We start from the raw sequence: 71,898 nt of genomic DNA on the forward strand, positions 1-71,898 counted from the left end.
AATTATCTTTTTTTGTTAAAAATATTATAGGATTTTATTATCACAAAGGATTATTGGCCAAATTCTTTTAGGATGGTTTAGAAGTAAATGACATAATTTAGTCCATCGAATAATTGATAAAGTTATATTTTTTATACAGTTGGATGTTGATATTTTCTTTGAATCAAATTTCTTGCGTTTAATTTTCTGAGACAGTTTGCTCCTGGATCTTATAGATGATTGCTTCGATTGTGGGTGAAAAATTTTGTTGCATCATCCAATAAAGTCTGAGTATTAGAAGAATAATTTTTTCAGTGTCGGAAGTCATTTTTTTTAATTTTTAAATTTTTAAATATTTTTATAATTTTTATAATTTTAAATTTTTTATTTTTTCAAAATATTGATGATAAAAATATTTTCAGCATAAATAATTGACTATTTAAGATGAAAAATAATTTTTTTATCATAAATAGTCAATTATTTATGATGCAATATTTTCATCACAAATAATCTATAATCTTTATATTTTTAAATTTTTTATTTTTTTCAAAATATTGATGACGAAAATATTTTCATCGTAAATAATAGACTATTTATGATGAAAAATTAATTTTCAATGCAAATACTAAGTTATTTATGATACAATATTTTTATCATAAATAATTCATAATTTTTATATTTTTTTAATTTTCTCATTTGTTTCAAAATATTGACGGTAAAAATATTTTTATCGTAAATAATAGACTATTTATGATGAAAAATTAGTTTTTATTACAAACACTAAAGTTATTTATGATGCAATATTTTCGTTACAAATAATTCATAATTTTTAAATTTTTTAAATTTTTTATTTTTTCAAAATATTAATGATGAAAATATTTTCATCATAAATAATAGACTATTTATAATAAAAAATTAGTTTTTATCACAAAAACTAAGTTATTTACGATGCAATATTTTCATCACAAATAATATATAAATTTTTTATTTTTTTATTTTTTTTATTTTTTTATTTCTCATTTTTTTAAAATATTGATGATGAAATTTTTTTATCATAAATAATTGACTATTTATGATGAAAAATTATTTTTCATCACAAACACTAAATTATTTACAACATAATATTTTCATCACAAATAATTCATAATTTTTATATTTTTAAAATTTTTATTTTTTTTAAAATATTGATGAGAAAAATATTTTCATCGTAAATAATAGCTATCTATGATGAAAATTATTTTTTATCATAAATACTAAATTATTTATAATGAACTATTTTCATCGTAAATAATCTATAATTTTTATATTTTTTAAATTTTTTATTTTTTTCAAAATATTGACCATAAAAAAATTTCATCGTAAATAATAGACTATTTATAATGAAAAATTATTTTTTATCATAAATATTAAATTATTTACAACTTAGTATTTTCATCGTAAGTAATCCATAATTTTTGAATTTTTAAAATTTTTTATTTTTTTTGAAATATTGATGATGAAAATTTTTCATCATAAATAATTTAATATTTATGATAAAAAATACTTTTCATCATAAATATTAAATTATTTATGATGTAATATTTTAGTCTCAAATAATCTATAATTTTTAAATTTTAAAAATTTTATTTTTTTCAAATATTAGCGAAAAAATTTTTTCATCGTGAATAATTTTATATTTACGATGAAAAATATTTTTTATTTTAAATACTCAATTATTTATGACGTAATATTTTCATCATAAATAATCTATAATTTTTAAATTTTTAAAATTTTTTATTTTTAATTATTAGCGATGAAATATTTTAGTTGGGAATAATATTATTTTCGATGAAAAAATATTTTTCATCATAAATATTTAAATTATTTAAGATAATAATATTTTTATCGTAAATATTTAAAAATTTAAAATTAAAATAGATGTTGTATTATTTACGACGAAAATATTCGTCGCAAATAATGAGTATTTATGATGAAATTTTTTTTCGTCACTAATAGCAATCTATTTGCGATGAAAAATTATTTTCATCGTAAATATTTTATTATTTATGATGAATTTAATTTTTCATCATAAATATTTTTATTGGTGATAAAAATATTTTTATCATAAATAATTTTCTCATAAAAATATTTTTTTTTATAATAATGATAGTTGTATCATTTTTTTTGATGCAAAATATACACATAATATAAAAGATCCCTTCTAACCAACCATCTGCGGCAGATTTTACACCCCTTGGTTTTTTTGGGGTCGTCAAAACTTACCACGCCCTCCCATAGGTACAACCGTGTCTCCTACACTGTCCAAAATTCCTTTATGGGAGAGAAGCTTCATCCCACCTCATAATGCGGTGAATATTGTTTCCTCAATTAGCCAGAGCATCTACTACACCATTACCTTTCACCGTGCTCTATCATCAAATTTTTGCTAACTGGCAGGTAAAGGCTGGGCATATTCAACTGGATGACGATATTTTGGGGCAAACTAATGATACCTCCACAGAAATTTCTATAGGAGTAATTGTTTTCTAACTAATGTCCTTAGATCCAACTCTGGCCGGTCAAGTCAGCCAACGCATCGCCACCGCTAGCCGTTACGCCACCCGCTAACTAACAACAATACTTATGGATTAGCATCTGCATTGTGCTACAAAGATTGTTTAATACTTTCAATTATCAAATGCTAGTAATTTAGAAGGAAAAACTGTCGTATCAAAAGGTTAATGTTGTCAACAAAACTATAATACTGATTGAATGGTGGGGCTAATCAATTATACTAGTTAAACACAACCGTGATGTTGTCTAAGCAAATTAATCATAATATCTTAGGTGGATCCTATAAGGAATATCTGCCAACGAAACAAACGAAAGTCTCATTATAACGTGAAGAAAGTTATATTAGATCTGGTCATTACTGACTTTTTCAACATCCCCACCCCAACCCAAAAAAACAAAAAAAAAAAAAAGAAAAAGAAAAAGAAAGAAAGAAATTGCCCCGGTTACCACCTTATGAACCTGGCAGATCATGGGCATGTAAAGGTATTACGATGGAAAAACCATTTGAATCAAAAACAACCAAAACAGAATAATCAACTCCAAAAATATTTATTAGTAGGAAAATATTTAATTGCTTCATATGTATGAACCAACATGAGAATCAAAAACACGGCGGCATACTTGTTCATTTACGGTGGAACATGCTCTAATTTCTCCGGTCATAGCGTTGCAACTCTACAAAGCTAACTGCTTCCGTTCTACCTAAGCTTTGAAGGATTAACAAAATCCTTGATTTATTGACAAGCTACCGATTAGGAGTGGTTGAAATGGAAGGTTCATGTGAGTCCTGGTCTGCTCGTTAATTGATTCAAGCGTCGCCAACCTCCTTCTATGGGCTATGGGAGTTGACTCCACTCTCTCAATGTATATCTCAGAATAGGTTACTTGAACGCAAGAAACATGTGTAGGATACATGTCAGCAAGACAAACTTGCCTCATCCTAAATTTGATAAGATAATCCTTCAAGATAAGAAGAGTACCTTGTGAACATCAACTTTTCTCATTCTTCCTTTCTTTGTGTTCCAACTAAGACAACGGGTTCGTCATGCAAGAAAGCTAGCTGGTCAAGAGCAATGCGGATTTGACCAGCTTGCACCAAATGCCGTGTCAAACCACATCACAGCCATCCAAGAGGGGGAGCCCCTGGAGTGCTAGCGGGTGGCTTCTACTCCAATTCTATTTTTTGAAAAATTATTAATTGAATCAAATCCATCGGCAGAGCAGTAGATCAGTCAACCTACTAACAGACACGTATGAAGGTGGATAAAAAAAAATAGAGGAGAAAGGAAAAAAATAATATAAACATGTTGTATATGTTAGTGCATGGTTGAATTGTTTACACCAAACAAAAATTTTGTTTTCCTAGCAAAATAATAAAAAATTTATTTTCTTACCAAAAAAATAAAAAAATAAAAATTTCACCTATCCTTTCGTATGAAAAAAAATAAATATTTATTGTAATGGTGATATTATATCAAATTTATAATAACTAATAAAAATTTTTATATATATTTTATAGATTATCATGTATTTGATCGATTTTTATAGATTATATCCCATACTATTCATTATCCATGTTTCACTCATTTTTGGTTATTGATTGATTTGTTACAACCGTGGTTACATCATTGCAATGAATATTTTCTCTCTCCACACCCCCTTGGTTCCGTTCCACCGTCTCCCTTGTTCACATGAGACAAACATCATGACGCGCCTATTTTTACGCACACGCTCTCCGTATAAAGAGGGCCCACATGGAGTGGCAGTCGGGCCCTTGTATCAAGCAAGGGTTTACAGCTGGGTCTTTTGAGAGGTTGGTTTGTCGACTGTTTTCGTGGGGGTAGAGATGAAAATGGGTGCAGGGAATTACGGGTGAAGCAGGGGAAGAATCTGGAATCACGTAGATTCTTAGTAGGGAGGAGCGAGGCGACCGCCACCTCGGATTCGAATGTTACTCTTGGCCACTGCTCCACCGACTCAGACACGCTGTCCTCCCCTGGCCCCATGCGGCCAGCCAATCTGACCTGCCAAAAGATTGCCTCAAATCTTTGAGCTGTGACAATCTGGAACTCAGTGTCCTTCTAAAGCCAGTGACCGCCCCAGCAAAGTATTCGATAAAGATTTTTCTTATGTTCACCGTACCACAATGATGCTCGATCTATGTCTTTGAGCTGGTTTTAGTATTCAGGTTATCCTGAAGTCTTCTTTATCTGAGTAGCTAATATTATGCTGCAAGATTTCAAGAATACAAAGACTACTTGGCACCACTCAGATTTGAATTGAGATTTCTCCAGAGTGACTAGTGCTAACCAGCTGAGTCATTAGCTATCGACAGTTTTATGATAGAATTGAAGTACAATTGTTCAAAATATTAAAACCATGCACTATTGTTTCTATGCAACATTGGACTGGTCTGCAACTGATAATGAACTTGATTCAAGCTAGATACAACACTATATGGATTAGTAGTGTTGGGGGATACCCACCGACCGACCGACCGACTATCGGAGGGCCCGACCGGCTGGCGGCCCGACCGACCGACCGACTATCGGAGGGCCCGACCGTCTGGCGGCCCGACCGACCGACCGACTATCGGAGGGCCCGACCTCGGGGCCCCGACCGACCGACCGACCGACTGTCGGAGGGCCCGACCGGCTGGCGGCCCGACCGACTAACCGACGGCCCGACGAACGACTCTGACTGGCCGATCGTAAGTCGGGCGGCAGGCCAACGGACGCCATCAGCGGCTAACCACGGCCATTCCACGGTCTATTCCCGACCGACTGAACCCAGAGGTCCGGTAGCCGACCCACTTGAAGCTCGCCGACCGACGGAGGAGTCCGACGCCACTCTGCTGGCCACCGACCTTGGGTCGGCCGACTCCACCAACCGCCGTACGGCCGCCAGACGTTGTCAGCTCTGACACGGACATGCGGCACAGTTACCTAGAGGTATTGTCCCGCCGAGAGCCGGGTCAACCCTGGTGATTAGACGGCTACACGGCGACATGATGTTTTCACGGCGGCTCTGACAGCCTACAGTGAGTTGACAGTTCCTCACTTGTCCGCGCCATTAATGACGGCGCCATACCGTGCTCCACTATATATACCGGGGAAGGCAACAGTGCAAAGGATCGATCCGCTCGTCTCTCCCACATACGCAGGCTCGCTCCTCTCTCTTCCTCTCCCTCTCTCCTTCTCAGAGCTCTCTGTCTGCATTTCACTGTTGCCCAGTCATCTCCCTGACTTGACCGTCGGAGGGTCCCCGCCGGAGCCGCCTCCCGGCGATCGGGCGACGAGGCGATTGGCCGCAACAGATTGGCGCGCCAGGAAGGGGGGCAGCATGACAAAGACAAGAGCTCAACGATCGAGAGTCACTGGGTCGGCAAGGCGCTCTTCCCGCCGGGAAGAAGCCTCCCCGCCCCCACCGACGGTGGAGCCTAGCTCTCCGCATCCTGCAGTGACCACGGAGGCCCAGATTGCGGCCATCGTACGGCAGATGACCGTACTGACCGACGCAGTCAAAAGCCTCCAGCAACAACCGGCGGCCCGACCTATGCCTTCCAGGAGCAGCCGCCGACGGCCGCGCCGACCTTCGTCGCCTCCATGCGAGCGCTCTCAACAGCGCTCCCACGGGGAGGAGGAGGGGCGAACGCGGCGCGACGACCGACGGTCTCAGCGGCCCTCTCCTTCCCCGCTGGAACGGGCGAGGAAGGAGAAGCGACCGCGCACACCGTCGGCCACTCTTTCAGAATCCTCCGGAGGCTCCACCCCTGGGGTCTCCCAGCATCGACGAGCGGACGACTACGAGCGACGGTTCGAGGAGATCGACCGCCGGCTCGCCCAACTGCAGATGGACGGCCAGAAGTCTTCGAACGACGTCGACTTCCAGACCGCCCAGCCTCTCTCTCGACTGGTCCTCGATGAGCCGATTCCCAGTCGGTTCAAAATGCCGAATGTGGAGCCATACGACGGCTCCACCGACCCAGTCGACCACCTCGAGAGCTATAAAGCTCTCATGACAATTCAAGGGGCAACCGACGCTCTTTTTTGCATCGGCTTCCCCGCCACACTTCGCAAGGCTGCCAGGGCGTGGTACTCCGGTCTTCGATCGGGCAGTGTCCATTCCTTCACGCAGCTCGAGCACTCGTTCGTGGCCCATTTCAGCACCAGCCGAAAGCCGCCGCGAACGTCGGATAGCCTTTTCTCCCTCAAGCAGGGGGAAAACGAGACGCTCCGACACTTCGTGGCGCGATTCAACGCGGCCACGCTCGAGGTCCGGGACCTCAACGAAGACATGGCAGTTTCAGCCATGAAGCGGGGTCTGAGGTCGTCCCGATTTACTTATTCTCTGGACAAGACCCTCCCCCGAACATACGCCGAGCTACTGGAACGCGCATACAAGTATATGCGCGCAGATGAAGGAGCGTCCGACCGACGCTTGGTCGAGCCCAGAGGTCCGAAGGAGAAGCGAAGAAAGGGTCGGGAACCTGCCGAACCAGGCAGGCCCCCGGTCAGCAGTCGGCTTTCTCCACCCCGACAGATCCAAAAATCACCTGGCCGACAGACTCCGAGGCCGATGCGTCCCAGGTATGACTCCTACACTCCTCTCTCCGCTCCCCGTGCGCAGATCTTGATGGAGATCGAGGGGGAAGAATACCTGCGACGGCCTCCGCCTCTGAAGGCAAAGGGCCTCGACCATCGGAAGTACTGCCGGTTCCATCGGAGCCACGGCCACGACACCGAGCAGTGCATCCATTTGAAGGATGAGATCGAAAATCTCATCCGCCGGGGGTATCTCCGCAAGTTTCGAAAGGGTCCGCCGACCCGACCGACTGCCGATCGACGCCCCCAGCCGACTGAAGAGGCGCCGACTAATCAGCCGACGGCTGGAGTCATCAATATGATCTCCAAGCGGCTGGGATCGGGGACGTCTACAGGGGGGGAGCCGACGAAAAAGCCACGCCCGGACGACGTGATTACCTTCTCGGAAGACGACGTTCGGGGCATCCAGACTCCCCACGACGACGCTGTTGTTGTGTCGGCGACAATAGCCAATTATGATGTAAAACGAATTTTTGTTGATAATGGAAGTTCGATAAATGTTTTGTTTTACTCTACCTTCTCCCGAATGCGACTACCGACTGATCGACTTAGTGGGGTCTCCACGCCCTTGATCGGCTTTGCCGGAGACACCGTCACGATAGAAGAAGAAATCACCTTGCCCGTGACGGTCGGTACCGAACCACGGCAAAGAACGGTCTCCCTCATTTTCGCGGTCGTCCAAGTTCCTTCGGCCTACAATGCCATACTCGGGCGACCCAGACTGAACGCCCTCAGGGCAATCGTCTCGACGTACCATCTCCTTGTACGATTCCCGACCAAAAACGGAGTCGGGGAGATGCGCGGAGATCAACAGCTCGCCCGACGATGCTTCCAAATCTCCGCCCGAAGCGATGAGACGAAGGATCCCTTGACAATCGACAAACTGGATCAACGGGAGGAGGAAGAGCGGGGTTCGCCGGCCGAGCAGCTCGAGGCGATCCCGATAGGAAAAAATCCCGACAGAAAAGTTTGGATCGGATCTCAATTGCCCGACACCGAACGCCACCGACTGGCGGAGCTGCTGACGGCCAATGCCGACGTATTCGCATGGTCGGCAGCGGATATGTCGGGCATCCCTCCAGAAACAATTACTCACCGACTCAACATCGACCCGACAATGAAGCCGGTGAGGCAGAAGAAAAGGTCCTTCGCCCCAGAAAGGCAGAAGGCCATTGACGAAGAAGTGGACAAGCTGCTCGAAGCAGGCTTCATTCGGGAATCCGCGTATCCCGATTGGCTCGCCAATGTCGTCATGGTCAAGAAAGCCAACGGGAAGTGGAGGATCTGTATCGACTATACCGACCTCAACCGAGCGTGCCCGAAGGATAGCTTTCCACTCCCGAAGATCGACCAGCTGGTGGATGCGACGTCCGGATTTCGACTGCTCAGCTTCATGGACGCCTTCGCCGGGTACAATTAGATCCGGATGGCGCCTGAAGACGAGGAGCACACCGCGTTCGTGACCCCCAAGGGCCTCTACTGTTATCGGGTGATGCCCTTTGGGTTGAAGAATGCCGGCGCCACCTACCAGCGACTCATCAATAAGGTCTTTAAAGACCAGATCGGGCGTAACATGGAGGTATACGTGGACGACATGCTGGTAAAGAGCACGCAGATCCCGGACCATGTTCAGGATCTCGAAGAGACCTTCCGCACCCTTCGACGACACCGAATGAAGCTCAACCCGACCAAATGCGCCTTCGGGGTGACCTCGGGGAAGTTCCTCGGATTCCTCATTTCTCAGAGGGGGATCGAGGCCAACCTTGAGAAAATAAAGGCGATCCTCGACATGCGTCATCCGAACACCAAGAAGGAGGTCCAACAGCTGAACGGAAGAATCGTCGCTCTTAGCCGATTCATTTCCCGATCAGCTGAAAGGTGCCTCCCGTTCTTCAAGACCTTGCGTCAGGCGAACGGTTTCTCTTGGTCGGATGAGTGCGAACAGACCTTTGAAGACCTGAAAAGGTACTTGGCTTCCCCGCCGCTGCTCGTGAAGCCGCAGGACGGGGAAACCTTGTATCTTTATTTGGCCACGTCTCTCGAGGCGATTAGTTCGGTGCTCGTTCGGGAAAACGAGTGCCGAACCCATCAGCCCATCTACTACACCAGCAAAGTGCTCCACGGCGCCGAAGCCAGATACTCGGAGACGGAAAAGATGGTCTTCGCCCTGACCGTCTCCGCGCAACGGCTCCGACCATACTTCCAGGCCCACGCCATCGTGGTACTCACCAACCAGCCCCTGAGGGCCGTACTGCGCCGACCCGACACATCCGGATGGCTCGCTAAGTGGGCAATGAAGCTTAGCGAGTTCGACATTCAGTACCGACCGAGGCCTGCCTTGAAGGCTCAGGTCTTGGCCGACTTCATCGCCGAATGCCCGACGACCGACCAAAGGTCGGGAGCTGAATGCCCGGGACGAGATTCGGTCTCTGAGCCGGACCCGATCTCCACCTGGGCACTTCACATCGACGGAGCCTCCAACGCTCAGGGAAGCGGGGCCGGGCTCCTGCTCACGAATTCGGATGGGGTAGTCGCCGAATACGCCCTCCGGTTCGGCTTCAAGGCCTCCAACAATCAAGCCGAATACGAGGCACTCCTCGCGGGCTTGAGGATGGCGAAGGAACTGGGCATCGACAGCCTCCGGGCATTCTCCGACTCTCAGCTGATCGTGGGGCAGGTCAAGGGCGACTTCGAGGCACGAGATCCGACCATGATCAAGTATCTTCAGAAGGTGAAGGATCTCGTGGCCCGCTTCGTGCATTTCGAGATCTCCCACGTCCCCAGGACGGAGAACGCCCGTGCCGACGCTCTCTCCAGGTTGGCAACGTCGGCCTATGATTCTTTGGGTCGGACGTTTGTCGAAAACCTCCAACAACCGAGCATCGATCGGGTCGAAGAAGTGCAGCAGCTAACGTCTGAACCAAGTTGGATGGACCCGATCGTCCGGTACCTGTCCGACGGGACCAGTCCCCAAGATCCCGCGGAGGCCAAGCGACTTCGATGGTCGGCGTCACAATATGTGATCATGGACGGCCGACTCTACAAGAGGTCGTTCTCCCTCCCTCTGCTCAGGTGCTTGGGACCGACCGACGCCGACTACGCTCTCCGAGAGGTTCACGAAGGAATTTGTGAGAATCACTTGGGGGGCAAGTCCTTAGCCTTCAAAGTCTTACGACAGGGCTACTACTGGCCGACCATGAGGAAAGATGCGGCAGAGTTGGTCCGAAGGTGCGAGCCATGCCAGAAGTATGCCAATATTCAGCACCAACCGGCCAGCCAAATCGCTCCCATTGTCGCTCCGTGGCCCTTCGCTCAGTGGGGAGTCGATATTCTCGGCCCCTTCCCACCGGCGTCAGGCCAGAGAAAGTTCATCGTTGTCGCCATCGACTACTTCACGAAGTGGGTCGAGGCCGAGCCCTTGGCGCAGATCACCGAGCGGAAGATGGAGGACTTTGTCCAAAAGTCCATCATCTTCAGGTTCGGGTTGCCGCACACCATCATCACCGACAACGGACGGCAATTCGACAACCAAGACTTCAAGGACTTCTGCACCAGATTCCACATTCGTCATCGACTAACTTCAGTCGGGCACCCACAATCCAACGGCGAGGTTGAAGTGACGAACCGAACCCTGCTCCATGGACTCAAGACCCGACTGAACGAAGCCAAAGGCCTCTGGGTCGACGAGCTGGGCTCCATCCTGTGGGCTTACCGAACGACCCCCCGCGTCCCGACCGGAGAGTCGCCGTTCAGTTTGGCCTACGGAACAGAAGCCATGATCCCGCTCGAGATTGGCCTGCCATCTTCAAGGGTCGAGCAATACCGCGAGCCGGACAACTCCGAAAGCCGGAGAGCCGACCTAGATCTTCTCCCCGAACTGCGAGATGAGGCTCAAATTCGAACGGCCTCCTACCGACAGAGGGTCGCCCGGTACTACAACGCCAAGGTCAGACCAAAGATCTTTAAACCTGGCGACCTAGTCTTGAGGAAGGCGCAAGTGTCAAAGCCCTTGGACCAAGGGAAGTTGGCTCCCAACTGGGAAGGACCCTACAAGGTTGCTGACACCTTCGGGCCGAGGGCCTACCGACTGGAGACCCTTGAGGGGAAACCCATTCCCCGGACTTGGAACGCCGACAACTTGAAGCTGTATCACCAGTGAATTTTGTAATTCAATCGTTGGAATACAAGTTCAGTTTGAAAAATCGGAGTTCTAACCCTTCGACTACTGATCGGTGCTCAGCCCCCACGCATCGACACGGATCTGGCACCGACGACACATCAGCCCCTTACACGGGCCGATGCATCTACGATGACGGGAGTTTATACTCCTTCTACGGTCGAATTTTCGGGCAGAATCCATCGGCCGACTGGCCGATCGGGCCCCGACCGAAGAAAGGCTAAAAGCCCACGCGGCTATTGCCGCGACTTCCGACCAGGCTACGGCTGGTCGAGGGATATTCGGCTTATCACCGTCTATCACATGATGCGACCTCAGTCGCACCCACTACTCGCCGATCGTCCTACGGGCGGCTGAACGACACTCGGCTTGCCACCGTCTGTCAAAAGACACGAAACCCGACGCAAGAGCATGGGGACCCGACTTACTATCAAGCCCCCGACACTGCGCCGGATGATGACCGACTAAGTGCGTCTACGAAGGTCCGACCGCCGAACCTTCACTAGGTTCGGTCGGCTCCCTACTTGACGGATACGCCCGAATGGCGACTACAATTATTGGAACCCGACCTAAAGTCGGGACACAAGCTACTTCGGAGCTGTGCAAGCCGGTTGAGTCCTACCGACTTACCCGAGTTGGCGACTTCTCTAAGTTGGTGACTAGGGTTCGACATTACAGCGATAAGAAACATTACAAACAAGAAGCAAAAGAGAAGACAATTTCATTCATTGATTAAAAGAAATTACAAAGTCGGGCCGAAGCCGATTACATGTATTTTCAGGAAGAAATAAAAGGATGACAGTCGGCTGGACCGATCATTCGTCCTGGATAGTCTCTTCGGCCGACGGAGGATCGGGAAGAATCGGCGTCTCGACCATGAGCGGCGCTGGGTCGACGGCAGAAGGATGTCCTTCAGTCGGCGAAGGACCTCCGGTCGGCTCCTGCTCCAGGACGGCTTCCTCCGTTGGGATGATGCCTCCCGACAGATGGTCGGCCTCCTCTTCGGTTCCCTCCTCTTCGGCGAGTAGCGGTGCGACTCGGCTGACGTCCACCTCCGGGTACAAGGCATGGACGGCATCCCGACCGTCCTCAAACCCGACCCGGTAGGAGGCAAAGCCCGACTCGAGCATCTCCTCCTTGTACCGGTCGGAGGCCCGGAAGTCTTCAACCGCACGATCGGCCGACTCCTTCGCCGACCGTACTTCGTCCTCAGTATGGGCCAGCTCCTCCCTCGCCAACTCCGCCTCGGCCCTGGCAATTTCGACGTCGATTTGGGCAATGGACAAGTCCTCTTCGGTTTCCGCGAGCTTCCCCAGGCTGACCCGAAGTTGCTCGCGTTCCCCTTGGAGTTCGGAGGTGGCACTGTCCCGTTCGCGTCGAAGACGACGCACGACCCGACCTTTGTGCTTGGCCTCCTTCTTGGCCGACTTCAGTTCGGCCATAAGCCGGGAGACCTCGTCCGTCAACTTGGCCTCCCGGTCGACCGACTCTTGCAGTTGGTCGACTAGCATCGCTCTTTCGGCCTCGGCCGCCGCCGACCTTTCCTTGAAGGCTGCCCGAACGTCGCCGAACCTTCGGTATCCGGCCTCCAACTCGGACATGGTGAAGATCAACTGCCGACGGAAAAAAGCTTTGTCAGAATTATGTGGCAAGCGAAAATTCTTCTAAGGAAAAAGGTGACGCGAAGCTTACCTCCACCATCGACGGGTAGAACCGCGACAGCATCTCGGTCACCTGCCGAGACCGCAACGACTGAACGTCGGTAGGGAGGAGGATCCCCTGGCACAACCTCCTCGCAAGGTTGTGGTCGGCCAAGGCCGATGCACCCTCGGGGTAGTATGCGCTGGGGGGCATTGATCTCTCCTCCTCCGAGGGCTCCATCGGGGCCTTCCCCCGATCAGCTGCCCCGACCGACGGGGCTGGCAGCGATGGGACGCTGGAGTTCGACCCGGCGCCCCCCGTTGCGCCGGCGGACGCCTCCGGACGATGTTCGGCTCCCCGAACGACGTCCAGCTCCGCCCGCGGCGGCGAAACCGCCGACACTCCTTCGGCCACTTCCTCGGTCGGCCTCTCCTCGACTCGCCTCTCCTCCACTCGGACAGTCGGAGCCGCGAGGGCTATGATTGGCTCCGACCCCTCGGTCGCCGACGCTTCCACGGTCGGCGGGACTGGGGCTGATCTCTTGGAAGGGCGCGAAGGGCCAGCCCCCGACGCTGGCCTCTTCCTCGCGGTGGCAAACTAACGAATTTCGGCGTCGGTCGGCCTCATCCTCGGCGGTGTCCCTGCAAAACCGACCAATGTCAAAGGCCGGACCAGAACTACCCTAAAGCCGAATAAAAAGAAAAGCTGGGGAATCGGGCGATACCTATTCGGGGGACCAGACTCAGGCCGGCATCATAGAGAGCTTGCTCGGTAACAAGCTCCCTCTGCTTCGGGACCAACATGTCTTTGAGTCGGTGGAAGTCCTCCCGGTCGTCCACGTCGACCCGACTGTTGTCGTTGGCCTCAGTTCGGGGTACACCCCAGCGAGAAGGAAAGCCCCAAGAGGAGGAAGAGGAAACAAAGAAAAACTGGTTCTTCCATCCATGAATGGACGATGGAAGACCGGTTATGAAGGCAAGACCCTTCCGGGGATTGAAGAGCCACCACCCTCGGGCTTTAGGGTGGGGTCGGAGCACAAAGAAGGCCCGGAAGAGGGAAACGCGAGGGTTGGTCGGCAAGAGCTGACACAACAGCGCGAAAGAAATGATTAGCCGGACAGAGTTCGGCGCCAGTTGCGCCGGACAGAGTCCGTAGTAATCAAGCAGATTCCGGACGAACTCCGGAATCGGAAGTCGAAGACCCGCACGAAGGTCCTCAACATACAGCGCCAGGTCGCCGGGCGGAGGGTTGTTGACCCGACCGCCGGCCCCTGGAGCGGAGAGCCGAAACTGCTCCGGGATGCGATAGTGCTCCCGAAGCTGATCGACGTTCGGCCCCGAAAGCGAGGAGGCCTCATCTTCCGGAGCCGATCGGGTGTCGTCGGTCGGGTTCCCCGACCGAGCTCCCTGAGTCGGTTTCCTGGTCATTGTGCAGGAACCGAAAGAAGAGAAAGAAGAGAAGAAAGCAAGAAGGGGAAGGAGGACCACGAACCCGATGGACCCTCCGGAAGTAGAGAAGAGCTCTGCCCGCGACGACCGAGAAATCGCCCGGACAGAGTTTCCCCAGCAAATGGCAAATGTGGGTCAGGGTCCGGGAGGTCCTATATATATAGGGCCGACCGACGGCCGAGATGCTCCCGCACCGACCAAGGTCCTCCAGATGCGCGACGCGTGGCGCCCGCCGGTTGGCTAAGGATTCGGCGCGCATCGCCCCGGGGCGCCCGCACCGCCCTTATTAAATGCTAGAGCGGACGCCGGCCAACCACCATGACACGCGGCGCGCGGGAGTTGGCTCCGCAGTCGGCCGCCCGCGCCGGTCCGCGTTCTCGATGGGACGCCTCACCCGCGATCGGCGCCGAATATCCGATCGACTGACGTCGTATCGTCCGGCACCCGATCTTCTGACACCGACGTGACGACTAACGACGACAAGACGCGGCGTCTGACACCGGACGCCGGCGCGACTTCTGGCATCGACTAGACGTTCGGATCACTTGGGATTCGTGAGGTGTCAGACAACGGATCAGCCGGCGGTACGGTCGGATCTGCACATGCGACAAATTCACTCCCAGTCGCCCGGCCTTGCCACCCGAATGAAGGCATCGGCCAGCTCTCCACCCGACTTAGGAGTGGAGGGGGGCAACTGTTGGGGGATACCCACCGACCGACCGACCGACTATCGGAGGGCCCGACCGGCTGGCGGCCCGACCGACCGACCGACTATCGGAGGGCCCGACCGTCTGGCGGCCCGACCGACCGACCGACTATCGGAGGGCCGACCCCGACCGACCGACTGTCGGAGGGCCCGACCGGCTGGCCCGACCGACTAACCGACGGCCCGACGAACGACTCTGACTGGCCGATCGTAAGTCGGGCGGCAGGCCAACGGACGCCATCAGCAGCTAACCACGGCCATTCCACGGTCTATTCCCGACCGACTGAACCTAGAGGTCCGGTAGCCGACCCACTTGAAGCTCGCCGACCGACGGAGGAGTCCGACGCCACTCTGCTGGCCACCGACCTTGGGTCGGCCGACTCCACCAACCGCCGTACGGCCGCCAGACGTTGTCAGCTCTGACACGGACATGCGGCACAGTTACCTAGGGGCATTGTCCCGCCGAGAGCCGGGTCAACCCTGGTGATTAGACGGCTACACGGCGACATGATGTTTTCACGGCGGCTCTGACAGCCTACAGTGAGTTGACAGTTCCTCACTTGTCCGCGCCATTAATGACGGCGCCATACCGTGCTCCACTATATATACCGGGGAAGGCAACAGTGCAAAGGATCGATCCGCTCGTCTCTCCCACATACGCAGGCTCGCTCCTCTCTCTTCCTCTCCCTCTCTCCTTCTCAGAGCTCTCTGTCTGCATTTCACTGTTGCCCAGTCACCTCCCTGACTTGACCGTCGGAGGGTCCCCGCCGGAGCCGCCTCCGGTCAGTGCGGACTTCCTTTTGCAGGTGCACGCTTCCCGGTGATCGGGCGACGAGGCGATTGGCCGCAACAAGTAGTAACTCGCTTTAGCTAGAAAGAGATTGAGTTAAGATAGGTTCTGTTGCGGCCAATCGCCTCGTCGTCCGATCGTCGGAGAGCGTGCACCTGCAAAAGAAAGTCCGCACTGACCGGAGGCGGCTCCGGCGGGGACCCTCCGACGGTCAAGTCAGAGAGGTGACTGGGCAACAGTGAAATGCAGACAGAGAGCTCTGAGAAAGAGAGAGAGGGAGAGAGGAGTGAGCCTGCGTATGTGGGAGAGACGGGCGGATCGATTCTTTGCACTGTTGCCTTCCCCGGTATATATAGTGGAGCTAGGTATGGCGCCGTCATTAATGGCGCGGACAAGTGAGGAGCTGTCAACTCACTGTGGATTGTCAGAGTCGCCGTGAAAACGTCATGTCGTCGTGTGGCCGTCCAATCACCAGGGTTGACCCGACTCTCGGCGGGACAATGCCCCTAGGTAACTGTGCCGCATGTCCGTGTCAGAGCTGACAACGTCTGGCGGCTGTACGGTGGTTGGAGGGGCCGACCGACCCAAGGTCGGTAGCCAGCCGAGTGGTGTCGGGCCCCTCCATCGGTCGGCGAGCTTCATGTGAGTCGGCCATCGAACCTCGGGGTTCAGTCGGTCGGGATGGATACGCCCGACATACCCCCAGTCGGCGATGGGCCGTTGGACGGCCGGCGGTTAGCCGCTGATGGCATCCGTCAGTCGGTCGCCCCGACCGACGATCGGTCGGTCTATCGGCCAGTCGGAGTCGTCCATCGGAGGCGGTCGGGCCACCAGTCGGTCGGGCCCTCCGGCAGTCGGTCGGCGGGTCGCCAGTCGGTCGGCGGGTCGCCAGTCGGTCGGTCGGGCCGCCAGTCGGTCGGGCCCTCCGGCAGTCGGTCGGCGGGTATTTTCCCAACAGGTTCTATTTGGATATATAAGATTCATGCAAAGATGAAACAGTTCCGAACTCCACATAAAACTCATTGTGTTTGGATTGACTTATACAGACTCGAATGAAATGAGATCTCCACCCAAACACCCAATATGAGCGGATTTCAACGAGTTAATATTCATGACATAGAAAATTGCTAATCTCTACTTAACCTAAAATTAGACCAGATATGATTTATATGAACCTACCGCATGAGAGGCATAACTCATTTAAGGGTTGCTTGAATGCGTAACTCTGATAAAATAAATTACCTCTCACAAAAGCCATGGTAAAAAGGTAGGAGATACGTCTCCCAAAAAGGTGATTTGATACGACGAACATCCTCGATGGGAGCGTAACATCCGTAATCTTCGGTGGTTTACGGTGCCCACCACATTCAGGGCTTGGTTGGCACGTGTGGGAGGATATTTGCCACCGTTCACCACGGTGGTAGGCGGTGCAAGGAGACGAAGAAACAAAGCATAAATTTTAAAATTAAAATTTTCCTTTGGAGGCGGTGATAGCGGAAGGTGGGGGCATTCTGCAGATGGTTCGGGTTGTATCTTTTTCGCGAAAGATTTATCGACTTTCTTTGCGATATCAACCGTTAGATGGCGTCTCCCGCAGAACGCAAGCACTCCGAAGGTCACAGCTCTCACGGCGGATATTGCGCGATCCAACGGTGGATTAGCGCGGAGTAAGGTGAACCCTTCTTTCGGACGAAAGATGCAACGCGAACAAGCGCAAACAAGGACGACACCGCGGCTTAGATCCCCGGACAGCGAAGCCACGTGGTAGGGGAGAGTCCCCCATGCGGTCCTCCGGGCCCACCGCAGGAGAATTTTATTTTTTTAAAAAATACTCGTTTCCCCTCCCGATTCCCCGCTCGGTGGGACCCACAAATCGCAGAGTGCCACCCAAGCATGCGTCGGGTTCGAGTTGTAGCTTTCGCTCGAATGAATGATTGATCCTTTTTCGCGTCTTGTCCGTTAGATCGCGCCTTGCACATTTTCAAAGCAATCCGATCCCTTTCTTCCCTGGCCTGCACAGATCTCGGAGCGCATATTGCGCGATGGAATGGTTAATGTCGAGAAAGAAGGGCAATCATTCTTTGGTACAGAAGATACAACCCGAACTCGCATGCGTCCCTCCATCGCCAGCTGGAGCTCTCTTCGTTCCTAATCCACCCCTTTCTAACGCATATTTACAGGCATACCCTTACTTTATACGTAATGACCGTAGACCCTTTGGCGTGCTTCTGGTCCCATCGTGCGTCATAGCTCGCATCATTCACGCCCGCTCAAGGCAAAAGCCGCTGCCCCGTACCTGGCGTTGTGAACCCCTGGGGTGTTATCGTAATTCAAAAGAAATAGAGGGTTGTTCTGGTGGGGTGTCCATCTATATCTCCCTGCCAGGCCTCGTGGCTCCCTGGACATTACTTTTGTTTTTGTACATACGGTTGGTGATCTCGGCTGATTGATCACAAGAGGAGGAGGAGAAGAAGAAGAGAGATCGAGCTGGTGTGTATTCTTCTTCCCATTTAAGTTTCCTTCATATGGTTTGTTTGATATCTGCCGTGGTGTTATTTGCTGTTAATTAGCTTTCTTCTCAGATATTAATATTTCGTCTCCTGCTATTGTTTTCCATATAGACAAGACTATCGGAAAACTAAGGAGAGGGAGATCAAAGTAGCAGACAAAGGAGAGGAGAGATGGGCTACTGGAAGTCCAAACTTCTTCCAAAGATTAAGAAGGTGTTCGATAAGAACGGCAAGAAGGCGGCTGCTGCCGAGGCGTGCAAGTCCTTTGATGACTCCAAGGTGGCGTTTTTGCTTCCCACCTCCTCCTTGTTCAGTGCTTTTCTTTTTTCTCTACCTTATACCTTTTGGTTTGGTACAGGGGGAGATCGACAAGGAGTTTGAAGAGAAAAAGACCGAGCTCCAGCCCAAAGTGGTAGAGATCTATGAAGCTTCTTCAGCTGAGATCAAGGTAATTAAAGCCTCTCCAATCCATAAAAACACCTAAAAAAGCTAATACTAGCAAAATTATTTTTCAGTAGAACTGTTTCAAATTGATATCAATCATCACATACGCCTACAAATAAAAATATTCACCATATGTTCGTACCACAGCTTTATATACCCAACCCAGCTTATTTTTTTAAAAACAATACTGTTTCTGATAATGGTTTCTATTGATACAGTCTGTGGTGAAGGAACGCACAGAAGGAGGAGTGAAGAAGAACTCGACGGCTGTCACTAAATTCCTCGAGGAATTAGTGAAGATCGGTAATAAAAACATAAACATAATCTCTGTAGTAATCAAAAGGCTTTCTTTTATATATTTTTTCTTAAGAAGAAATAAAAAGCTTAGCCATCTGATGGAAGGATGTCATATATATATATATATATATATATATATATATATCTGTCACAGAGTTCCCTGGCTCAAAGGCAGCCAGCGAGGCCGCCACCAAGTGCGGACCTACCTACGTCACAGGCCCGATCTTCTTCATCTTCGAGAAGGTCTCCACCTTCGTCGTGACCGAAGAGGCCCCTGCCCCGGCCGCCGAGCCAGCCGCCCCTGCCGAGGAGAGCAGCTCCAAAGAGGAGGCACCGGCGGCCAGTGAAGAGAAGAAAGAAGAGATCAACAAGGCGGAGGAGACCACCACCCCTCCCCCTCCTCCCACCGAGGAGGCGACCCCCGCCGCGCCGGCCGAGGAGCCACCAAAGCCTTGAGTATTGGTTCGGTCGTCACAACTTCAACCCCAACCCCCATGGACTTGTACAACTACCACCACCCCACGTTTACATGATTTGTTAAATTCTTTCTTTCCTCTATTTACGTTCTCTACTCTCTTTCTTCCTTTATTTCTTCTCTGTATTTATGTTGGGTTTTTATTTCTGCTGCTGTGGAAAAGGGCAAGCTGTATGGTATTATGAACTGCCGCTTGGTATATGTTTGGGCTTTCTCACTTTTTAAAGGTGATTGGTTTTTTTTTTTTTTAATCATATTGTTACTATTATCATCATTGTAGTGTTATGTCTCATAAAGAATAATAAGTGAACAAAGGAAAGAAAGACTTCCGAGGAGAAGAGCTGTGTTTGTTTGGGTCCCTTCCTAATTTTGTGCATGTAGTTCTCATCTCTGTGCTAGCTAGCTGTCCATCTCCCTTTGATCATACACCAAGTCTGTAAGCGTGATACTAAATCGGGGCCATTTATTTCTTAGTTGGTGTATAGAAGGTTGTCCTTGGACTCCTTGATGGATTTCCTTAGAAGGTTATGGAGATAAGAACAGCTTTGATCGAGTTAGAAACAGGTGGGCTGGTTTCATGTGATGGTGCAGCCTATGTCTCCCGAGACCCCACGTAGATATCAGCAGCACCATGATAACCCCCGCGCGCGGGGTTGAGCAGGAGAAGTAATACCAGGCACCAGGGGTTGACAACAGACACCGGGTGAGGTCAGGAGCAGAAAGAAAGGGACGGGAGCTTAATCCTTCGACTGTTTGAACCTTCTACCGGTGCCTCACATATAATTTTTCCCACACGCAACGCCTAGATAGGGAGATTGACGTTTAGTTTGTATTAATATTTTATTAGCATTCTTGCAACTTGGTCGGGAGTTTGGGGGAGAAGAAGGTAAAAAAATGAAAAATATTAATAAGAAGAGAAAGAGAAAAAAATAATATATATATATATATATTGGGAGTTTAAAAGAAAAAATATTTTTTTTAATTTTAATTAGAAATAGAAAAAGAAAGAAAAAAAGATATTATAATTTTTTATTATTATATTATTCAAAAAAAATTTAAAAAATTTAATAAAAAATTTTTAATTTTTAATTTTTAATTTTCTTTTTTTGATTTTTTTCACCTACAGAAACAACAGTCGATCACAGACTTCAAGATGAAAGACTTAAAATAAATTATGAGATTAAAATATAATATTAATTTTATTCTCATTATTAATAAGATAAGATGAAAATTATAAAAAATTTATTAATTTTTGATTTTTTTCTCTTTAATTCTATTCAATTTAATAAAAAATTATAAATTTAAAAAAATTATATTTTTTCTGCTTTTCTTTTTTTTTAATAAAAAAATTAAGCAAAAAAATATTAATTTTTCTCTCAGCCTCTTTCCTCTTCTCTCCTATTTTTATCTTCCAACCAAGACGTTACCTTTTTTCATCAGGGTTAGGAGGGCAAACAAGTGACAGGCAGGGATAGAAGTTATTAATGTGGTGGGTTCCATGATATTAGGAGGGTGGTGAGGTGAAGCGTCTAATCAAGTTGAGAGGCATCAACGTCTCATCTGCTGACGACGTTTTGGGCCAATGGTGATTAGCATATGTTTCATATAGATTTCAGCAACTATAGCCTTTTGATTACTTGAACCAAAGGGCTAATTTGAACGAAGAGATGTTAGTTGTCAGCTGTTATGTCCTGGTTAACTACAGGAACTTGGAGGTATATCCCGTTGGAAGCTATCAAGCTGGTCGTCCAGGTGGGGTTGTGATGTTGAATTGCACCCATGAATGGATCCTAACGAGCAAATCGGTGGGGTCTCAACGTCCCTTCTGTTAGGTGGTTAATTGACGTCAAGCCAGTGTCCCAAGAGCATGTTACAAGCAACTTGAAGCCCTGTATTAATTTATCTCTTACGAGATAAGAACGTCAGGTGTCTTGGATATGTATTGATTTCATTGGCTAGCATGAATTGCGAGTCATCGCAAGCCAGCTTGAATGGGAGTTTCTACCGTCCCAGGATTCTGCCAAGGTCATCCTGGGTCTCGTGGATGTGACAATTAATGTAAGCAAACACACATCGCGTAGTTGCTTGACAGGTCTCAATGTGTTTTGGATTCCTTTGTGATGAGACAAATAATAACACTACTTTCACTAATGAGCAAAGGCAAAACTGTTTTCCTGAAGCAGGACGAGGAAATAATTGTTTCTAATGAACATACTAACTAAGCAAAAGGATTGTCCCTTTTGACGGATTTCCGAGTCATTCAAGTAACTAGAGCTAGTCATGCACAAAAATTTCTTTTAATTCCTTGGCATTTACAGGAGGAATAAATGCTTGCATAAACATTTCAGACTCGTTTGGTTCACGGGAAGTGAAAAAAGAGAAGATGCAATTCCTGAAAAATAGAGAAAATATCTATTGTTTGATTGAAGTTTTAAGAGTAGAGATAATAGAAATTTTTTTCATTTAGGTAGACACTTTTCATATTTCATGAGAAGTGAAAAAATATTAGAGAGTTGGATTTTAAAATTTTTCACGAAATAAAAATTAATAATATTTTTTTTCAAAAATATCTTTTTAAAATTTGATTAAAATTTTATAAAATATCAAAAAATAATTATCATGATAATGATTTTGTAAATATATGATTGTAAAACATATAAATTTTTAAAATTATCATTTAAATATTATTTTTATAAATATTAATATTATATTATATTAATATCGTCTAATCATTACTTATTAACTGGATCTTGCAGGTAGACCAACTCTCCCACTGCTTCCCCTTTCACTAATGGACTTCCAGACCACCACACGGTGACGGTCAATGGCTTCCCTTAGACTCTAAATTACAGAACTTTCTTTCTGCTTGCAGGAATCCAAACAATCCATAAAACATTGAAAAGCTCGTGTCCAAGTCGTGTGCTAAAAATACTTTGGTGGTGACGGCGACCTTTCCAGTATTTTAATTTGCTAATGGTGATTGAGTAGGTGAGGGCAGACATGCAATTCGCCTACGTGAGCCTTGTTGCTGCCTCGGGGTTGAGGGAGGATATATGGTCTCACCAACAGGACAAATGGACCACCTCCCCCGAGGGCTTCGGCAACAATCATCAAGAACCCAAAGGTATGTGGCTGGGAGAGGCGCCATTAATGGCACCTACATGAATGGCTAGAGTTTTGGATTACCCCCCGCCGTGGTTTTGTTTATTACACAAACCAGGACTTAAAAGCGACCATTGTGGCAGCGTGACGTTAATTGATTGGTGTGGAATAAGCCACATGCTTGACATATAGCTTAATATTAGAGAGAGAGAGAGAGAGAGAGAAACCATGGTGTTGACAGCCAAAGTACATTTAAGATTTAATAAATGACTCAAATCAAGCTAGAAATGGTATTGGAACCAAATATGTCCGGACTTGAAAGTTAATTGAGAGCCAACTTATAAGGATGGTAATGGACCGGATAGAAATCGGATTAACTCGTACAGGTAAATAAAAATCTTATATTCATATCTACCTCATACCCGCCTCAAGTCAGATTGAATCTAATCAATTAGAGATGCAAAACAGATCGGATCAGATACATATAAACAACATAGAATTATTATAATTTTAAATGAAGATATATATTAAGGTTATATCGGATTGGATTCAAATCGGGATATATCATTATTCGTATCCGATCTGAACTCGCTTTGAATATTTTCTTTTTAAAATCCATACCAGTCCAGATTCTAATAAGATCAAATAAAACCTGTCCTATTCGAATCGAATTAAGTCGGATATCCGATGGATCAACCAAAATTACCATCTCTACCAACTTACAAGTATAATAATAATACAATTCTGTCAGTCAGTGAGTGCACCAGAAATAGAGCAAAAGGCTCCTGAATGCTATGTTTATGCTTGATTACAAGATTAGTTCTATCCAAAAACCAATTCAAACATTATCTCCACAAGTGGAAAGACAAGCATGTAATAGTTAGTAGGTATTGAGAGTAAAGTTTCTAGAATTTTGGTAAAACTACCGGGATTTCAGTAGCAAACTACTTGCACCTTCTAGCATTAAGGCGCTAATACAATACGGTTGTTAATGATGACATTATCTTTTAACCACTAAACCTGGTGAGAATTAAATAAAGATAGAAGAATAAAAACAGACCATTCTGCTAATTGGGGAACCCTCTACTCAAGCACTTGACAATTCATTCAGATTGTAAACTTACAGAAGTTAATGTAGTTTCTGGACATGCGTTCATCAACTTTAGTTGTCATATTGCTAGTCTCAAAGCTAATGAATCGCCTATCAATGCATGGCATAAATCGAAGAACTGAAAATAGGTTTCGGATTGATGTGATCTGGTCAGGAATTTGGGGTCAATTTTATCTAGTCAGAACAGGGTACTAGATTCAGGAAACTCGACCACATTGCATTTAAAGTTCAAGCAAATCTGATGGAGGACAATGTCCATCCTCTAGATGAAATGAAGCGGGCAAACTGAACAAAAAAAGTCATGGCAACCCAAAGAATTCTGCAATTCGCTGAAGTCTTCACGTCATTTCATATACTTTTTGGCCTTTCCTATAACTTGTTTGGTTAAAAGTAGCCTCAGAAAAAAAGGGGACCAAATTGCCAGACTTGAGTACCAGCAATATAGGAAGTGCAGACTAGATCAGTTGTTTTGCAGCATAGCAGACAGGCTAGGTCCATAGCAATCAAGACTGGAGTTCAATAAAGATAAGGAAGACTCACCCACCCACTAAACAAATCAGTTGGGCTAAATCATAATTTATTGGGTTCTTTGCTCTTCATATTGACAGACAAGAAAATATAAATGAAATGTTAACTTATAAAACTCAACTGTCACTGGACAATGTCATATGGAAGCAAGTACTGTAGCTTAAGCTGCAGTTTGATTACACCATTGTTAAACAGATGCATTACAAGAAAAAACACAACCTATCAGCCAACATAGGAGTAAAGTTTTGTTGATAAACTAAATAAAGCTATCATTCTCTCCTTGATACAATAAAATTCTCACCTGCAGATCACCGGCAAATGGCCCTAATGCTTCTATTATGCAACATGAATCATCCATGCAGAGTGACTCACCAAGTATCTGTTTTCCTGGATGCTGATGAGAAACCCTAGTTTCTGCCATCAAACACAAGCAACAGCCAGCTGCAGTCATAATGTCTTCCCCTTGTATTGTTCCAAACACATCTTCATCATGTTTGATGGCGGATAAATTAAAATTTTATAGGTTGTTTTGTCAATCAATGACATAATTTGGGGCTACAGCTAAAATCCGATTCTCAGAGGATCTCCTTGCTTCACCACCATCTACAGCTGCTGAGCCTGTCCCATCATCTATGACTATCAGATGTCCTTCCCTTTGTATCAATCTCTGCACAAATGCCATTTGCACAGTAAGAGTTTCTTGACAAATGTTTAGAGTGTATAACATGGACTGAAAAAGTTAGCGTTCTTCATTGTTAGGTATACCTCTATAATAGCTTTGATGCACTTGACCTCTTCCCGCACCTCATCAGTGGAACTGTATGCACCTTGGGCATTCTGCTGCTCGACATACCAAACAATTAGATCGCCTTGCTTCATGCCAGCCAAACCACTTCCTGCAAAATTTCAAAAATCACACATTGGAGAAGGGAAAAGAGCTATCCCTCGAGTCGGGAACTATAACATTAACTTGAATCTCCAGATGACACAAAGCATAGAACAAACAAAAAAAAAAAAAGTTAATTTCTCACCGTATCTCCCAAAAAAATTGATAAGAATGAGATCTGCTTGGGATTTACATAGTATTTTCTTATGGCTTTTTGGCTATGCCTATGATGAGAAATCCCAAACCTGGCACACAGTGGAACTAGATAAAGCTATCAGAGAACTAATGCTAACATATCTTCAACAAAACTGTGCTTGAAATCACGCCTCTTGAAAGTTGAGAGGGAAGTGGCTTAATTTGCTTGAAAATAATTTATCCAAATATGCTCATAGTTTTACGAAAGGAGTCCTTTGTAATAGCTCCTTAGGAAGAGCTCTCCCCAAAGAAAATCACTTACTGAAAATAAAAGAAAAGAAAAACTTAACCTAATTATTACATGACATATATTTACATTGAAGGATTAAATATGATCAGAAGCATGTATGCATGTGTATCTGTTTATTAGTGCATGTAAAGTAAATGAATTCTTGTCCCCACTAAAAAAAAGCTTTAAGTCAATAAGACCATGAAGCTGTCTGGGAATTACAACTCTGCAGTTAACAAAGCTGATCTTAAGGATTATCCAGGAACTTTAAAAACTACTAAGAAGAGAAGCACGATAATTTTATGTAAATTTTTTGCCTTAGTGCCCAAGTTTCTGGTGCAAGTAAGGACTGCCTAAAGCTACCCAAATTTACACTCCTAGAAATACTAGGGCTTTGTTCACTGTATAAATTTAAAGAAACTAAATCCCTAAATACGGCAGGTACCTTCCATTCACAAGGTGGGAAACCAAATAAGCATAAATGCAATCTATTCTCTGAAAAGATGTTGCACTAATCCTCCAACAAAAACACCATCTGTTATTGATTACACCAAAAAAAAAAGGGCTTTTTTGGCCACCTAAGTACCCGCCTTAATGTTTTGTATCAGGTTTGAGTATAAGGGCTGAGATTGATCTATAATTGGTATTGAATGTTTTCAAGATGGTACTGCAGATTGATTTAGTGTCTCTTATTTGATATCCTGTGTTTCATTTTCTTTGATTGCAACTGACCACATCCTATTTGATATGCTATGTTTCATCCTTTGTATTCTATTTATTTTTTTAAACATTTCTCACCGTTTATATTAGTTCTGAATTTATTATTTTTGACATGACCACTTGGCACCCACCTAAACACGGTCATCCTTTGCTGCCTGCGGTCTTTTTAAAATATTGCAATCCCTATTCTTAGTTCTCAATGTTATGCAGGGCCAACTTAAATAGAACTTTCCCGATAAAAATTTAAAGATAATATTTTCTCCATATATCATGGTACCCCTATAGTAGAACTGAAACACCAAACAATTAATCATGGTCTTAGTTTCAAAAATTGCGATCATGCCTCTGATCTAAAAGCAGGATAATTCACATATTGAATTCCTAAAACAATTTTTATTTACTTCCAAACTCATTGAAAGATGCTCGTGGGAGCCCACAATGCAACATGCTTACATATAGTTATTTTCATGCAACAATAGCTGTATTTTCTGCACGTACATTTAAAAGCACCCAAACATGTATGTTTTTGTCAGTTCATTAATCAGTCACACTACAAGATGTACATTGGCACAGTTGATGTAGATGAATGTAACCCAGAGAATACATTACCCAGTAAAATCATCCAAGCAAATATGTTATTGTGTATCTTCACATATTTCAGTAAATTTAAGCCCACAATTTTATGGTTCTGTTTTTCTGTTTTGACATGGCCTGCATGAGGGTGAATATGTGACCGTATATTTTGTTTACCAACACCTCTGAATGAATCACTTTCAATTTCATCCAGCAGCATAGTTTCTAGTAAAGCATATACTATGATAAAAAAGGGCTAAATCGGTAATCAGATTACCTGAGGGTTACAATTTCAGTGATGCAATAGACTAATGTTATTTTCAACTGGTGGAAAAAGAAAGTTCATATTTCTAAAAGAAAGAGCAAAGACAAAATATAATGACTAGGAAAAGAAAAAAAAGGAAAAATACATGGCGACAGAATTCCTCATACCATCTTGCACTACTGCCTCTTCATGCTGTCGCAAGCGCATGACAAGAGCTTGAGTAACTCTCTGAAAATGATCTTCTGTTATAACCAGTTTCTTCTTCTGTCGACTATCAGTCCCTTGTTCATTACCTATTAAGATTTTTGCATTAAAATATAAGTAATTAATATAATGATATTAAATTCATAATCAAATGATCTATTGATTATATTGATATAACAGCCCACCTTCATTTTCTGGTACTGGATCAACATTTGCAGGAGTGGGTTCTGCAGCAGCTTGATCTGAAGCCCTGTTCCCGTCACCATCTTCATGATCTTGGAAATCAGAAAGATCGATTTCACTTGATTCAACACTGCATAATATGTTTTATATTAAATTTAAGCATTAGAAGAAAAAACATAATGTGAGTGGAAAAACAGAAAACTTTCTTGCCTGATAATGGATGTTTTTAGCAGCCTTACTGCCATGCGAACATGTGCTGGAAGCACCTAAAAGCATTAATCCAGAAAAGAGTAAAAATGTTGTTAAGAGAGCACCTACAGAGCATGAGCAGAAAACCCATAGCATGACAAAATTGGGCCCACTAAATAGAGTGGGAGGAAAAACTCGCATAACTATCCATGTATTGAGAAACATATGGATATAATGCACAGTAAGAGAGAGAGAGAGAGGAAAAAATTGCACACCACTTTCTCCAAGTGACAGCGAGCAATGGCTTCAGAAAGCCTTATCAATGCCTCCAGTTGCCTAACTGTCATTCTGTAAGCAACTCTGGTTCCAGGAGTACTGTCCCCTCTGCGAAGAGTTACATATGATTCCACTAGCACTTTTTTCGCTTCTGAGCTCAGCTGCATTTATATAGCCCAATCAAGAATTAAGTCATGGAGAGGATCACACATTTTTTGAAGTAAACAAGGCCTCATAAACAAAGCATGTAACATACCTGAGGTTTCAACGACTTTGCATATGTGATATAACGCTTCAACTCTGCGGTGGTAAAGGCAGGGGCAAGTGCATCTTCACGTTTCTGATGAACTCTCACAATGTGGTGGGCAATATGGTAATCAGTGTTTTCATCTGGTTCATCAATCATAACATATACTAGATCGAACCTTGAAAGAATAGCAGGAGGAAGGGCCACATTGTACTGCACAGGAGAGAGAAAATCAAGATTGTTTGTCATGATTTAATTCAAAAGTAGCATAGAAGAACTCCTTTGGTGCAATATAAAGATCACAGATAAGAATCAGAAACCTAGGAAAGTTTAAACAAAATCCATAACATCATTTCCTACTATGTCACTCAATAAGTTAAAATGAAACTTTAAAAAATTAATTTCAAGCTAGATAAAAAAAGATCAAAATTCCTGTGAGAAAGGCATACCTTGAGTGGTTTTGACTTGTCATATCGTCCTCCAGTAGGATTTGCAGCTGCTAAAATGGAGGTTCTAGCATTCAATGTGGCTTGTATTCCAGCTTTTGTGATACTTATGGTCTGCTGTTCCATTGCTTCATGTATGGCAACCTTAAAATCAACTACAGAAGTCAGCATTCCACACACTTGTTAAAAATACAAAAGTACTTGCAGTAAAAAAATCTACCTGGTCCCTTATATCCATTTTATCAAATTCATCAATACAACAAATACCATTATCAGCCAGCATCAATGCACCTGCCTGTAAAAGTAAAGAATATATCATAAACAGTAGCCATCAATTAAAAACTGCCAAAACTTGATAAACTCACAATCTAGACCTAAAAACTTAGTAATGATCCAAAGTTATTGCACATTGATATTTTCTCCATTTAAGGGAAAATGTATTGCATCTGATGCCTAGCTCAAGAAAACAAGAAATGCCAAGATGCTCTAACAGAAAATTTCATCAGTACAACTACCAGTAAAGCAAAACATATATCATACAAAATAACAATCAATTAAAAACAAGACTAAACTTCATAAACATGCAATCTAGACCATATAATACTATAATGATTTTCAGATTTTCTTCATTTAAGAAGATGCACTGCTTTTTTTGTGGAAAAGACACATCTGGTAACTTGATTGAGCAAACAACAAATGCCAAAATGTTCTAAACATTCTCTATTTAGACTCAGTCATTCTTCTGCAGAAGACGTTTGCAAACACCAGATCCATGATAACTTTTCAAGGGCAAGTGTATGTGTATATCCATTTTCTCAACATGTCATGCTCACCATTGCACATAATTGTAATTCACTTTTGAGATCTGTATTAAATTAGATATGAAAAGTTGAAAGATGTAGAATAGCTATTGCCAAAAGCAAATACCTCAATACAAAACTCGCCAGTCTCAGGCTCTTTAGCCACTGTTGCTGTCAAACCTGCAGCAGATGACGATTTTCCTGATGTATAAACAGATCGGGGAACTAGGCTGGCAGTATACCTGTTGAACGGACGCTAATAGGTAAGAATACATCAATTGACAATAACTGTGCAAATAAACATAGTGAAATAATAAATGTAGAAAAGTAAATAGAACAATGTTTTTTATGTATACATTCGAGCGCATCTGGATGGAACAATAGACAAGTTCATATGCACATTATTGACTCATGTTTTAGTAGATCATCAATCTTAATTATTCAACCAGCTGGGCTTTTGAATAGATGTTAGGACCTTTTTAGCTGCCCTGACCATCTAAATTGGACCAAACAACATACATTCATCTAGTTCCATCTTGCATGGGCCTAAATTTTTTATAGTGGTATTATTTAGATTTAATAGCTAATATTGATGGCTGTGATCAGCTGATGATTCCAATGCTGCAAAACTAAGTAGATTAATCAAAATGTTGCATCTATAAAGAAAACAAGCTGTCTGGAATAGCCAAAGATGAAGATATACATACTTTAAAAACTGAGACTTAGCACAACTCGGATCTCCAACAATGCACACATTGACATCACCTCTAAGGTTGATTCCTTCATGGGTTAACTTGTGCACACCACCCAACAACATGAGAAGTACTGCCCTTTTTATTTCTTGGTGACCAAAAACAGTGGGACATATGCTATCAACTAGTTTATTGAAAAAATCAGGAGTGTTCCTCATCCTCATAACCTCATCTTCCTCTTCTTGCTGCCAGAGAAAATTAAGAGAGTCAAATAAAAAGGTATATCTTTAGCAAGACCAGGTGGTGGAAAAAAACAATGCATGCTAGCTTGAGAACAATACAGTATGATGCTTTCAAGCATGCAAAAAAAAAATCAGTGAATTTAGGCTCCAGTTGGAGACTGTGCAAAGAGGTAAGACCTAAAGATAAAAAAAAGGAAATCATATTAAATTCATGGAAGATACAAATTATCCTGACAATCTGGACAGCAAAAATTCTCCAGTTAAATGTTGAAACTGGACAAGGTAAATGAAAAAGGCAAATGGTGCTTCACACATTCAACAAGATCATGAAGGTCTACAGTGGCTGACTATGCGTAAAAGCTAATTGGACAATAATTCTTACGTGACAATGCCTTAAACCTGCAATTCTCAACTCTGACCTTGGAGCGGTACAGAAGCATTAACAAATATTGTCGGGTAGAGAAAATGAATGAAATGAAATGAATTATAACTAGTAAAATTCAGGAACCTACCGTGAACTCCTGTTTGTCATTTTCATCACCATCCATCCTTCTGTCCCTGATGTCACCATCCCTTCTACCATCTGCAAGCTAAACACCAGAAGGATAGAATACAAAGAAAAGAAAACACTAGATTAGAATAGTGGTAACAATAAATTGGATTCCAAAATTGCAGCTCCAAGATATTCAAACCTGCACAGAATTTGCAATGAAAGCAAGGCGATATGAGAGGTCTCTTACTCCCAGAGCCCTAAGGCCCCTGACACCTTCATGACCGCCAGATGCATTCCGACGCTGAGGAGCCTCTCGCCGGCACTCTGCTCTCTCACCTGGTGAAGTCATTGCCATCACATCTGGCACCGCAACCAAAGTACCTGTGAAGATGACCCTAGATATGCCCAAAATATAAGCATTACAAAAAAACTGAATGATATAAGTTGGTTATAAATAACTTAAGTGGTGAGCAAGCTTACGTGTCTCCAGCCCTCGCCTTCTCAACAATCTCATGGCGGAGGATGACATCCAGCGAACGAGGGAGAGACCCAGCAGGTATCTCCTTTGATGTTTCTTGCATCCGTACCCTCTGCCAATCTGTGAACTTGCTTTCTTGCCGGAGCAGTGCCCAATTAGTTCGGTTTGCACACGTTGCATTCATGCAGATTATGGGCTAAAGAAAATGACAATCAATATGATCATAATCGACTCACTAATAACTCAGAAATCGAAAAAATAGCTCATGAAAGATCCTAGTTTTTTTTTTTTTTTGCCTTTGATAAAGTTGTACAACAAACGAACATATCATGACCCCTGATAAAAATTATATGATAGATGAAAATGGAACTAGCTAAATTTACCTCTGTGTATTTGTACTGCTGTTCCACATTCTTTACAACTCCACCACATTCGAGGCACTTGAATGTCCCTTGAAGGAGCTCAGGTCGGACCTCGCTTGTCCGTGTTACCACCCCCATCACTGAGGTCAGCTTTCCAATCTCTGATGTCGTCAGATCTCTCAATCTACGACAATTCCAGTTTTCCAAGCAAGTTATACGTAGTAAAAGAAGCAACTTTCCAACCAACGGAAGGAAAAGAAGGAAAAAATAGCTTTTGAAAGGTACCCAAAAAATAATAATCAAAGAATCCAGCAATACCTCTTCAACAGTGGGATGTTATAGAATGCGACATTTATGTCTCTATTAGGGCTGTCATCGGAGATGATGGCAGGCCTATTCTCGCTTGATTTGTGCTCCATTACGAACCTCTTGCAAGCATTTCTCAGATAGGGCTCGAATCTGGTAAAAACGAGCTAAATTGATACCATGTCTTTGAATCCGAACCAAAGGAAGAGGTAGGGAAACAAGAATTTGACCTGAGATACTCCTCCGCAATGGCCTTCTGGAGAACGTCATTGAAGCGCATGACATGAGAGAAATCCACATACATGGTAGTAGATTCCTTGGACCTCATTGTCTCGATCTCCGACTCGTAGAATGTCTCCACGGCATTGGGATCAGGTTTGAACCTTAGATACATCAACAAGAAGAAGCATAAGAGATCAAATCTAACGGAAACTCCAGGAAAGGAAGGGAAAACCCTAAGAAAAGGGGAAAAAAGGAGAGATTCCTGAGTACCTCTTGAGGAATTCTAGGAAGATGTTCTCCACTCGGACCGCTTTCTCGTCGACGAAGAATCCCCCAAACGCATCCATCTCTCTGTCCCTCTCGCTCTCTCGCTCGCTCGCCCCAACTCGCTCCCTCTGCTGCTATTCGAGGATCTTCCGCGGTGTTATTTTGGCGGCAAGACGAGGCGTTGGCGCCAAAACAGGGACATCGGTTCTGATCTGGTCGAACATGCTACAGCGTAATCTACCAACCATGATTTTGACGAGTGTACATTATTCTGCGCATCAGCTATTGATTCGCTGGTTATGGTACGCTGTAGGATGCTCTACTACCTCGGGAACTCATCGGAGAGTTTGGGGGACCATTGGTTATGCGGCTGTGATTGCTGGAATCGTCGACATGGTGCGATCTTTGCCGTTCGAAGCTAGGGCATCCCTTTGAACCGTAACCCTCTCTCAGTGGCACGCATAGAAATTTCTATGCGCGCGTTTGGAAACTGACCCTTGCCCGACAGAGGGAAGATACCAGAAGAGGGTGCAGATTTATTGTATAGAATAGAAAGGTCTGGCTGCAAAATTGACGATGACACCTACAATTTGATATTAAATCTGTATGTGCGGTAGAAATATCAAAGAGGCATTCAATCTGAGGGTGGCAAAAGTCGACCCAATTCATCGATCTGAGCCATATACGATCTATCTTAAATAAATTTAAATTTGATTTAAATAGATTCAGATCGTAAATAGATCAATCTGTTTAACTCGTTATCAACAATTTGCTTGTGTAGGTGGGGATCCGGTATTTTTTGAGTCCTTATATAAGGAATTATAAAAAAAAAAAATTTCAACAAAGATGTGAATAAGGAAGGATTGGTCGACAAAATATGAACCGAATACTGAATCTTGATATACCTCAGAACAATACATTTTTGTTACCACGAGATGTATTGGCTGCTATGGATCATTTGATCGGAATGAAATTTGGAATGGGTACACTTGACGATATGAATCACTTGAAAAATAAACGTATTTGTTCTATAACAGACCTGTTAGAACAGCTTCCATTGAGTCTCTGCACCTATCCTTTTTTTTATTCTAGTTTTATAAACCCTTGTTTTCTCAAAATAAAGATTTGGCTCAGGATTGCCCATTTTTAATTCCAGGGTTTCTCTGAATTTGGAAGTTACCACTTAATAGGTTTCCATACTAAGGCTCAATCCCATCAAGTCCGTAGCGTCTACCAATTTCGCCATATCCCCTTTTGATTTGAGACCAAGATCCAGTTGGAATTCCACCCATCTCTTTCATTTATTTTGGAACTATTGAATTCATTAGATAATGATTCCCATATCGAAAAAGTGTATGCTGCTATTTGATTTTTTTGGCGATCCCCTATCAGTTTATTTCTATTGGATAAACCTTATTTCAATCAGAAATTATTCTATCATTGATGTATCCGGAACAATAGTATCATTGGAGTAGATACACAACTCGCTTTAAATACAAGAAGTCGGGTAGGCGGATTAGTCCGAGTGGAGAGAAAAAAAAAAGTATTGAACTGAAAATCTTTTCTGGAGATATTTATTTTTTTGGAGAAACAGATAAGATATCCAGGCACTGCGGCATTTTGATACCACCAGAGACAGAAAAAAAAATTTCTAAGAAATCAAAAAAATTGAAAAATTGGATCTATGTCCAACGGATCACACCCACCAAGAAAAAGTATTTTGTTTTTGGCGCAAAAAACCAACCAGATTGACCCAATGGATAAATCAGGAATACAGAAACAAAAACAGCAATTGGAGCAGAGAATGCGATTGCATTATAAGGTCGCAATTGCATAGATCGAGCAAGTTTGAATTGACGTAACATAAAACCTATTAGTCCGAAAACACCATGAAGAGTAACAAAAGTCCACAGACCGCCTAATTGACACCAACGAGTAAAATCCCCTTGTGCCTCAGGGCCCCATAGTAGCAACAAGGAATGTGCTAAACTATTCGCAGGAGTGGAAACTGCAACGGTCAAGAAATTGCAATCTTCCAAATAGGAACTGGCCAATCCATGGGTATACCATGAAGGTACAACTGATTATCATAGTATTATCATACTATGAACAATTTTTTTGGAATTATCAATAGAATCTAATAGTATGACTAGATCCGAAGAGTCTTTCCTACTTTTTTTATGTTATGATTCCATAGAATTTTTTTATTTGATGGTTCTTGTATGAACCCCTATGCGTATATGTACATATATACATATATGCAGACACATATGCATATGCAGACATATATGCATTAAACTCATAATGAAAAATTCATGAATTGAATAAAATGGGCCCTTTTAACTCAGCGGTAGAGTAACGCCATGGTAAGGCGTAAGTCATCGGTTCAAATCCGATAAAGGGCTTTTTCAACTAAACTCAGGATTTAGTCTTCATTTTTCAGCGGAGAATAGAGATATTTTTTTTTTCTAAAAAAAGAAAAAAGGTAACCACCATTATAATGAGTTCTGATTATTATGAGTTATAGTTAAAACCTTTGGTATAGGTTCAAATCCTATTGGACGCAATTTATTTCCATCTATCTTTTTTAAATGGCTATACCAAGAAATCTTTTTTGAATGATTCGAATCAGAAATATTTTTCAATGAGTATTCTTGTACTAAGAATAAGAGGGAGAAGTTGACGCTTGTTCCTGAAGTAAAAACAGTTCGATCTGTTCCTGAATAGCTTCCCTCAAAAGGGCTTCCGCTTGCTCGGTGAATGTCTTGGTAGAAGATATAATTTCTTGGAATTGAGGTTTATTCTTTTTTAAGTAGGTACGTAACTGAACGAGAAATTTCTTTACCTGTCCAATTTCTAACGGATCAAGATATCCATTCGCTCCGGTATAAATAGTAACTATCTGTTCTTCCACCATGAGAGGGTCTGATTGGGATTGTTTAAGCAACTCACGTAATCGTTGACCTCTTGCCAATTGATTCTGAGTAGCTTTATCGAGATCAGAAGCGAATTGTGCAAAGGCTTCTAACTCTGCGAATTGCACTAGTTCCAATTTTAATTTGCCAGCTACTTGTTTCATGGCTCATCTGCTTCCAGAAGAAATCGAAGAATTTCTTGGGAATCCTACAAAATCAATTCGTTCTTTTTTCTCTGACAAATGGTCAGAACTTCATCTGGGTTCGAATCCTACTGAGAGGTCCACTAGAGATCAGAAATTTTTGAAGAAAAAACAAGATGTTTCTTTTGTCCCTTCCAGGCGATCGAAAAATAAAGAAATGGTTGATATATTCAAGATAATTACGTATTTACAAAATACCGCCTCAATTCATCATATTTCATCAGATCCGGGATGTGATATGGTTCCGAAGGATGAACCAGATATGGACAGTTCCAATAAGATTTCATTCTTGAAAAAAAAATCTATTTTTTGATTTATTTCATCTATTCCATGATCAGAACAAAAGGGGATACACGTTACACCATGATTTTGAATCAGAAGAGAGATTTCAAGAAATGGCAGATCCATTCACTCTATCAATAATCGAGCCGGATCTGGTGTATCATAGGGGATTTGCTTTTTCTATTGATTCCTACGGGTTGGATCAAAAAAAATTCTTGAATGAGGTATTCAACTCTCCTCTTTCTTGGAAAGATCGTGCACACGTTCCGTTCCATCTATTTCTTTATTTCTCCATGAATCGTATGCTTGTGACAATAACGACAAAATTTTCTCAATTCTAATCGACCGGATGTATTGTGTCGATTCTTTTGAGTAATATATCTAGAAATACCCAGTGATTCTTTATTGACACCATTTCGGACACAACTGGTACATTCCAAAATAACTCTGACTCTGACATCTTTACCCTTGGCCATGAACCCCCTTTTGATTTTGGATCGACTTAACTTCTTCTATTTTCGACCCGAACTGAAGAAGAATAAAATAACAAAAAAATCAATAAGAAAATCAATAGAAGTTACTAACTTGAAATTCCATTTTCATTTTTAAAGATTTCGTTGTGTTGTATGTGTTGTAATTATATAATTACAATTAATATTAATAGAGTAATAGTAATAATTAATAAAGTAATAATTAATAATAAAATAATAATTAAGTAATACAATTTCTTTCTAACTATCAATTATTCCTATCTTAAATCCCAATATTTCATTTAAGTATCTTCTTTCTATGCTATGATTTCGTGGATTCTGCCCTAGATCTGGATACACATTTCCATTTCTGTTCTCCAAAATTCGATCTTAGATTCATCAGATTTTTGTCGACGTTCAATATATTTTTTCTTTTTTCTTTCCTTCCTATCCTCCTCCTATCCTAAAGAACTGAAAAAAAAAAAGAAAGGGGCGAAATTTTAGTCACATCACGTAGAATTGTATTCCTAATTAATAATCAGATCGAATTCAGATTTCAGACAGCTAACCCATTTAATCCGTTTTAATTTTAGATTGGTTATGAATTAGGCCTTGGATAATAGGCTTAGACTCCCGTCATGCGGGCCTACAGGCTACAACTTGCATTTTTTTTTTCCAAATTCTCTCGGTATCGCACGGCTGCGCCCTCAATCGTATCAAATCCCACAGTTATAGCATGCCACGTTAGGAGAGGGGCACGAGTGTCGAGGGGGAGAGGGGAGGAAAGGCTGCAGGATGGGGCGGCACGAGCACGAATGGGTAGGGTGGGAGGCAGGGCTTGCAGCAAAGAAGAAGCAAGGAGGGGTGGGCGGTGTGGTCGTAGGAGGAGAATGGTGGGAGGCGGCGGCACGAGCATGGAGAAGACCGTTGGGGCCGTGGGGGGGAGGAATGGAGGGGTGGCACATTGGCTAACGACGAAGGAGCTCAGGTGGCTAGGGGGGCGTAGGGGGTGACCATAGGCAAGGGCGGGGGGTGGATGATCCATGAGTGGTCGGGGGGCGGACGAGTTGCGGGTGCCAGAGAGGTTTGGCCGCGGATGGAGGACCGGTGGGCACATAGGGTTCGGGCTTGCACACAAGGGGGCACCATGGGGGGAGAGGGGGGTTCAGAGTTTGCGGATCGAGGGAGGAAGACTGGCGGTGGTGGGGGTGGAGAGGCGGTAATCTCTTCTCCTCGGCCCTTCTTTTCCTTCTTCTTCGTGCTGTCGGAGTCCAGAGGCGACAAGCGCGACTAGGCTGGTTGGTGAAGAAGCGGCACTGAAGGCGGAGCTCAAGGCGGTCGATTGTCGATAGCATGGTGGTCGAGTGGAGATGGAGGCGGTCGACAGCGCGATGCCGGCGGTCGGACAGAGCGGGAGGAGAGCGGTTTAGTGGAGATCTGGCAGGACAGAGGTAGAACCCCTCGTGTTTTTTATTTTTAATTTTTCTTTTAAACAGATTGTCAGGTTGGTCTGGTTGATTTTTTTTTAATAAATTATTATAAATAGATTATAAATAAGTCGAGTCGGATGATCTATTTAGATAAACAGATCGGATTTAAGTTTTGAGTTTTTTGAGTCAATCTATATTCGATCCGATTTATTTATATCCGATCCAATTCGATTGCCATCCTAATTCAATTTGAATGGATCGAGATGAAAGAGAAGTGGATTAGGTAACCGATCAGCGATCTTACACCATTATGATTCATGTACTCCACAAATAAGAGAAGTTAGATGAGGCTTTTCAGTACTATAGCGAGATGAGATCAAAAGGAATGATTCCAGAACGAAGGACAAGGATACTGATAAAAGTTTTTTTTTTTTGAAAAAAAAAGATGGAGAGCAATACATCGCATGACTCTTCCAGTACAACATAGAAGAGGAGGGAAGATTCTCGGATTGATGCTTAACCAAGATTCGTTCCATTAGAAAGATAGAATCAAAGATTACGTTGATTTGAAGCTGACAGTGTCATGTGTGTAGGTCCGTGCCATATCCTTTGTTACAAATCTGTATGCATTCCAACTTAACTTCAGTGATCCCTTTTTTTTTTTTTTTTTTTTGGTAAAAGCTTCAGTAACCCCTATTTAATGTACTTATTTTTCAAACTGTTGAAATTTCATGGGTGTTGTTGGGGAAACCCGCCGACCGACTGCCGGAGGGCCCGACTGCCGGAGGGCCCGACCGCCCGACTGACCGCCGGAGGGCCCGACCGCCCGACCGACGGCCCGGAGGGCCCGACTGCCGGAGGGCCCGACCGTCCGACCGGCTGACGACCCGACCGCCTCCGTCGGATGACTCCGACTGGCCGATAGGCCGACCGACCATCGGTCGGGCCGACCGACTGACGGGAACCATCAGCGGCTAACCGCCAGCCGTCCAACGGCCCGTCGCCGACTGGGGGTATGTCGGGCGTGACCATCCCGACCAGCCGAACCCCAAGGTTCAATGGCCGACTTACATGATGCTCGCCGATCAATGGAGGGGCCCGACACCACTTATCTGGCTACCGACTTTGGGTCGGTCGGCTCCTCTAACCGCCGTACAGCCGCCAGACGTTGTCAGCTCTGACACGGACATGCGGCACAGTTACCTAGGGGCATTGTCCCGCCGAGAGCCGGGTCAACCCTGGTGATTAGACGGCTACACGGCGACGTGACGTTTTCACGGCGGCTCTGACAGCCCACAGTGAGTTGACAGTTCCTCACTTGTCCGCGCCATTAATGACGGCGCCATACCTACTCCACTATATATACCGGGGAAGGCAACAGTGCAAGGGATCGATCCGCTCCGTCTCTCCCGCAAACGCAGGCTCGCCCCTCTTTCTCTCTCCCTCTCTCAGAGCTCTCTATCTACATTTCACTGTTGTCCAGTCACCTCTCTGACTTGACCGTCGGAGGGTCTCCGCCGGAGCCGCCTCCGATCAGTGCGGACTTCCTTTTGCAGGTGCACGCTTCCCGGCGATCGGGCGACGAGGCGATTGGCCGCAACAGATTGGCGCGCCAGGTAGGGGACAGCATGACAAAGACAAGAGCTCAACGATCGAGAGTCACTGGGTCGGCAAGGCGCTCTTCCCGCCGGGAAGAGGCCTCCCCGCCCCCCCGGCGGCGGAGCCTAGCTCTCCGCGCCCTGCAGTGACCATGGAGGCCCAGATTGCGGCCATCGTACGGCAGATGACCGTACTGACCGACGCAGTCAAAAGCCTCCAGCAGCAGCCGGCGGCCCGACCTATGCCTTCCAGGAGCAGCCGCCGACGGCCGCGCCGACCCCTGTCGCCTCCATGCGAGCGCTCCCAACAGCGCTCCCACGGAGAGGAGGAGGGACGACCACGGCGCGACGACCGACGGTCCCAGCGGCCCTCTCCTTCCCCGTTAGAACGGGCAAGGAAGGAGAAGCGGCCGCGCACACCATCGACCTCTCTCTCAGAATCTTCCGGAGGCTCCACCCCTGGGGTCTCCCAACATCGACGAGCGGACGACTACGAGCGACGGTTCGAGGAAATCGACCGCTGACTCGCCCAACTGCAGATGGACGGTCAGAGGTCTTCGAACGACGTCGACTTCCAGACCGCCCAACCTCTCTCCCGACTGGTCCTCGACGAGCCGATTCTCAGTCGGTTCAAGATGCCGCACGTGGAGCCATACGACGGCTCCACCGACCCGGTCGACCACCTCGAGAGCTATAAAGCTCTCATGACGATTCAAGGGGCAACCGACACTCTTTTCTGCATCGGCTTCCCCGCTACGCTCCGCAAGGCTGCCAGGGCTTGGTACTCCGGTCTTCGATCGGACAGCGTCCATTCCTTTGCGCAGCTCGAGCACTCGTTCGTGGCCCATTTCAGCACTAGCCGAAAGCCGCCGCGAACGTCGGACAGCCTTTTTTCCCTCAAGCAGGGGGAAAACGAGACGCTCTGACACTTCGTGGCGCGATTCAACGCAGCCACGCTCGAGGTCCGGGACCTCAACGAAGACATGGCATTTTCAGCCATGAAGCGGGGCCTGAGGTCGTCCCGATTTACTTATTCTCTGGACAAGACCCTCCCCCGAACATACGCCGAGCTACTGGAGCGCGCATACAAGTATATGCGCGCGGACGAAGGAGCGTCCGACCGACGCTTGGCGGAGCCCAGGGGTCCGAAGGAGAAGCGGAGAAAAGGTCGGGAGCCCGCCGAACCCAGCAGGCCCCCGACCAATAGTCGGCTTTCTCCACCCCGACGGATCCAAAAATCACCCCGGCGACAGACCCCGAGGCCGGTGCGTCCCAGGTATGACTCCTACACTCCTCTCTCCGCTCCCCGTGCGCAGATCCTGATGGAGATTGAGGGGGAAGAATACCTGCGACGGCCTCCGCCTCTGAAGGCAAAGGGCCTCGACCATCGGAAGTACTGCCGGTTCCATCGGAGCCACGGCCACGACACCGAGCGGTGCATCCAGTTGAAGGACGAGATCGAAAATCTCATCCGCTGGGGGTATCTCGGCAAATTTCGGAAGGGTCCGCCGACCCAACCGATTGCCAATCGACGCCCCCAGCCGACTGAAGAGGCGCCGACTAACCAGCCGACGGCCGGAGTCATCAACATGATCTCCAAGCGGCTGGGACCAGGGACGTCTACAGGAGGGGAGCCGACGAAAAAGCTGCGCCCGAACGACGTAATCACTTTCACAGAAGACGACGCTCGGGACATCCAGACTCCCCACGACGATGCTGTTGTTGTGTCGGCGACAATAGCCAATTATGATGTAAAACGAATTTTTGTTGATAATGGAAGTTCGACAAATATTTTGTTTTACTCGACCTTCTCCCGAATGCGACTGTCAACTGACCGACTTAGGAGGATCCCTGTGCCCCTGATCGGCTTTGCCGGAGACACCATCACGACAGAGGGAGAAATTACCCTGCCCGTGACGGTCGGCACCGAACCACGGCAAAGTACGGTCTCCCTCACTTTCGCGGTCGCCCAAGTTCCTTCGGCCTACAACGCCATACTCGGGCGACCCGGATTGAACGCCCTCAAGGCGATCGTCTCGACGTACCATCTTCTTGTTCGATTTCCGATCAAAAATGGAGTCGGGGAGATGCGCGGAGATCAACAGCTCGCTCGGCGATGCTTCCAAATCTCCGCTCAAAGCGACGGGACGAAGGATCCTCTGACAATCGACAAACTGGACCAAAGGGAGAAGGAAGAACGGGGTTTGCCCGTCGAGCAGCTCGAGGCAATCTCGATTGGAGAAAATCCCAACAGGAAAGTTTGGGTCGGGTCTCAATTGCCCGACACCGAACGTCGCCGACTGGCGGAGCTGCTGACGGCCAACGCCGACATATTCACTTGGTCGGCAGCGGATATGTCGGGCATCCCTCCAGAAATAATTACTCACCGACTCAACATCGACCCGACGGTGAAGCCGGTGAGGCAGAAGAAAAGGTCCTTCACCCTAGAAAGGCAGAAGGCCATCGACGAAGAAGTGGACAAGCTGCTCGAAGCAGGCTTCATTCGAGAATCCACGTATCCCGATTGGCTCGCCAATGTTGTCATGGTCAAGAAAGCCAACGGGAAGTGGAGGATCTGCATCGACTACACCGACCTCAACCGAGCCTGCCCGAAGGATAGCTTCCCACTTTCGAAGATCGACCAGCTGGTGGATGCGATGTCCGGATTCCGACTGCTCAGCTTCATGGACGCCTTCGCCGGGTACAACCAGATCCGGATGGCGCCTGAAGACGAAGAGCACACCGCGTTCGTGACTCTCAAGGGCCTCTACTGTTATCGGGTGATGCCCTTCGGATTGAAGAACGCCGGCGCCACTTACCAGCGACTCGTCAACAAGGTCTTCAAAGACCAAATCGGACGCAACATGGAGGTGTACGTGGACGACATGCTGGTGAAGAGCACGCAGATCCCGGACCATGTTCAGGATCTCGAGGAGACCTTCCGCACCCTTCAACGGCACCGAATGAAGCTCAACCCGACCAAATGTGCCTTCGGGGTGACCTCAGGGAAGTTCCTCGGATTCCTCGTTTCTCAGAGAGGGATCGAGGCCAACCCTGAGAAAATAAAGGCCATCCTCGACATGCGTCATCCGAACACCAAGAAGGAGGTCCAACAGCTGAACGAAAGAATCGTTGCTCTTAGCCGATTCATTTCCCGGTCGGCTGAAAGGTGCCTCCCGTTCTTCAAGACTTTGCGTCAGGCGAACGGTTTTTCTTGGTCGGATGAGTGCGAACAGGCCTTTGAAGACCTGAAAAGGTACTTGGCTTCCCCACCGCTGCTTGTAAAGCCGCAGGTCGGGGAGACCTTGTATCTCTACTTGGCCACATCTTCCGAGGCGATCAGTTCGGTGCTTGTTCGGGAAAACGAGTGCCAAACTCATCAGCCCATCTACTACATCAGCAAAGTGCTCCACGGCGCTGAAGCCAGATACTCGGAGACGGAAAAGATGATTTTTGCCCTGACCGTCTCCGCGCAACGGCTTCGACCATACTTCCAGGCCCACGCCATCGTGGTACTCACCAACCAGCCCCTGAGGGCCGTACTGCACCGACCCGACACATCAGGACGACTCGCTAAGTGGGCGATGAAGCTTAGCGAGTTCGACATTCAGTACCGACCAAGGCCTGCCTTGAAGGCTCAGGTCTTGGCCGACTTCATCGCCGAATGCCCAACGACCGACCGAGGGTCGGGAGCTGAAGACCCGGGACGAGATACGGTCTCTGAGCCAGACCCGATCTCCATCTGGGTACTCCACATCGATGGAGCCTCGAACGCTCAAGGAAGCGGGGTCGGGCTCCTGCTCACGAATTCGGATGGGGGGGTCACCGAATACGCCCTCCGATTCGACTTCAAGGCCTCCAACAATCAAGCCGAATACGAGGCACTCCTCGCAGGCTTGAGGATGGCGAAGGAGCTGGACATCGACAGCCTCCGGGCATTCTCCGACTCCCAGCTGATTGTGGGGCAGGTCAAGGGCGACTTCGAGGCGCGAGATCCGACCATGATCAAGTATCTTCAGAAAGTGAAGGACGTCGCGGCACACCTCGAGTATTTCGAGATCTCCCACATCCCCAGATCGGAGAATGCCCGCGCCGATGCTCTCTCCAGATTGGCAACGTCGGCCTATGACTCCTTGGGTCGGACCTTCGTCGAAAATCTCCAGCAGCCGAGCATCGATCGGGTCGAAGAAGTGCAGCAGCTAACGTCCGAACCAAGTTGGATGGACCCGATCGTCCAGTACCTCACCGACGGGACCGGTCCCGAAGATCCCACGGAGGCCAAGCGACTCCGGTGGTCGGCGTCGCAATATGTGATCATGGACGGCCGACTCTACAAGAGGTCGTTCTCCCTCCCTCTGCTCAGGTGCTTGGGACCGGCCGACGCCGACTACGCTCTCCGAGAGGTTCATGAAGGAATTTGTGAGAATCACTTGGGGGGCAAGTCCTTAGACTTCAAGATCTTGCGACAAGGTTACTACTGGCCGACCATGAGGAAGGATGCGGCAGAGTTGGTCCGAAGGTGCGAGCCATGCCAGAAGTATGCCAATGTTCAGCACCAACCGGCCAGCCAAATCGCTCCCATTGTCGCTCCGTGGCCCTTCACTCAGTGGGGAGTCGATATTCTTGGCCCCTTCCCACCGGCGTCGGGCCAGAGGAAGTTTATCGTTGTCGCCATCGACTACTTCACGAAGTGGGTCGAGGCCGAGCCCTTGACGCAGATCACCGAGCGGAAGATAGAGGACTTCATCCAAAAGTCCATCATCTTCAGGTTCGGATTGCCGCACACCATCATCACTGACAACGGACGGCAATTCGACAACCAAGACTTCAAAGACTTCTGCACCAGGTTCCATATCCGTCATCGACTAACTTCAGTCGGGCACCCGCAGTCCAACGGTGAGGTTGAGGTGACTAACCGAACCTTACTCCATGGACTCAAGATCCGACTGAACGAAGCCAAAGGTCTCTGGGTCGACGAGCTGGGCTCCGTTCTGTGGGCTTACCGAACGACCCCCCGCATCCCGACCGGGGAGTCGCCGTTCAGTTTGGCCTACGGGACAGACGCTACGATCCCGCTCGAGATTGGCCTCCCATCTTCAAGGGTCGAGCAGTACCAAGAGCCAGACAACTCCGAAAGTCGGAGGGCCGACCTAGACCTCCTCCCCGAACTGCGGGACGAGGCTCAAGTCCGAATGGCTTCATACCGACAAAGGGTCGCCCGGTACTACAACGCCAAGGTCAGACCAAAGCTTTTCAGGCCCGGTGACCTGGTCTTGAGAAAGACGGAAGTCTCGAAGCCCTTGGAACAGGGGAAGTTGGCTTCGAATTGGGAGGGACCCTACAAGGTCGCAGACGCTTTCGGGCCGAGAGCCTATCGGCTGGAGACCCTCGAGGGGAAGACCATCCCTCGGACTTGGAACGTCGATAACCTGAAGCTGTATTACCAGTGAATTTTGTGGTTGGAATACAAGTTCAGTTTTAAATTTCAGAGTCCTGACCCTTCGACGTTCGACAATCCATCGGCCCCTTGCCAGGACCGATGCACCTACGGGAGTCGATACTCCTTCGATGTTCGACGATCCATCGGCCCCTTGCCAGGACCGATGCACCTACGGGAGTCGATACTCCTTCGACGTTCGACGATCCATCGGCCCCTTACCAGGACCGATGCACCTACGGGAGTCGACAGCCCGTCTACGGTCGAACTTTCGGGCAGATCCATCGACCGATAGACCGATCGGGCCCGACCAAAGAAAGGCTTAAAGCCCACGCGATTGTTGTCGCGACTTCCGACCAGGCTACGGCCGGTCGAGGGATATTCGGCTTACCACCGTTTATCACACGACGCGACCTTAGTCACACACACGACTCGCCGACCGACCTACGGCCGGCTGAACGACATTCGGCTTGCCACCGTCTGTCAAAAGACATGGAACCCGACGCAGAGCATGGGGACCCGACTTACTATCGTACCCTCGACACTGCGCCGGATGATGATCGACTAAGTGCATCTACGGAAGTCCGACTGCCGAACCTTTGCTAGGTTCGGTCGGCTCCCGACTCAACGGATGGACCCGACTGACAACTTCGACTACCCGAAGCCGACCTAAAGTCGGGATACATTCTACTTTCAGGGCTATACAAGTTGTCGGAGTCCTACCGACTCATGTGGGTTAGTGGCTTACTTAAGTTAGCGACTAAAGTTCGACATCGCAGCTATAGCCGGCATTACAAATAACAAGGAGAGAAAGAAAGAAGTTTCATTCATTGATGAAAAGGAATTACAGAGTCGGGTCGAAGCCCGATTACATGTATTTTCAAAAAGACAAAAAGTAAAGATGGTCGGCAGGGCCGATCACCCGTCCTGGTCGATCTCTTCAACCGACGGAGGATCGGGGATGATCGGCGTCTCGGCCATAAGCGACGCTTGGTCGGCCGCCGAGGGATGGGCTTCGGTCGGCACCTGCTCCGGGACGGCCTCCTCCACCACGATGACGCCCCCCGACGGCTGGTCGGCCATCTCTTCCGTTCCTTCTCCTTCGACTCCTTCCTCCTCGGCTAGCGGCGGGACGATGCGGCTGACGTCCACCTCCGGGTATAAGGCATGGACGGCGTCCCGACCGTCCTCGAAACCGACCCGGTAGGAGGCGAAGCCCGACTCGAGCATCTCCTCCTTGTACCGGTCGGAGACCCGGAAGTCCTCCACCGCACGATCGGCCGACTCCCTCGCCGACTGTGCCTCGTCCTCGACGCGGGCTAGCTCCTCCCTCGCCGACTCCGCCTCGGCCTTAGCCATTTCGGCGTCGACCTGGGCGATGGACAGCTCCTCTTCGGCTTCAGCGAGCTTCCCCAGGCTGACCCGAAGTTGCTCGCGTTCCCCTTGGAGTTCAGCGGTGGCCCATCCCGTTCGTGCCGAAGGCGACGCACGGCCCGACCTTTGTGCTTGGCCTCCTTCTTGGCCGACTTTAGTTCGGCCATGAGCCGGGAGACCTCGTCCGTCAACTTGGCCTCCCGGTCGGCCGACTCCTGCAGTTGGTCGACTAGCTTCGCCCTTTCGGCCTCGACCGCCGCCGACCTTTCTTTGAAGGCTGCCCGAACGTCGCCGAACCTTCGGTATCCGGCCTCCAGTTTGGACATGGTGAAGATCAGCTGCCGAAGGAAAAAAGCTTTGTCAGAATTATGTGGCAAGCAAAAATTCTTCTGAGGAAAAAGGTGACGCGAAGCTTACCTCCACCATTGTCGGGTAGAACCGCGACAACATCTCGGTCACCTGCCGAGACCGTAACGACTGCACGTCGGTGGGGAGGAGGATCCCCTGGCACAACCTCCTCGCAAGGTTGTGGTCGGCCAAGGCCGACGCACCCTCGGGGTAGTATGCGCTGGGGGGCATCGATCTGTCCTCCTCCGAGGGCTCCATCGGGGCTTTCCCCCGATCAGCTGCCCCGACCGATGGGGCTGGCAGCGATGGGACGCTGGAGTTCGACCCGGCGCCCCCCGTTGCGCCAGCAGACGCCTCCGGGTGATGTTCGGCTTCCCGAACGTCGTCCGGCTCCACCCGCACCGGCGAAGCCGCCGACACTCCTTCGGCCGCTTCCTCGGTCGGCCTCTCTCCGACTTGGACAGTCGGAGCCGCGAGGGCTATAATCGGCTCTGGCTCTTCGGTCGCCGACGCTTCGACGGTCGGCGGGGCTGGGGTTGGTCTCTTGGAAGGGCGCGAAGGGCCGGCCCCCGACGCTGGCCTCTTCCTCGCGGCGGCAAACTGCCGAATCTCGACATCAGTCGGCCTCATCCTCGGTGGTGTCCCTGCAATACCGACAAGAGAGTTAATGGCTGGGCCAAAAGCCGACCAAAAGACGGACAAAAAGAGAAGCCGGAGGATCGGGCGATACCTATTCGGGGGACCAGACTCAAGCCGGCGTCATAGAGAGCTTGTTCGGTAACAAGCTCCCTCTGCTTCGGTACCGACATGTCCTTCAGTCGGTGGAAGTCCTCCCGGTCGTCCACATCCACCCGACTGTTGTCGTTGGCCTCTGTTCGGGGTATACCCCAACGAGAAGGAAAGCCCCAGGAAGAAGAGGAGGAAACAAAGAAAAACTGGTTATTCCATCCATGAATGGACGATGGAAGACCAGTTATGAAAGCAAGACCCTTCCGGGGGTTGAAGAGCCACCACCCTCGGGCTTTAGGGTGGGGTCGGAGCACAAAGAAGGCCCGGAAGAGTGAAACACGGGGGTTGGTCGGCAAGAGTTGACACAACAGCGCGAAAGAAATGATTAACCGAACAGAGTTCGGCGCCAGTTGCGCCGGACAGAGTCCGTAGTAATCAAGCAGATTCCGGACGAACTCCGGAATCGGAAGTCGAAGACCCGCGCGAAGATCTTCAACGTACAGCGCCAGATCGCCAGGCGGAGGGTTGTTGACCCGACCGCCGGCCCCTGGAGCGGAGAGTCGAAACTGCTCCGGGACGCGATAGTGCTCCCGAAGCTGATCGACGTTCGGCCCCGAAAGCGAGGAGACCTCATCTTCCGGAGCCGATCGGGAGTCGTCGGTCGGGTTCCCCGACCGAGCTCCCTGAGTCGGTTTCCTGGTCATTATGCAGGGACCGAAAGAGGAGAAAGAGAAGAAAGGAAGGAAGAAGGAAAAGGGGGACCACGAACCGAATGGACCCTCCGCAGGCGAAGAAGAGCTCTGCCCGCGACGACTGAGAAATCGCCCGGACAGAGTTTCCCCAGCGAAATGTTGCAAATGTGGGTCAGGGTCCGGGAGGTCCTATATATATAGGGCCGACCGACGGCCGAGATCCTTCCGCGCCGACCGAAGACCTGCAGATGCGCGACGCGTGGCGCCCACCGGTTGGCGGAAGATTCGATGCGCCCCGCCCCGGGACGGCCGCACCGCCCGCATTAAATGCCGGAGGGGGCGCCGGCCAACCACCTTGACACGCGGTGCGCGGCCCTGCATTCACGCACCCACGCCGGTTCGCGTTCCCGATGGGATGCCTGACAGTGGCCCTCTCTTCCGCGATCGGCGCCGGATATCCGATCGACTGACGCCGTATCGTCCGACGCCCGATCTTCTGACACCGACGTAACGACTGACGACGACAAGACGTGGCGTCTGACATCTGACGCCGACGTGACCTCTGACATCGACTGGACGTCCGGATCGCTGGGCATTCATGGGGCGTCTGACATCGGATCATCCGACAGTACGGTCGGATCTGCACATGCGACAAATCCACTCCCAGTCGTCCGGGATTGCTGCCCGAATGGAAGCATCGTCCTGCCCACCACCCGACTTGGGAGTGGAGGGGGGCAACTGTTGGGGAAACCCGCCGACCGACTGCCGGAGGGCCCGACCGCCGGAGGGCCCGACCGCCCGACTGACCGTCGGAGGGCCCGACCGCCCGACCGACGGCCCGGAGGGCCCGACTGCCGGAGGGCCCGACCGCCCGACCGGCTGACGACCCGATCGCCTCCGTCGGACGACTCCGACTGGCCGATAGGCCGACCGACCATCGGTCGGGCCGACTGACTGACGGGAACCATCAGCGGCTAACCGCCAGCCGTCCAACGGCCCGTCGCCGACTGGGGGTATGTCGGGCGTGACCATCCCGACCAGCCGAACCCCAAGGTTCAATGGCCGACTTACATGATGCTCGCCGACCAATGGAGGGGCCCGACACCACTTATCTGGCTACCGACTTTGGGTCGGTCGGCTCCTCTAACCGCCGTACAGCCGCCAGACGTTGTCAGCTCTGACACGGACATGCGGCACAGTTACCTAGGGGCATTGTCCCGCCGAGAGCCGGGTCAATCCTGGTGATTAGACGGCTACACGGCGACGTGACGTTTTCACGGCGGCTCTGACAGCCCACAGTGAGTTGACAGTTCCTCACTTGTCCGCGCCATTAATGACGGCGCCATACCTACTCCATTATATATACCGGGGAAGGCAACAGTGCAAGGGATCGATCCGCTCCGTCTCTCCCGCAAACGCAGGCTCGCCCCTCTTTCTCTCTTCCTCTCTCAGAGCTCTCTATCTACATTTCACTGTTGCCCAGTCACCTCTCTGACTTGACCGTCGGAGGGTCCCCGCCGGAGCCGCCTCCGATCAGTGCGGACTTCCTTTTGCAGGTGCATGCTTCCCGACGATCGGACGACGAGGCGATTGGCCGCAACAGGTGTTAACCGTTGAAACATGCATGACACCATGACTACCTCCTTAGTGTTGTAATGGCTCGCGGTAGCTACAGATGTCAAAACCTGTTGGTGTGGTCTTGATAAATTATCATCACAAAATCAGCATGGCATGTAAATTATTATTTTATTTATTTATTTTATCATATATTTTAGATTGGAATCTCGTGGAAATGGAAAACAATTTGATTACCCGATACATACATGGAAGCAAGACCAACAAACTTGCTTGAAACATGAGATCAATATATCCATATGTACATTTGATGACATCAGCAACTGCAACACCAATTCATGTGAAACTTATAATTATGGATTGGCAATTATTTTTCTACTTAAGTTTTGTGAAAGATGTCATCAAATGATGAGAGATCAGGCTACATACGGATATTGGACTAAAAAAAGGTGGTAGTATGCACGTAAACAAGGGCTTCATGCCTGGGAGGAGACTCAGCGGCGTATCCAGAAATTTTATGTGGGTTCAATATATAAATTAAAATAAATAAATAAAAATAAATTTAATAATATTATATTAAAAAAATAAATTTAAGTATATTAATATATTTTTCTTCGATGAATTTTCATTTTTTGAAATCTATCCATCATAACATCATTAGGAATATTCCTAAATATATTTTTTTTATATAAGTCACCATACAATTATTTATGAATTCATCTCCCATTCGATTTTTTAAGTTATTTTTGATAAATTTCATGGTAGAGAATGGCTTTCTATAGTTGCTGTGGTGACTGATAGAATCAATATAAATTTCACAAGTAAATACACATGATAATAAATCAAATGCTTCTTTGTCCAAATTATTTTTTCAAAAAGCTTACCAGATTTTTTCAGCTCGAAAAATTTAAATTACCAAAAAAATAAAAAATTTATACGATTCAAAGATGAACAATCGTTGTTCTGCGGATGTACGAAAGGAAAAAAAAAAAGAGATTGTGGACATACGGTTGGGAAAAGAAAATACTTAGAAAGAGGGGGCTACCGGCATGGGTTTAAAGGCTAAAAAGGAGGATGCCGCTGAACCCCATGAGAACTTTGGAAGCTTAGGTAGATGCTATAATTTGCACTGAAATTGAGGATTCAATTGAATCCCTAAATCGAAATGTCGTTTCACCCACTTACGTTCAATACCTACAGGGTTTTGGGAGTTGGGTGGATGCTATAATTTGCACCAAAAGTTGGGGGTTTAGTTGAACTCTCAACTCTAAACTTGGCTCCACCCCTGAGGAGACTGTTTTAAATCATGTAAATGTGTTTAAGCAACATTAATTAATTCTTACTAATATTATAGTTTATCCTTACTGCAATATCTGACCAAGCAAATATATTAATATAATAAATTAGTTTTTTTATTTTTTTTAGTTTCATTTTAATCTTATATGATAAATTTAGTCATAATTTATGACATATTTTTTAATTTAATTGATATATTTCATTTTTTTTAAAAAAAATTATGCAAGGACCCAGTACATGATTAAATTTCAATAGATGAGAAATGAAGGTCACTTTCTTTGATTATATATTTAACAATTATTATTTATTCGATGGATTGAAAAAATAGACCTTGGCTTATGTTGTTTTTGACTCTTATAAAATATTTTGAAATTTAAATTTATAATTATATTATAAATATTTTAGAGATGAATATGTATTAGAAACTATATTTTTATTGAATAATATATATTTTGATTTTATCTGAATGATTTTTAATTTTATAAATGGATGTAGTTTTATAAGTTGTATATAATTATTATGTATGCTGGTAGAATAAATTTTGTTGGTTATTAATGATAAAGCCAGGGAGCTACCGGTGAAAAATAAAAAAATAAAAAATAAAGCTTTTAAGTGATGACCGTCCATGACACCCTAATCAAACACGACTTAAGCTATATAAGATACGGGGCTATCTGGTTCCTCATTAAACTTCAGTTGTCTGGACTTTTGGATGCTTGCAATCATATTTGCCGCATCTCAACTTACTTTGTTTGGAAAGAAAATTGCAAGCATCCCACCTCTCGGGCATTTCCTCAAATACTTTGCGTGCAATATTTATATCAGCATCAAGACAGGCACAAGCGTCGAGGAACGCTTTGCAAGGGACAACATCTCTCATATCGTTGAACGCCTGGCAGGCCAGATGGAGAGTGCGACCGTTAAGAGAGTACATCGATGAAGGCTTAGCGATGAGGAGGGAACGAAACAGAGGGCAAAGGAGGGTTGCTAGAGTTGTTAATTGGAGCACCGTGGATGATTTGAGTACATAGCGCGTTGGCAATAGGGAGGGAGGCAAGGAGGCCAATGAGAGGGCACAAGAAGGTCACGGAAGTCGCCGTGGAAAGCACCGAGGAGATCATGCTACACTTGTGCAGCACCTTTTCTGCCGCACCTTTTCTGCGATCAGTCCATTAGAGTAAGCAGACGATGGGACATACGATTATCACAAGCGCCTTATTACACGTGACCTAACTAGCAGGAACTTTCTAGCTCACACGTGCCGTTTGCTCAGGCGTGTTCTAGATTTTGGGGCATTCTCATAATTTCTGACAGAATATAAAGGTATAATGGTAAACTTATGTCTCAAAGTCAGATAAAAATATTATCACTTTCGTATTCAAATCAATCCAATTATAAATATAAATTTAAAAATTTTATTAATATCTATATATATATTTAAATTTAAAAAAATATGAATACAGAAAGATAACTATATTTGAATTTATACATAATTTTATATAATATTATATAATTTATTATTATTATTTTTAAAAAATATATAATTATATAAATATATTATTAATTTTATTTATTATTTATTTAATAATATTTTCAATTTTATAGTCATAAATTTAATTATCTAAATAATATCTATAATAATATTTATATTTTTAATATTTAAATTATATTTATATATATTTAAAATAAATATAAATATAAATTTTTACATCAAAAAATATTCACACCCATGTTCGTATCCCTCAAATAAAACAAATATGGACATGCATACGATGGTATCCGATCCGTTTTCATTCCCCAAGAGGTCTGGGGGCAGAGAGCGAGGCCTGCAGCGCTTTGGTTTTATTTTCTCCGGTCGCTCGCTCCTTTCTGTATCCGGGCAGCAGCGGCTGCTCTCAGCTTCGCTTCTCGTCTCTTCTGTACCAGGTAACAGAAAATATATACTTTCCCTTCAGTTTCCTTCCGTTAGTTCGATCTTTTTGCCCCGATAAATCTAAAATTTCCATGTTCCAGCGATTGAATGAGTATTCACCAAGTTTTTTCCCTCAGTCTTGGCGTCTGTGATCGTATGCGTCCTTTTACTCTTCACGTAATGGATCCATTAGCTGGGAGCTCTGATTAGGGTTCTCGGCCTGAATCTGTTTTTTAGTCGATGAAGGGGGTCATGGTTTTGTAAAATTAATCCAGGGTTTAGGGTTACGAATGCCCGGCACTTGATGATATAAAAGGGTTCTCTATAATCAACGGGCGTCTGCGGGTTTGCGGAGTTGGTTTCTTGAATCTGCTCATCTTCGATGTTTTTTATTTTTTTTCCTCTTGTTTTTGTGATCGATTTATTCTAGATATTTGTTCTACCTTGGCTCGAGGGATTATCTATGGTTGGTACATCGGTCACGAATCTGCGTTTCTTCCTTTGCGAGCAACTCAAGATTTTTAGAATTAAGGGAGGGTTTAAGGTTATGGAGACCCATCCCAGAAAGTGCGAGATTTGATCATGCTGTGACGCGTTTTTCTTCTCTCAGGTTGGCTTTATTTTTGTCGATAGGCGGTTTTATTGCTTTTTTGCCCCTGAAAGTTCAAGGCGAGATTGGACAAGAAAACTGTTCCCCCTTGTATTCTCATTGTTTTTTCTTCTCCACTCGGATCTTGCTGCTGTTGAAGTCTCCTATGCTCTTCTCTCGGGTCTCCAAGTCCAGGCCGCTCTTTTCACCCTCCAGCTTCGGTAATTTCCTTTAAATTTCTTCCATTTTGCTTCCTTTTTGCGATCGGGGATTTTATGAAAACTCTCTTTCCACTCTTCCCAAAAAATTTTCTCTTTTTTTTTTTTGCTTGAATTAGAATTTGTGGTCTAATCCTGAAATTTTCCCATTTTTCCCTTTGCAAATTGCTGCTAGAATATATTTTTTAATACTTTATCATCTCTTCTACTTTCTATATAGTTTGCTGATAGATTCCGTATATATGAAATTTCAGAGTCCTTTGTTTTTTACTTGCTAATCGTTATGTCCTCTATTATTTTGCTTCAGAAAACAAACTGCTTATTGACAATTGTTATCTACTTAAATGGACATCTTCTCTATTTCCAAGTTCCACATCATATAAACAAGATGAATTGGGAAGGAAAATTTTTAGGTCTGAAGGAGTATCCGGTCGCATCCAGAATATTCTTTCTAATGGATATGTTCCCTGCAAACATTTCTATGCACGAAGTTCTTCAGGCATCTATACGTCATCGAGATTATGTCATATTGATTCATTTTCACAAATTGAGAGGAATTCACTGCTTAATGCTGATTGTCAGATGCATGCTGATCGCACAGCATCTGACAATGATTCGATCATTAAATATGCTGCCATGATACAAGAAATTCTGAAGTCCCATGAAAGCACAAGTGAGCTAGAGTCAGCCCTCAATCAGTTTGTGCCTATACTCAGTGAGGACTTAGTTGTGCAGGTCCTTCAGAGGCATCGGTCCGATTGGAAGCTTGCATTATCTTTTTTTAATTGGGCATCCACCCAACAAGGTTATGCTTATGGATCAAGGGTTTTAAACGAGATGCTTGATATTCTCGGTAGGATGAAACGGATCAAGCTAATGAGGCAAATGTTTGATGAAATTGCCAAAGAGAGAGGCATGTGCATCATCAATGAGAAAACTTTTTCAATTCTACTAAACAGATACGCAGGTGCTCATAAGGTACAAGAAGCTATTGATATGTTTTATAAGAGGAAAGATTATGGCTTTGAGCTTGACATGGTTGCTTTCCAGACACTTTTGATGTCTCTCTGCAGATACAAACATGTTGAAGAGGCAGAAGCTCTCTTTCTTAAGAAGCAAGGTGAGTTCCCTCCTGTTATAAGGAGCAGAAACATAATTCTTAATGGTTGGTGTGTGTTGGGAAGCTTACGTGATGCTAAAAGGTTTTGGAATGACATAATCTTGTCCAAGTGCCAACCAGATGTGGTCACATTTGGCATTTTCATTAATTCTTTGACCAAGGCTGGGAAGCTAGGTTCTGCAGTGAACCTGTTCACTTCCATGCGGAAGAAAGGGTGTCAGCCAGATGTGACGATCTGTAATTGCATTATCGATGCATTATGCTTCAAGAAAAGAATTCCAGAAGCCCTTGAAATTTTTGGTGAAATGGATGAGCCTGGTTGCCGCCCAGATGTAGCAACCTATAATTCTCTCATAAAGCACCTTTGTAAGATAAGGAGGATGGTAAAGGTGTATGAACTTTTGGATGAGATGGAACAAAAGGGTTGCCTCCCAAATACTAGAACATACTCTTATATTTTTAAAACGACTAAGAAACCAGAAGAGGTTATAGATTTATTGTATCGAATGGTAAGAACTGGTTGCAAAATTGATGGTGACACCTACAATTTGCTACTAAACCTGTTTGTTCAGTGGAAATATCAAAGAGGCATTCAGTCTGTATGGGCTGAGATGGAGAGAAGTGGATTAGGTCCTGATCAGCGGTCTTACACGATTATGATTCATGGTCTTCAAAAACAAGGGAAGTTAGATGAGGCTTTTCAATATTACAGCAAGATGAGGTTAAAAGGAATGATTCCAGAACGAAGGACAAGGATACTAATAAAAGCAATTTCTTTGAAAAGAGGGCAGGAGAGCAATACATCACATGACTCTTCCAGTACAATATAGAAGAGGAAGAGAAAATCTCAGATTGATGCTTAACCAAGATTCATTCAGGTAGGAAAATAGAGTCAAAGATTACACTGATTTGAAGCTGACAGTGTCATGTATGAAGGTCCGTGCCATATCCTTTATTACAAGTCTGTATGCATTCCAACTTAACTTCAGTGATCCTCCCCACCTTTTTTTTTTTTTCAAATGGTTGAAATTTGATGGGTGTTAACTGTTGAAACTTGTATGACGCTATGACTACCTCCTTAGAGTTGGGAACTTATTATCTAAACTGTTGTTTCTGCTGCTGTTGGTATTTTAGGATTTATTTTGGCACTCTTCAATTGTATATGAATGCAGTCATCGGTCCGGATCTCCCTGTGGCTCTTTTTTTTTTTTTTGCACTTAGATGTATGCACCTGCTTATTTGGCCTTTTGATATGTTAGGTTTCAGTATAAATCATCATCTGCATATGATGTGATTCTCATGCTCCTAGTTAATTAATATGTTTTTTCTCCAACGAATCATGGGTACGAAAAATTAGTTTTGCTTATATTTGTACTCCAGAGGTTCGGAATCTTTTGTTTACGTGTGAAATATCTTATAATCTTAGGAAGACTCTTATTTTCCCTCACCAACTAAGCAGGGGTGGCTGGCTGGCGGCGCAACATATTGGGAGGTCTAAAGTTAAATAGTGAAATATAATTTTTTAATTAAATTTTATATAAATTTTTTATTAAAAATTTATTTTTTAATTTTTTAAAATGTAAAATTTTTAATTAAATTTTTATAATCAAGTTTTTTTAATATTTTTTATCAATTGATAATATAGTCAATTAATTTAATTTTTTTGAAATATTATTGGTTTCAAGTAAGATTTTATTAATTTTAGTTTTGAAAAATTTTTTTCCATTGAAGCAACACTTATTGAAATTATTAATATTATTTTAAAAATAATATATATATGTAAAAAAGAATCGAGTCATTGAGTATGTCTATTGGACTGTTATCTTTCATTTGTACAATTTTTTTAAAAATTTTTTGTTTTAAAAATAAATCTAAACTATCAATATCACGATAGTTATTATATTTTAAGGAATATTCAAAATTAAGATAATATTCTTTCAAACTATTATTGTTTAATAATTTCAATTTCTTATCGTTAAATAGAAAATTAAAAATATATTCAATATATTTTAAACTGTTCAAATTTTTTTTGGAGTAAAAAAATTGCTTGATTTACTATATATAAAAAATAATCAATTTTAAATATATTTTTTAAAATTTTTATTGTTTCGTTATAAACATTCTCATCAAATTGTTTCTTTTTACGAATGATACATTTATCATGAAATTTAGATTTTATTTTTATTTTAAATAATCTAATTTTTTTATATATATTTTTTAAAAAAAAATTAATTGTTTTATAGTAATATCAATATGCATATCTTTTGATTGTAAATTTTTGCTAACTAAGTTAACCACAAATAATATATCATATGAAATAGTCATGTCCAACAAAAACTTAAAATTTTTAAGCTTATATGTCGCTAAGCAATTAACTTCACTTTTAATTTTAAATTTTTTATTAATTTCTATTAATTTGAATAAAATATTTTTTATTTGTGGAGCATGAAATCTTATTGCTTTAATACTTTTAATACGACTTTTTCAACGTATTAGTGACAATGATTTAAGAGTTAGATCAGATATACTATCTTATAAAATTTTCCATCGTTTAGTAGAAGAAAATAATAGTAAATATATATATTGTACCACTCTAAAAAATGATATAATTTTAGTACAAGAATTAGTCTTCATATATTTCTATTTGTCCTTCATATTATATCTAATATGAAGTCTTTTTAATACACAGCTATAGGAGTTTATTCAGAAATATATACCTGTGTACAAAACATCTGAACATAGTCCCAATACAAACATTTGCATTAGTAAACGGAGAGGACTGAGTTCAAAAAGTAAAAAGAAAAAAAGGAACAACAACTATGAATAATACAGTACATTCAAAAGGTATAAAAATCGTTAGAATAGGAACATTGATCTGAGTAACCCAGCCAAACTTTGAACCTGAATAAAAAGTGTGTAGTATGCTGAAGCAGGAATAAGTGGCCTTCATCCATAATAGTAAAGGTTTAGCATGATCGTTATAGAAGGCACTATTAAAAGTGAAGGGAATACATAGCACGATTCAAGTTGAACCTTCTTTTTATAAAAAAAATAACAATGCAGCATTATTTCTTCGATCACGCTATTGCCAGTCTCAGTTGCCATGTGTGTCACGACTTGAGAAAGGAAAAAAAAAAAGAAACAAACCGTTGCATGGAGATTCTGATCTTCCGCGTTTCTTGCCATCGCTCAAGCGTTGGAAGCCCGAAACCCCCCATCGCAGTGCTGTCGGAAGTTTGAAACTCCGCCCCATCGGAGATGTTCCTCAAGCGTAGAATATCCGCCGCTGGAGATCGAAAGACGTCCCTCAAGTCAGACCGTTACCGTCGGACGGTGGGACGGATCCGCATCCTCTCCATCGATGATGGTACCATCGGTGCCTTCGATGACCTCCTCATCCGCTCCCGTCTCGCTGCTTCCACTCGTCGTCTTCCGTTTCGCCGTCTCCGTCTTCATCTCTATCTCTAGTGTCGTTCATCTTCTCATGTCCGTAGGTGGATAGCTAGATGCGGTGCATACGAATGGCAGAGGGAGGGGGCCTGGGGCCTAAAGCCCTTGCTTTGGTGGCCTTACCTTTAAGCCGGCACTGAACCAAGGCAGTAGCTCTTTGGAAATCAGGAACGCTTGTTCTATGGTTTTCGAAGCAAAATTAGCTTGGCATCCAATGCCATGCTACAATTTGAAGATAGGTTATCATTTTTGAAACAAGCAGAAGGTGCATCAGGACTTCAATCCGATTGGTGCAGCTGTGGCATAAACCCGGAGTTCCAAAATGTTAAAAAGAGGGCCGTTTATCAATAATGATAAAACCATAAACTACAGTTTACAGTTTGGGTTGGCGACTTATTAGAGAATGAGTTTTTGCGGTCCACTTCCATATCTTGACTTGCATGTACGCAATTCGCAAGATGGATATTGGTTTGTTTGGGAGATGCTTCTGACATTTATCAACATTACGAACTTTTCTTAGTGCTGGGAATATACCGTGTAGCTTCTTCTTCTTCTTCTTTCTTTTTCTTTTTTTCTTTTTTTTTTTGGTGTTCTTACGTCGTCTAATTGCAATTTTTTTTCCTCGGAGAGAACTGGGTTGATTCTCTGTCCAAAGCAACTTCAGATTCCGAGACCAAAAGCACTGAGAGCTGAAAACGGTCTTTTCCCTATATGAACAAGATCAAGTCTATCGTACAGGAGTGTGGAGAAGAAGAGTAAGGCCAATTTGAAGCACAAGTACCAAATAGTAATTTTAATGAAAAGGAAATACCATGATGAACAGGGATACCCCAAATTCTCTCTGCCAAGGAGTCTTTTGATGAAAAAAGTGACTGGTATGAGAAGAAGTGGAGGTGTATTACTCTTCATATGCCTTCTAGCTTTTCATACAAGATAAATTTTCCTACATTAGAAGCTCTTGCGGCGATAATCCAATCAGCTGCATAAATCATTTGATATTTTTCCGTTTAGTATTCGCAAAAGATATTTCCTATTTACTGCCTAGATATTTTGACTACCTCCATGGTTTACCATTATGTTGAGAGAGTATTATAAGACGACGTGGTAAATTAGTTAAATATGAAGGCAAAAAGAAGAAAAAGATACTCCCGTATAATCAAGGAACAAACAGTCACGTACGTTTGCATGTACGCACACAAATAAGTATTTGTTTATTCATTTAGTTGTCTTGTTTGTTTCTTCGCATCAAGAGATAATCAATCTGAAGGTAGGGCAAATAAAAGAAACAAAAAGGAATAACCTCTACAGAGGAATGGGTTGCTCATCAGTTACTGTCCGTGACAAAGCCGCCTAGCTCTACCATCTCCTGGTCTCCTCTTCTTCACTTAACTCACAATTTAACGTCTATGGAAAGAGCTCCCTGTCATCCTCTCTCCCTCCCCCTCCCTGGAGCTGTCTTACCTTCTGCCACCTTCATGAACTTCTCCATGACCACCTCCTCCTTTTTCTTCGTAAACTTCTCCATGACCACCTCGGCTCTCATGTTGATGAGCTTCCGTATATCTTTTTATGTCCTCTTTGTCCTCATGTTGTGCAAGTTGTTTTGGGTTTTTTTTTTTTTTGATTTTGAACTATAGGCAGCTTGATTATTGAGTTTTGGATTTAAATTGTTGTCAGCCTGTTTTGGCCATGACCTCTGTTCGCCCTCTATTATTCTTTGCCAGTATTTTTTGATTAGTTCATGAATGCTAGGTAGATCACACTATAAGAAAAAGATATTTTTGCGACGGACTTCTTTGCGACGGTTGATTTACCGTCGCAAAAAATTTATTTGTGATGGTAAAAAATCTTCATAAATAAGATATAAATTTTAATTACTATTTGCAACGGCAATCAAATTTTGTAGTAAAAAGTAGAGTTTTTACGACGGTAATACACCGTGATAAATAATCTATGATTTTTACCACGACAGTAGACCGTGGTAAATAATTTATAATTTATATATATATATATATTTTGAGATAGTATTTTGCAGTAGTAAAAAATCGAACCATAATTTTTATATTTTTTTTGCGATGGCATTTTATCGTGATAAAAAACCTCCCGCCTACACTTTTTAACATCGCGCCTAATTTTCTTTTTTGCGACGGCATTGCACCGTGGTAAAAAAAAAAAATAAAAACCAATCCCACCACCCGCGCTCAACTCTCAGTTTCTCCTCTCCTACCGCAGTCTCCTCTTCTCCTCTCCAAACCCTACTGCGCCTCCTCCCCCTCTTCCGCTCCAAACCTCGGCGTGCCCCCCGATCTCTCCATCGTGCCGCTCCAAACCTCGGCATGCCCCCCAATCTCTCCATCGTGCCCCTCCCCACGGCGTGGCCCCCAATCTCTTCGGCGTGCCCCAGCCCGATCAGGTACGATCCCTCCCTCTCCTTCTCGATCTCTCCCTCTTCGATGTCAACCGAATAGAGAGAACAAATTAATGGGGAATATATAGTTTGTTCCATCTTCCAGTCTTGGTCTCCGTTTAACCCTTAATTTTTCTATATATGGGTTATCCAGCACCTGTGGTTGCGGCATCTGTGTTGGATAAATAAAGATTAATTTGCTAGGTGGACGTCAAATTTAACTTCGATCATGGTTTTGTCTTCTTCAATGTGATTGGACTTGGGAATTCTGGATTTGAGTTTAGTGTGTCAAATTTCTCCCCTCTTTTTTCTTCGGTTGAAGTGTTGATTTGTTCTTGAAAGCAAAAGAGGCAGAGTGGAATGTCCATAATTAGCTGCCACCTCTTTGCTTATCATTGGGATTCATTTTTAAGATCTTTCTGTTGAAGAGGTAGGTAATTATACTCATATAACGAGGTACTGCTTGGTTGCTTGCATCTCAAAATGCTGTTCTTGGACCAGGAAAGTTGTACCATAGGTCATGGGGAATAGACTTCTGGCCTTCAATGTCCTCCTTTTTTCCTGGGGTCTTGTTTGAGACCTTCAGCTTAATGGGATTAAGTGGTAGAGTTAGGATGTTGATTTCATTAGTTGGTGTAGTGAAGGTGGTTATAACATTCTTACATTTACTGACCCTGCAATAGAAGATGTTTCCATCCATAAGCTTAAGCCAAAAATAGGTTTAGCAAATCGTTTGTTAAAAGTTGTTCAGTTTCAAACCTTATATTAATTGTCTATTAAAGCATAAGTATTTTCCTGTGTCACCCAGTCTTTCACACTTTTGGGAGGGGGTAAACTATTGCTCCAGAATTGAACAAAAGAAAAACAAAGAGCAACTACACTTTTGTGGCTTATTCACTAAAGGTCATTCTGTGTTTCAGCTTTTGGTGCCACTTGTAATGTCAAGATTCTTTTTATTATGCTAGTATGTCATGTCATATATGTGAAAGAGATTTGCTAGTATATTTTTCTTTTTCTTTTGAAAGGTCTAAAATTAGACCCTCCTGCTTAAAGTTTACTTAGTATTTTATTATTCTTTTATTTTAAGAGATCATCTTCATATTACTAAGAAGTTTGTATCTGTTTCGATATGTATCCTCGTAAATTTTTTTTTGATATTTATAAAAAAATTATTGTATATGATTTTCAGGAAATACATAACGATAACAGTATCAGTAGATAGTAGTTATGGATAAAAGTTGGATTGATTTGCGAGAAAGGACTTCACCTACATACATTGAGGGGGTCAATAAATTTTTAGACTTTGCATATGTTAATCAGACAGACGATGCAAAGATTTATTGTCCGTGTAAGAAGTGTAAAAATTATTTTCTTGAGAACCGACATGTAGTGAAACAACATATTATTACAAAAGATTTCTTGACGACATATAAGATTTGGACTTATCATGGAGAGACGTACTATTCTACTAGGTCTAACCAAGATTGTGGAAGTAGAGATTTTTTTGATACGGAAGATGATATGGTTGGAATGATACAAGAGGCAACTGAAATCTTAATATCAAATGACAATATAGAATTTAATCATTTAATGGAGAATGAGGGTCACGAGGGGTCTAATCAAGAAATAAATTTTTTTTTGAGACTTCTTGAAGATGCAGAACGTCCACTTTATCCAAATTGCATGAAATTCACCTCACTGTCATTTATTGTTCGATTACTGTATTTGAAAGTGCTAAGTGGATGGATAGATAAGTCATTTACATTGTTACTAGAATTGTTGAATGATGCATTTTCAGAAGGAGTATGCTTGCCAAATTCATATTATCAAGCAAACAAAATCACCACGGATTTGAGTTTCACTTATGAGATATGGGATGCATGTCCCAATAATTGTATGTTGTTTAGAGGCAAAGATGAAGGATATGATAAATGTCAAATATGTCAGAGCTCTAGATACAAATAATTTACAGAAGATTCAAATGATGATACTACTAAGAATAATCAGATTGCTGTAAAACAAGTGCGGTACTTTCCATTAAAGCCGAGGTTGCAGAAGTTCTTTATGTCGTCAAAAACTGCAGAGTTAATGAGATGACATGAGGAGGAATGAACAAAAGATGGTGTTCAAAGACATCCTGCAGACTCAATTGCTTGAAAAATTTTTGATGAATGGAATCTATCTTTTGCTGCAGATTGTCGAAATATTAGACTTGGTTTAGCAGCTGATGGATTTAATCCATTTAGATCAACGTCTATAGCTCATAGCACTTGGCCTGTTGTTCTAATACCATATAATTTACCACCGTGGATGTCTATGAAACAACCTTTCTTTATTCTTTCTGTGCTTATTGATGGACCAAAAGGATCGGGCAATAAGATTGATGTTTATCTACAACCATTGATTGAAGAACTAAATGAATTATGGGAGAGAGGGGTACTTACGTATGATGCATCAAAAAAAGAGATGTTTCAACTTCATGCTGCATTATTATGGACAATCAATGATTTTCCTGCATATGCAAATTTGTCTGGATGGAGTACAAAAGATGAACTTGCATGTCCTTCTTGTTACAATCAAACAGAATCAACATGGTTGTCACATGATAGAAAATTTTATTATAGAGGGCATCGACGGTTCTTATCGAATATCCATAGATTTTGAAGAGATAGAATATCTTTTAATGGTCAAGGAGAATACAGAAGGAAGCCTGTTAAATTATCAGGTTGTAATATACTAAATCAATTGAATGGAGTACTCACAGAATATAAAAAGAATGACCTCGTAAAGAGAAAAATTGAAGAAAATCAAAAAGGCACTTCCGGTGGAAAAAAGTCTGGATGGAAAAAGAGGAGTATATTTTTTGATTTACCATATTGGGAGCATAATTTGATTCGGCATAATCTTGATGTCATGCACATTGAGAAGAATGTATGTGACAATATACTTTAGACAATATTGGGGGTTACGGGAAAATTCAAGGATAATTTAAATTCTCGATATGATATGCAAGAAATAGGTATAAGAAAAGCATTACATCCACAACAACGAGTGTCTGGTAAGGCTTATTTGCCTCCAGCTTGTTTTACAATGTCCAAAGATGACAAAGATATCTTCCTAAAAGTGCTAAAAAATGTTAGAGTCCCTGATGGTTATGCATCTAATATCAGTCGCTGCGTACATTTAAAGGAACGTAGTATTTGGAGATTAAAAAGTCATGACAATCATATTTTGATGCAACAGTTACTTCCTGTAGCTGTACGCAAAGCATTAGCTAAGGATGTGGTTGAGGCATTGATTGAGTTAACAAATTTTTTTAGACAATTATGCTCAAAGGTGAACAAGATGGCTGACCTAGAGTATATTCAAGGTCGTATTTCTTTAACACTTTGCCACCTTGAGAAGATCTTTCCACCTTCATTTTTTGATATAATGGAGCATTTACCTATACATTTAGCAGAAGAGGCACTCATTGCTGGAGCAGTGCAATTTAGGTGGATGTATCCTATTGAAAGGTAATATTATTTATATAAAATGAAGCACGTCATACTCTTTTGATTTTAATTTATTGTTATATAAATTTTATTTAATTTATATCTATATAGGTATCTACTTACGCTCAAACTTTATGTGCGTAATCGAGCTCATCCGGAAGGCTCAATTGCCAAAGGATACTTGATGGAAGAGTGTATGAATTTTTGTTCAAGATATTTACAGAATATTGAAACTAGATCAAATCGATCGATTCGGAATAATGATGGTGAAAATAATTCAGGTCGTCCCATTGGAAAGGGAGCCAAAATATATATTGATGAAGTCACATGGGAGCAAGCTCATCGTTATGTGCTGCAAAATATTGATGCTATAACTCCTATTCGAATGTAAGTTTTATAATCAACTTGTAAGATATACTAACAAATTTATACTTATTCAAGGTATTGTTTATAATATTTATAGGAAGCACATTGAATATTTAAGAAGACAAATGCCTCGTTCATCAGATGATCAAATTGAAAAGATCCATGTATCAACTTTTCACACATGGTTGATGGAGCATGTAAGTAATCATATTTAATTTTTCTAACAATTCAAATTCAAAACTTTTATTTATCATTTAATTTTTATATAATTTGAAAGTTTAAAATATTATATTGAATATAGGTAAGAACATCTGAAATTCAGTACTCAGATGAAATTCAGCATTTTGCTAGAGATCTAGACCAATTTGTACGACGTTATGGTGGATATATCATCAACGGCTTTCGATTTCGCAAACTTGATAAGGATAACAAGAGAACCACTCAAAGCCATGGTATTGTTGTCAAGGCGCATACAAGTATTGGAGATATAACCTATTATGGAAGATTGATAGATATTATCAAGATTCGATATACCAATGATATGCAATTTGTGCTATTTAAATGTGATTGGATTGATGATATCAAAGGGAAGAAGATAGATGAGTTTAAGATGACACTTGTCAATTTTAGTCATCTTTTGTATAATGACAGTGATGTTTCAAATGAATCATTCATTCTAGCAAGTCAAGCAGAACAAGTATGCTATATTCCAGATCCTGTAGAATCAGGATGGAGTGTTGTTCTCAAGATGACAGTTAGAGATTTGTTTGATATGTATTCAAAAGATGGTTCAAATAATGTTAAATCAGTATCTCAAGCAGAGCCTTTTAACGAGCAACATTTAGATGAGACAATATATACTTGTGATGATGATGTTCATTGGGTGAGAGAAGGTATAGATGAAACAACTGTAGATGATATGAGATCCATCGAAGATGATGTTGAGATGGATGAAGACGAATGACCATTGTTAATTATGAAAATTTGTATGTAAGTTATTATTATTCATTTGTTAGTTAAATTCTGTATATTTATTTTTTGTTAGTTATTATTGTTCATTTGTTAGTTAAGATGAAGATGATGCTTACTTTTTATATTTTATATATAGGATGGCTCCAAAAAGGAAACGTGGTGTATCCATGTTGGATAGATTACAGGCTTATTCATCATCTCAGTCCAATCATGATGAGCCACAGCAACAATCATTTTCAGCATATAATATTCAGCCACATAGACAGCGATCAGAGACCACATTATCTCAGCCACAGTCATCAGATGTTGCAGGTAAAATCACTTGTTCTACTTATGTAAAGTTAAAATTATTGTACTATCTTATCTGATTATTGTATTTAGATACTAATTAGATATTTCGAGTCAGTCAAGTTCTAGACGAAGAGGTCGAGGCATGGCTCATGGTATTGAGTTTTGGGGCACGGGTCAGAAAGTTTCTTTGGTATTTGATGCTCATATGCAACCTTGTGGGTCCAATACAAGTAAGTTCAAGAGTCAATTAGGGGTAATAGCGAAAAATGGGACATATGTCCCATTGACATATGCATCTTGGACAGAAATACCCCAATATATTCTAGACCACATTTGGAAAGAGGTGCAGGTAAAATATATTTATAAATTTTATTTTATAATTATGTATTTAGTTGTAGATTATATTTGGAAGGAGATACGAAATAAGTACTCTTGTCCTTTATATTCATACATTTTATATGATTACTAATTTTGTTAAATTTTATTTTTGTAGGATAACACAGATGCCCCTAGTGAATATAGAGAAAATTATTTAAGGTCGGTTGGTGAGATGTGGAGGAATTGAAAGTCTTATATCAAGCGTCATTACCATGATGAGCACCAGAGGGAAGAAAATCTTATCTCTAGACCTCCTCCACTTGTGAAAGCTGATCAGTGGGAGATACTTGTTCGTTATTGGGGACAAGAAGATGTCCAGATACTTATTCTTTTGTGATTAGTTTTTTTTTATATAATAAAACTATATATTATATTTTTAATTATATTAATAACTTTTGTAGGCACAGTGTGCATGAAACAAAAATAATAGGAAGATGTTGGGAGGCTTGCATAAGATAGGAAGAACTTCATTTTCTGTTATTAGAGCAAATGTATATTTAAAATATTATAAGTTTATACTAAATATAACTTTAGTATAAATTTTTATATATATTTGGATTATTTATGTTAATAGATAGAAGCAGAGGGATTAGAAACAGATCGACTAAGCGTGTTTATTAGAACACGTACTTCAAAGCAGGGTGTCATCGATGCGGATGCACAAGAGTGTATAGTAAGTACATAATTTAAATTCTCGTTATATATAGTATATTTTATATATTAATGTCAATATTATAATTTTTTATTACAGGAGGAGATGAAACGATGACTTGAGGAGGTACCTGAGGATGAGCGCACACCAAAACTAAAAGATCGTATCTTTGTGGAGGTGATGGGAGAAGATGGACATGAACGGATGCGTACTTGGAGTTCGAGCATGACAAAGCGAAGTTTGTATCAGCAATCTAATCAGGCACCATCAGAGGAGACCATTAGGAGGATTCGAGATGAGCTTCGGACTGTGTTTGATGATAAGATTTTCTACTTGGAGGCACAGCTCCATCAGATGCGTGCTCAGATGGCGAGTGGATCTTTTGCGCATAGCCCAGTAGGTACTCCTCATTCGGTGCCATCCAGTAGTGGGCAGGTATGATTTATTTATTTAGTTAGATTTATATTATATATTAATTGATTATTATTTATAATTAATTTTATATCTTTCAATTTTTTATAATATATAGGTTCCAGATGCATCTAGTGCTCACCAAACACATGCATTGGAAAATGAGAGATTCACTCAGGTGCCTGATGAGGTTTGTGATGATATTCTTGTTGTCCGGATTCTCTTTTCTTTCAGTGTGATGGTATTAAATTGTTTCTGCAGACTGGCAAAAGGATACATACGCATACATATAACTTATTAGATTCATTTGTATTCATCCAGTGTGAAGGGGCCTTTCACCTTGGTGGATAGCTTGGTTACAATGGACGTGATGACAATTAATCTTGGGCCTTTTTGTAGCTGAAGTCATTTTGTGCTACCATTACCTACTATTTGTTATCTTCCATCAGCAAAACTATCCTCTTGACTCCATTGGCCATCAAAAGTGATAGGAGGTCTGTCATAACCCCACATTTGTGGCTCTTTTTATCTATATATAGATAAAAACAGAGACCAATTGTGTGGTGAATTTTGGTTATGTTGATTTACCTTGGTATGATATTCCAGTGTGGCCTTTGTTTTGTTTTGTCTGTTTGTATCTTTTTAATTTTGCTTCTTTAGGGCTTAGGATTCATAGATCGCCAGATTAAAGTTTAGTTTCAAACTGTATTTCTAATTTATTGGTCGATGTTTTGGGTCTTTTGCTTGTTGACTTGGATTGATGTGAAGATTGGATCTCCAAAGTAATTTCTATCTGTTAGGAGGGCTATGATTTTTGGAAAGCCTTTGCTTGGCCTGTGGCAGTATATAAGCTACAGTTACGGTTTGTCTTAAAATTTTCAGTTGGTAGATCAACTAGTATGTCTTTATTAATTTAAATTTTACCTCAAAATTCAATTCTACTTTTGTTCATCATTGCTGCCCTTTTTATAAAACCTAAGATGCATGTTCATTTCCAAATAGGAATCATATAGCAATTATGTCAAATTATAATTTCAGTATAGTTGTTGGTAATTTGCTGAGAAATCCCTGCTGATTGGCTGGATTTATCTTTCACAATACCTGTCCTTTTTACAGGATATAGTCTCAGGTTCAATCAAGTGAAATGCCTTTGTCTAGCTCTACCATATGTAGAAAAGCCAAGCATTGCACCTTTTATTGATTTTCTTTTATTCTATTTTGACAGTTGTGTGATTGAAATGTCACAACAGTAAGGTTTTATAGTGCAACCATTGTTCTATCAACACTCCATAGCAGTTCAGATAACTATCAACACCATTCTTAAACTGAAAAAGTATGCATAACAGTAAGGTTTTATAGTGCTACCGACTTTGGTGTCGGCAGGGGTACAAGATGATACTCGAATAGTTGTAGCCATTTTAATGAGGAAGATAATAAAAACTGAAATGTTATGCATGATTGGTAGCTTCAAGCTGGCTGCTAGTTTTAAAGTAAATATGACCATTGTGTAGTATAAAAAACAATAATTTCTTGCATTAGATCTTTGTGCCAACAATATGAACATGTTCATATTGTTGGCACATCCTTTGGTACAGGAAGTTGGAAATTGTAAGTGGATTTCATTGTAACTTTTGTTCTAAAAAATTTATTTTTGTTGGTGATCTCATTTTATATTTTTTTATAATAATTTATTAAATTAATATATATTATTTACTTATTTTCAGGTTTAGGTACAAGTCCATGAAGATGAAGCAAGCGAATTTCTTGTTCTGTTTTGCTTTTTATTGTATTTTGGACAATGGATATGTACTTGAATACTTATGTTATGTTTGAGTAAAATCTGGATGAATTTTTAATATTGGGTAATGCATTTCAAGTTATTTTTGATTGAATAAATTTATTTTCAATATTTGAGTATTATGCTTTATTTTCTTTCTAATTGATAAGCAGGTGTATCAATAATGGTTACAAGTTCATAGGCACATTTATATAAAAAGAATAAAAAAATAAATATAATTAATAAAAATATAATTTATATTTTTTGCGACGGTATTTGCTATCGTAAATAATGTATCGAAGATAATAAAAAAAGTTTTTTGCTATCACTATTTGTGACGGTAAAGTGCTGTAAAGAAAAAAAATTTTTTGCTACCACTATTTGCGACAGTAGATTGCTATAATAAAAAAAATTTTACTACCACTATTTGCGACGGCTATAGTTGTCGTAAAAATAAAATACTTATTTACGACGGTAAAATACGGTGGCAAAAAGTTATTTACAACAGTATCTTCTATCGCAAATAAATGTCACAAATACATCTTATATGACGCTTTTTTATGACGCAAGCATTTACCGTCGTAAAAAATTATCGCAAAAATTTTTTGCGATGGTATTCCACCGTCGCGAAGTTTTTACTGTAGTCGAAACGACGACAGTTAAAATACCGTCGCAAGACCGTCGCAAATACGCTTTTGCGACGGTAAGTCATTATTAGCGACGGCAAAATACCATCATAAAAAATACATTTTCCTGTAGTGAGAGAGCAGGTTTAAAGCAATGATGAGTATCATGGCATGGTTAATTTGGCACTCTTGAAATGCTAGGATTATTTCAGCCCTCATGTGTCACGACATATTTTTTCTTCTAATACTATTGTAGGCAACTGTTAATGATGTATTTAAACTTTAACTTCTTAGCAGCTCATGAATGTGCCGTTTTGTGCTATGTTTAACTTGTTGGCAGTCTTTTCTATTATACATATTTGGACAATTGTATGTTTGTATTTGGATTGCATAGTGGGCTCATATTCCACATACTCATCCTAAAACATATAACTGGATTTTTGGCTCTGCTGCCTTGGTTATTATTTTCCAAATGATGTGTTAATGGAAGCTGAAACTGATGAAAATGGGGATATATTCTCTGCATATTGTGCCTTGATTATTATTTGGAAATGATGCGTCAATGGAAGCTGATAATTGTTCACATTTGCAAATAACTGTCCAGAAACTCATATATTTTGGATCATTCAGGTCTCATGTTAGCAGGTTTGCTATACAAATTATTCATGATCGGTCCTCATTTTAGGTTATCACTATCTTATGTTCTGGATCAAACTGGTATGTCTTCCTTTTGACACTCTTTTTAAGGTTTGGATAACATTTTGTTTCACAGTATTTTAGCTTACTTTGCAATTGTAAACTCTTGTTGGGTTATTTTTTATTCTATTGTACAGTTCTTATTACTTCTCAGTTAATACAGATTCAATTCTCTTTTATCAAACATTGTAAAGTTGAACACAATGTCATTTGAGGAGTCTCAAGAACGCAAGGAATTCAAAAATAAATATCATTAGAAATAAGAAAGAGCTTCTCCAATATTAACAACTACTATTCTAAGGTTGTTGGACAAGCTTGCATTAAAAAAAATGTAAATTTCCAGGCGAAGAGTATTCTTGAGTTTTTGAAAAAATTTATTCTCTATTTCTCATGGAACAGAGGTTTATTTCTATGTCAACAAAACATGGGTTGAAATAATACTGTATTAATTATACTAAAAATAATATGAAATACTAAATTTCTAATTAAATAAAAAATTAAAATAATAAAAATGAATAGTTATTCATCAAAAATTTGTATCTTTATTTTAAAAATAAAATTTGAATATCCCAACACTGCCAAGAAGAACGGCTATAAAGATTAACTCCAATGAACTAACATTTAGAATTTCTGTCCAAATAAGCAAAAGGCGATGGGACAAACTTGAAAGTTAAACTCAGTCTTTTATATGTATTTCAAAAAAGAAACCCTATCTTTTCATTTGACCGTTATGTAGTGTCAGCCTAGCTCATATGTTATACATCTTGCATTTAGTCCCTTCCATTAGTTCCACAGAAATAAATATCTTTTCATTTGACCGTTATAAGACCTCGAAGCTTGCTAATCGAAGAGAAACAATTCAGTGTATTAATAACGAAAACGTAAAAAGAAATTGATATCGTCACTAACCATTATTGACATTCCACCTGACCTAACTTTAGCAGGCAGGTCGCAATGTGATCGCAAACGCACCGTCCAGTCCAATTCGATACGCCTGATCGATCGCACTCGTGCCACCACAAAACGTGTGCATAGCATAAATCATAAATCGGGCGGGACGATAACATCTACTGGGAAAAAAAATCATGAAAAATAATCCTCTGTTGTCTCGGTCTCTCCCATCCGTTTCCCTTCTCCTGCTGCGGAGCGATCTCTGAAATGGCGGGTCTCGACGCCCCGCTGAGGCCGGCGGCCTTCTCCTCCGCCACCACCCAACCAAGCTTCTCCTCGCGGATCATCCTACTTCTCGCCGCGCTCCCCCTCGCCCTCGCCTGCTTGGCCTTCGTCCTCCAATGGCGCGGGGGGCTCCAGCACCCTGCGTCCCGCTGGCCCACCGACACTCCGATGTTCGCTGGCATGGAGAACAGCCCCCTAGGCTCCTCTCCATCCTCGTCCTCCCTCCGCTCCTCTTCCTCCTCCTCCGATTGCACCGAGATCCTCGGCAGGAGTTCGTCCCCCTCCTTCCCCTTCTACCGCGGCTGGAACTTCGATTTCGACCCCGATCCGCGACCAAAGGTCGGATTTTTGCTTTCCTTTTGCTACTAATTTTC

At 43.5% G+C, this 71,898-nt stretch overlaps 4 protein-coding genes and 1 non-coding gene across 6 annotated transcripts in view; 4 read left to right on the top strand and 1 right to left on the bottom strand.

The window, feature by feature from the left end:
• The first annotated feature begins 18,248 nt into the window (after window positions 1–18,248).
• Window positions 18,249–19,962, top strand: LOC105040884 (plasma membrane-associated cation-binding protein 1). Of its 2 annotated transcripts, none has more exons than XM_010917623.4 (5): window positions 18,249–18,388; window positions 18,520–18,687; window positions 18,767–18,856; window positions 19,071–19,155; window positions 19,304–19,962. In XM_010917623.4, exons 2-5 carry the CDS (start codon window positions 18,580–18,582, stop codon window positions 19,603–19,605), a joined length of 585 nt encoding a protein of 194 aa, XP_010915925.1. In that variant the 5' UTR covers window positions 18,249–18,388; window positions 18,520–18,579; the 3' UTR covers window positions 19,606–19,962. The 2 variants fall into 2 exon arrangements, with proteins under 2 accessions (XP_010915925.1, XP_010915926.1); XM_010917624.4 differs by having other exon boundaries at window positions 18,290–18,388; window positions 18,481–18,687.
• A 4,494-nt stretch (window positions 19,963–24,456) lies between these two features.
• Window positions 24,457–32,800, bottom strand: LOC105040883 (DNA replication licensing factor MCM6). The gene is made up of 18 exons (XM_010917622.4): window positions 32,644–32,800; window positions 32,382–32,534; window positions 32,164–32,304; window positions 31,867–32,029; window positions 31,486–31,679; window positions 31,205–31,400; window positions 31,025–31,102; window positions 30,286–30,515; window positions 29,706–29,820; window positions 28,999–29,073; window positions 28,782–28,922; window positions 28,342–28,545; window positions 28,085–28,246; window positions 27,831–27,886; window positions 27,623–27,750; window positions 27,401–27,526; window positions 25,131–25,261; window positions 24,457–25,032 (listed from the first exon to the last, which is right to left on the bottom strand). Exons 1-18 carry the CDS (start codon window positions 32,718–32,720, stop codon window positions 24,898–24,900), a joined length of 2,505 nt encoding a protein of 834 aa, XP_010915924.1. The 5' UTR covers window positions 32,721–32,800; the 3' UTR covers window positions 24,457–24,897.
• A 2,173-nt stretch (window positions 32,801–34,973) lies between these two features.
• TRNAT-GGU (transfer RNA threonine (anticodon GGU)) lies at window positions 34,974–35,045 on the top strand. Its single transcript has one exon. It is a non-coding gene; the product is annotated as a tRNA-Thr (tRNA).
• Window positions 35,046–37,325: 2,280 nt separating this feature from the next.
• LOC105040882 (putative pentatricopeptide repeat-containing protein At3g15200) lies at window positions 37,326–56,017 on the top strand. The gene is made up of 5 exons (XM_010917621.4): window positions 37,326–37,498; window positions 51,815–51,917; window positions 52,746–52,915; window positions 53,512–53,711; window positions 54,016–56,017. Exons 1-5 carry the CDS (start codon window positions 37,326–37,328, stop codon window positions 55,656–55,658), a joined length of 2,289 nt encoding a protein of 762 aa, XP_010915923.2. The 3' UTR covers window positions 55,659–56,017.
• A 15,352-nt stretch (window positions 56,018–71,369) lies between these two features.
• The window catches only part of LOC105040881 (glycosyltransferase-like KOBITO 1), a 7,077-nt gene continuing 6,548 nt past the window's right edge, over window positions 71,370–71,898 (top strand). Inside the window, exon 1 of the mRNA XM_010917620.4 lies at window positions 71,370–71,863. Within this exon, the coding sequence (XP_010915922.1) occupies window positions 71,507–71,863 (357 nt within the window). The 5' untranslated portion in view covers window positions 71,370–71,506. The remainder of the gene's footprint in view (window positions 71,864–71,898) is intronic.

Source organism: Elaeis guineensis, chromosome 3, assembly GCF_000442705.2.
Source record: "Elaeis guineensis isolate ETL-2024a chromosome 3, EG11, whole genome shotgun sequence".
Classification (NCBI taxonomy): Eukaryota; Viridiplantae; Streptophyta; class Magnoliopsida; order Arecales; family Arecaceae; genus Elaeis; species Elaeis guineensis.

Bases quoted from the DNA above. Each gene is read 5' to 3' on its own strand.
- LOC105040884 (XM_010917623.4), top strand. From the start codon at position 18,580: ATGGGCTACTGGAAGTCCAAACTTCTTCCAAAGATTAAGAAGGTGTTC. The intron at 18,688-18,766 runs GTGGCGTTTTTG...GGTTTGGTACAG, and splicing joins AGTCCTTTGATGACTCCAAG to GGGGAGATCGACAAGGAGTT. The intron at 19,156-19,303 runs GTAATAAAAACA...TATCTGTCACAG, and splicing joins CGAGGAATTAGTGAAGATCG to AGTTCCCTGGCTCAAAGGCA.
- LOC105040883 (XM_010917622.4), bottom strand. From the start codon at position 32,720: ATGGATGCGTTTGGGGGATTCTTCGTCGACGAGAAAGCGGTCCGAGTG. The intron at 30,516-31,024 runs GTAGGTTCCTGA...TTTCTCTGGCAG, and splicing joins ATGACAAACAGGAGTTCACG to CAAGAAGAGGAAGATGAGGT. The intron at 27,751-27,830 runs GCAAGAAAGTTT...CATATTATGCAG, and splicing joins CTAAAAACATCCATTATCAG to TGTTGAATCAAGTGAAATCG.
- LOC105040882 (XM_010917621.4), top strand. From the start codon at position 37,326: ATGGGTAGGGTGGGAGGCAGGGCTTGCAGCAAAGAAGAAGCAAGGAGG. The intron at 52,916-53,511 runs GTAACAGAAAAT...TTCTTCTCTCAG, and splicing joins TCTCGTCTCTTCTGTACCAG to GTTGGCTTTATTTTTGTCGA. The intron at 53,712-54,015 runs GTAATTTCCTTT...ATTTTGCTTCAG, and splicing joins CTTTTCACCCTCCAGCTTCG to AAAACAAACTGCTTATTGAC.